The following is a 72,089-nucleotide window of genomic DNA, read 5'->3' as shown; positions in this document are numbered from 1 at the left end:
GATACTAGTAGTAATGTTTTGTTGCGGTTTAGCTTGCTAAACTTTTTTCCACAAGAAATTCGGATTTTTTCGATTCTGGAGTAGTTCCGCTCTTTTTTATCTTTGTAACTCAAACATTTTAGCATTGCAATAATTTTTAAATATTTTTTTAAATATATTTCTTCGATCCTTATACTCATTTTGACAGATGGTAAATTTGAAGCTCGAAATTTTCGTAAATATGTGTTTTTTTGTTTCTTAAGATTATCACATTGTTCATCCCACCAAAGTGGCTGTACTGATCGTTTGTAGTTAGGTAATAAAAGCATATTTTTGCCTGCCTCATAGTATACAGCGTTAATTTTTTCAATCGCCGCTTCAATATTTGTAGTAATGAGATTCATTATTATATTACAATTTTCATTTAAGAGCGTATTTATATTAACGCGAATAACATCAGCAAATCTTTCTTGCCATTTGTATTTATTTTCGCGCGATACTTCTTTATTATTACCAAAATCATTGCGGTTGTTATTTATGTGTTCCAAGTTTATTCGACAGTTAATTGGAAAATGATCAGATTCTGAGCGGTCAAGTACTTTGAAGTCAATAATTCTTGAAAATAACTCTGATGAAGCAATCATGTAATCTACAACACTTGCCCCTTCGTTTGAAACACATGTGAAATGGCCTTCCTTATCGACCTTAATGCTGACGGTCGTAAGGCTTATCGCAATTGTCGGAACCCATGTTCGCTCATATGCCTTACTAGTACAAATACTTATTGGTAAGATATTCCATTTACCTTTTAATTTATTTTCTATAATTTATCTAGAACAGCATAATTACCGATTGCCTGCCTGTTACATAAATATTTTGTAATAATGCGACTGTGTCCAACAATTGTCATGTATAACGTAAGAAGTTATGTACAGTTGTACACTACTTATGATCACTTCCTTTTCACGTAACCTTTTGCTATGTCAAAATATAATGTTAGCAAGACGGACGATGCAGTTCGTATATTTTAGTAACTGAATTGTTATCGCCAAAAACAAAGTTAATAACATAAACATCCTTTACTTGTTTGCAATGACATGGGATAAATTAACAATGCGTTCTTCTGTTTGGAGGCCGTAATGGCCCCTTCATAACAATTGCTGCGAGTTTTGAGCCGAAAATGCAAGTTGGACAAGAGGTTTGGGGACATAACTTACTATTGTTGTCAAACAACAGGAAGACAGCGTCCAGCTCCGCCCTGGTCAGCTGGTCATCTTGGTTCGTGTCCACTTTGTGGAACAGCACCACCTCCCGCTGGCCCTCGTCGCACCTGAAGAGGATCCGCACGATAAACTGGTTATCGTCGATGACGTCCTTAGTTGCGTCATTTGCATAAAAAATATATTTCCACCAATACATTCATATGAAACGGGGATACGTGTAAGAAATTCTAACATATAAATGCATAATCAAAATATCTTATTAATACGTGTTGCGGCTTCAAATAAAATGAAACGCATGCAGGACTCGCGTGATAAAAGGGGATATTGAAATAGGTTACATATGTTCTATGAAACATTGTAATATAGTACTACAAAGAATTCCAAAATTATCAAGTATTGGCACTCGGTTGGTAGTATAAAGGGTTCCATACATGGCATTCTTTTGTGAAAGCTCCGCATAATAGAGGATTCCATACATGTGGACCTTAATTGCGCAGAAGCTCATTGATAAGGGATTCCATAATTGTAAACTATGCCGGATTCGCATTATGGTGTTTTAAAATTGATAAACGTGAACGATCCGCATAATAAAGTGTTCCACAAATGTTAAAGACGCAGTATTAAAAAAAAAGATTCTGATAAAAAGATGAAGGATCTGCCTAATACACAATGTCAAAATTATTCCAACTAATTAGACGTTATCTGCCTATTATAATGTATACCGACCTCATATTTGTAGGAGTATGCCAAAATGTAAATCATGTAGGTTCCGCAAAGTACACGATTTAAAATTAATCCAAATACCAATCGTGATACATCGACTATCTCCGGAACCTCCGCAATAACAACCACAGCGCAGAGATTTGACTGGAACCAGTATAGCTGTATCAAATCCCTGCCTTCATAATCAACCACGTGATTATAGCCTAGCCAAGTGGAAATACTTTTACCGCTGTTATTTTGACTTTTATTAAATGTAAATGATTTTTCATTTTTAATTATGAACCTAAACCTATAAACTTTTTTTTTAATTTAACAGAATATGATACTACTTTTCATAATATAATACTTAAACAAAAAATAATATCCTAACAAATCTGGTAGGATTTTCTTGTGATGGCAGGGATTGTTTGTGAGAGCAAGGAACGAAAACTCTGCGTGGAGATTGCCGCAATAAATCGTCTACTGATCCAGAGTGCCAAAATACGTAAAAGATACGCATTATAAAGGCTGCCAGAGATGTAAATCATCCATGATCCGCATAATACACGATATCAAAAACCGTATAACATTTGCAGAATCTATTTCATGGCTTTGAACTCTTCAAATTAGCAGACCCTGTTATCCTACAACAACTTTTGTTCCATACATCAATGTTGAATAACGTTTCAAGAAATTCTGAATAGCGGTTTGTTCATATTTAATGCAAACTCAAATATGATAATAAACACATAATTAGACAGCAAACACACTCGGCCTTTAATGAAAAGCGATATACTGATTACAATTTGTTTTACAGCTGATACAACAGGAACCGAGGAAACTTATTTTGAAGTAACCTTTGTAAGTCAATTACAAAAGATCAAATAACTGGTTAATGGTGTGCAATAACTGGTCCCTTTTAAAGGCGCGTTTAAATATGTGTGGGTCAATATTAATAGTACCGTTACTTCATGTATGCAGAATCGTTACCTGGAAACTGTGACGAACACGAACGCGCACACGATGTATCCCAACTAAAACATAAAAGTGTCTAACTCATAACGCCTACGCATGAATGGAACAATATCATGTGTAAATTGAATTATTATAATGATTTTGGCCGATAATCACTAAGATTGTACGTTTCCCATGGAAAAAACCGGAACTTATCGAAAACTTAAATAACCGTAAATAATCGAGAACTAAAATGACCGTAAATAATTGGGAACTAAAATGACCGTTAATAATTCAGAACTTAATGACCGTTTCTAATTTATACTTTTTGAGCGTGAATAATTGCGAACTAAATGACCGTATATATAAAACTAAGAACTAAAATAATCGTAGTTTTTGAGAACAAAAGAACAGTGTTTAAGTGAGAACTTAAATGGTTGTTCATTATTGAGAAGTTTAATTATTGTTTGATAATCAATGATTCTGAGTCAATTAAATAAAGAATATAATGACTGTTACCAATTTGAAAAAACGTATAAAAACAAACATAATGAATCTCAGCAAATTTTTCTTCAATGTACAAGACAATTTCTAAACGTAAAAGTTTGAATTATAAATTATATTAAAACAGACACGTGCGTATAGAGTTCTTTTCCTAATTAAGACAATCACTAATGTTTTGCGTAGCGTGCTTTGTTGTCATGGAATTTTGTAACTTGAGGTAAAATCACACACTTGTGTTTTAGTACCTTTATTCATTTGGGTTCTCTTAAATGAAAGTCAGAAAAGTCAATTTTGTATGTACGCGGAAAGAAAAACGTTACTTTATCGGGAACGGTAAAATTTGTAATTTTAAAAGTATTAAAATAAGCATAGCACTACACTTTATCTTATAATTACATTAACTAATTATTAATAATACTGAAACAAAGTAAATTCACGCAACCTTGTTAAACATGTAAATTAGTTATATGTTTGCACCTAATATACATAAAAAAGAAATCACAGCTCTTATATAAATTTAATGTTCACTTACCATATCATAAGTTCAGCACGTTTCAGTAGAATGCAACGTGATTCAACTATTTTCGCTAAAGCATAATTGGGTCATCGCATGAGTTCTTATCTTATGAAAGTCCTCATTGGGTCAACGAACGGTTATGCGCACTTGATAAGCCAGTCGAGCCCGGGTCAAACGATAAGCGTGCAGAAATTGTCGCCGATCGACATGTAGACGTCCTTCTTAGCACGCGGGAAATGTCGAGTTGGTGCATGCTTGGCGTGCAATGGACAACTTTATTATTTTTTGTTGCAGCATATTAACACACTATTCGCAGCAGTGACTTCTACCTGACAGTCGCTGTGACGTAATGGATATGGTGTCCGCCTAGCGACCGGGAGGTCACGGGTTTGATCCCCACTTTGGGAATGTTCTTTAGATCTCCACCAAAGACACCAAGTATTGGTTATATCCAGTAAACGGACTCGAAAGCGTTTCAATAAGCCCTAGGCTTTCGATTCAATTGAGCTAAAATAACTAGGAAGTGCTTTTAATATTTCGTAACAATGTATATTATAAACTTTTGAAAGCCAAAAAACTTCTAATCTTTTATTTGATAACATAATTAATGTTGTATTTATCCAATATTGACACATCAACTATAATTATATGGACAATGTCGAAATAAAAATAAATGCTATGCATAGAGCATGTATATCCGTATTATCGGCCCTCTTAATGAATACATACGAATTTTCGAAGTGAACAAATACAAAAACACGCATGTGTTATATGTCAATATATAGTCAAAAGTGTATTATTGGAGATAACAACGAACACTGCATTTTAATCGACAATGTTATGACAAAATACTTGCTAGTCTTAGCTCCCTGTAGTTATCTGTTTCATGTACAATTGTCTCAAGTATCGACCCTTCTGATTGGTTTCTAAGATGTGTTACAGTGCGCATGTGCTTGTTCTAAAAAAGTAATTAAATGGAAAAACGAAACTCATGCTCATATTGTTCTAAAATATTTTAACATTTTATTCAAAAATAAGCGGCATATAAAACATTTGATAAAGCTACTATTAATCCATAAACAAACTAACATAATTGTGTGTTACGTAATTAAAAATCATAGCATCATGCTGCAATAAACATGACCTACTTTCCACCGAACACCGGAACTCATCAGGATGATCTTCGTAATAGTCATAGATAACAACAAATCAATTTTAAGTTATAAAAATAAACAAATATAACTTTCCAGCACATTTTGAAGGTTTTTCGTTAAAGGCACGATACTTTGAGGAGGGTCGATAATATGAGAGCTAGGGATACATTATGTAGAGAAAGCAAACTTCAATACATATCTAACTATAAGTTGATTACTAAAGAGCGTTTCATTGCGTGTTGTACATACAATTTTTACTGCGCGCAGAGTCTTGAATGGAATCAGCATAGCTGGATCAAATTGTATTACTCTGGATCAGTTGACGATTAATTCCGTAGATAGTCGATGTATCACGATTGCAAAGAATATGTGAGAGCATGGAACGAAAAGTCTGCGTGGAGATTGGTAAATCCCCTCTGCGAAAACTACTTTTGTATCACGGAAGCTATGAACCAGTAAACAAAAACCTGGACAATAAATGCGTCTTTTTTCCGCGTGTTCATGTGTATTCCAGTACTGTTTCGTTAATTTAATAACAAAAGTTCGTCCTAGTATATTCATATTCGTAATAACTGCGTGTGCATGTACAGTCCTGCACAGCCAGAGTATTACATCGACTGTGCTGATCGAAATGTGACTTTTGGAATGGTTTCAAAATTAATTTGCTCTTAAAAAACTATTTTTGGATCTTTATTGCGTCTGTATAGCGGTTTGGGTCAATGAAAAGACTAGTATAGTTCGCCTCACACTGACCTCTCCATGCATTCATTTATTGATGTACCGTAACGAAGAATAAACATATATGCAAATATAAAAACAACCCATACAAGTAAAAGATGCTAATAGTGTTAACGAGTGCATGCTCGATAATGTCGAGCTTAATTCGACATAAATAAGGTTTGCGTTTATTTCGAGATGTTATATATTATTTATTGTGCGTCGCACTAAAAAAAAGCCCATGCCATTGAAACAAAAAGCGGTGTGTTGTATTTAATGACAAACAATAACGTTCATGCAGAAGGTAGTCAACAGCGTAATCAGTTGCACCCCAATCTCCATCAGATTCTATTCCATCCGTTTATCAGCGAAACCTCACACAATCACAATCATCCAGGTCTACGCACCAACACCTTACTACAAAGACAAGAAGAATGAATGAAGAATTAGAGCGTATCATAGTCAAGGTCCACAAGAAAGACATCCTACTTGTCCAAGGCGACTGGCACGCAAAGGTTGGACCAGAGGGACCAAGACTGGTCAGGGACAGTAGTTAGATTTGGCTTAGGAGAGACCAACGACATAGGTTTGAGATTTCTTGTGTTTGCCAGAAGCCACCAACTCACCCTGGCCAACACGCTACACCCATACAAACCGTCCAGAACAGCGACATGGCATGCTCCAAACGGACAAGTCACAACCAGATCGAGTTCATACTGGGCAACAGTTCAAGTCCAGAATCAACAAGGCGAACACAATACCGTTTCCTGGCGCAGACATCGACAGTGACCATGACTTAGTGCTCACCCCCATCAAGCTGAAGTTAGAGAGCAAGCGCATCACAAAGAATCCTCTAACTTGGAGAAATTGAAAGATCCAGTGATAGCAGATGTATTTCAAGCACAGGTAGGTGGCAAGTCTGCAACGCTGAACATCTTAGACAATGACGGCGCAACCATAACCAACAACATCAGTGATGTCCTACTGTCATCGACCGAAGAAGTGCTTGGGAGAGAGAAGGAAGAACAAGCCGTGGATGACGACCGAAATCATGGACTTATGCGACAACAGAAGAGACCTAAGGTATGAGAAGTACACCAGCCAAATTATCCAAAAGCGGACAGGGAGGTAAGGAAGAAGATGAAAGAGGCCAGGGAGGAATGGATTAAGGAACATTGTATCATCATAGACAAAAAGATGACCGTAGGCAGCAGTAAGAAGGCCTACTGAACCCTCAACGAAGACCAGTCAGCCCAAGGCAAGTCTTATATCAGACGCGAATGGGAATCTTCTTATCGAGAGTTCCGCAGTCCTAATCAGGAGGACTAAATACTACATTAACCTCTTCAACTATCCGCTTCAACCAGATTCCAGTCTCCTTCAGAACGATCCTAGACCAGAAGCGGACGACGAACGTCCGTCCATACTTAAGGCAGAGGTGTAGGAGGCAATGTATAATCTCAAGTCATGAAAATCTCCGGGAATGGACAATGACCCTTCCGAGCTGATAAAGCACGGAGGAGAGGCAACGACTGTAACAATGGCAGCATTATTCCAAAAGATCTGGGAGGAGAAGGTGTGGCCCAAGGAATGGACCCAGTCACTGGTCATACCCCTACCAAAAAGGCTGGATACAGCGCTGGGCGGAACACAGTGGAACAGATCCTAAACTGCATAATCGTCATTAAGAAACACTTGCAACAACATGAGCTTTTCAACAAATTCATTTACTTTAAGAAAGCTTTCGACCGCGTGTGGCATGATGGCCTATGGCATGTTATGAGAGGATTCAGCATTGACGAAGGGCTGGTGCAAGTCATTTAAGCACTCTTCGGAAACTTCAGCAGCGCAGTACATTTCAACGGACACAAGGGGACTTCTGCAGAGCATCAGTGGGCGTCCGTCAGGGATGTCTGCTCTCTCCCGGCCTGTTCAACCGTTGCCATAAAAAGATAATTCAGGAGACTCTCCATGACTACCACACCTCTATCTACATCGATGGAAGACCCATTTCAAATTTGAGATTCGCTGATGGACTTGACATCATTGCTGTCACCGGCAGTGAATTCCAAGATCTCACCAACAGATACCACAAAAAAGCATGAGCATACGGGATGGAGGTTAGCACGGAAAAGTCGAAGATCACGGTAAAAAGAAGGACCAACACAAGTGCAGACATCACCACGTACGGCAAGAAGCTCAATGAAGCGACCAAGTACCGGTACAGGAAGCAACCCTGTCCATGGAAAAGTACCAGTACCGCTGAGGTCCGAATACAAATTGCCACGGCAACCGCAGCGATGGCCAGACTGAGTAGGTTTTTTACAATCTGTTCCATCAGCTTCCTCACCAAGTACAGGCTCTACAAATCCCTCGTAGTCTCCGTCCTTCTCTACGGCTGAGAAACCTGGACGCTTCACGCGGACACAGAACGCAGGATACAGGCATTTGAACATAAATGTCCCCGAAGACTGCTCCGCATCTCCTACACGGAGTACAAGACCAACAAGTACGTCCGTAACATGACTTCAACACGTGTTGGTCCACAAGTGCCTCTACTGTCGACCGTCAAACGACGAGAGCTGGCTTAGTTTGGACACGTCACCAAGCAAGACACTATGTGCAAGACTGTTCTCCAGGGCACGCTTGAGGGAGCTCGACGTTGAGGCCGTCAGAAGAAATTTTGGATTGACAATTTAAAAGAGTGGACATTCCTTCTCATGGATGAATTACAGCAGCACACAACAGATATGCTTGGAGGAGGATTTCTGTATCGTTGTCCATCATTCCCCTTTCAACGGCAAAACTGGTCAATGGAATGATGATGATGATCATGAACGTTCATTTTTATAAAATGTTGATAAAATATAAGTTCCTTATATTGTAGCACATAGACTAATTCGAAACCAGACCTCTTATTTGTGCAATATTTATTATGTATACCAGTCAATCTAGTACTAGTGTTAGTATGCGTCCAAAATGTATTGTGTGGGTTTGTTTTTTTTCTGTTTCGATCGGTTTATATTATTCAGGATCTGTTCTGTTTTGCTGGGAAAATACCGCTAAATAACTTGTAAAGCGGTATATTCTTATCAATATAACGATTGTTATTGTATTTTTATTTGAATTATGATTGCTGGATTGAGCATTTAACATATCCTCCGATTACCGTATATCTAGCGGTTAAGGAAACAGAAAATTAATTTCCCGTTAGATCCAAGAATTAAAAAACACATATACGTTCGCCATTTGTTCAAATAAAATGTCGGAAGAAATGCTTCTATTAAAGATTTTATAAAATTAGCATCCTATCAGGACAGGATATACGCACTGAATACTGCATATCGTCGTGTCACCTATTTTCGTGATGTGCCGGCACAGATTGATCAATGCGACATTGCCAAAGCAAAGAGAAAAAATAAAAGAATAATCTTTAAAATAATTCAAAAACATGAAAGTGACGTGTTTACATTAGCGCAGTCGTCTGTCTCACTTTGCAATTTATGTGGAAGTTTAATGAAGAGGACCGAAAATATTTAATGGAATAGGGATGAATTTCGATTATTTCATATGAAGTACGATTTTTAAATGCATTTATACTTGTGTTTTTCCTCATTTTGGTTGTATCTGTAGTTATTTTCAAGCGAAGTAATGTAATAGAAACAAAATACTCGGAGCGCATGCGTGTGGCGTCATTACGATAGTCGCGTTCTTTACGTAAACAAAGTGATCGAAAACAGGAGACGATCGATATAAGGGAACTGCACGATATGTTTATTTAATTTAAAAGTTCGGCATTCAGACACATTGATTATGCTTACTTAATTCATTTCGCTCCATAACGTTAAATAAACCGTGACTCCTAACACATAAGTGAATATATTTTATTTTTAATTAAAAACGTTGCCAAATATGTATAACAACACAGGCTGCAACGAAAGATGTCATATAAATGGCATCATCTTGTTGTTTTTGCTGTTACTGCTGTTCTTCCTCTTGTTGTTGTTGTTGTGTTCTACTTGCCACCGGGACCAACCGGATTCAACATAAGCAGACTTTTCATCTAGAAGTATTGATTGAAAAAGTGTAATTGATTCTGCTCGTCTGTTCAGTCGTGGCATTTCAAATTTGAATACAAAGCAAACAGGCACATTAAATGTATAACTATTTAACTATTGTATTCTTTTTCATTAATTCAATTATGATCAAACGCACCACAATTTTTAATCAGAAGTCCAGAAATATGCATAGCTTTTTGTCTTCCATCTTGACCTAGTTAAATTTTATATTTTCCAATTCATTGTACGTTATAATAATCAAAGATTGAGGATAAAATGAAGAAAGTATATGTACCAATCTAGTTCAATGTGTTAGTTACCGATTACTTAAATGCCGACTAAACATGTGTACACGTTTATGGAATTTTCGATTATTTGGAAGCCATCGATCTTTCAATGGGCCATATCGAGAGATGGAATTGCGTGACCTACATTTTATTTACGCAGACAACGAAGCGCTAGTATTTTTTTTTCATTTTGAAATATCAGTCTTTGTATTTATCACTTAAGAAAATAGGTCATTTTACACACGATGTGTTTTTGTTTTGTATTGATCCATATATAATCTGACTCGAATAATGCAGCATGTCCACTATAAAATATAAGCTGCAGGATATGAAAATTCCTGAGATATATCGTTAATTGCGCGCCAATGAACTGTGTGCGATACAACCCATTGGATCACCAAAGTCATGTGATATTCCTTTTATATGTAAATGCTTGAGTAGATTACTAATACTCTTTTCATCTGTGTTATGTCGTAAACAATTTAGTACAAGAGATGGAGTTATATACTGAGTTTCTAAGTAATTTTCAAACCAGATTTATCAAGTTGTAATATGTACATTTACATTCTATAATCATGCTTACCACTATTATTTCTTGCAGAGACAGTTTGTCGTCAGCTGAAATAGAACACATTTTAACAAGTATGCAAGGTTATTAATAAACAATAATTATGAACATTTGTCATTGTTACAAAGAATATGATATGTCTTTGCACCACGAATCAAGTAAGTCATAAAGCTTTTTAAACACTAGTTTAATAGCAACCGTATCTATAAGAGTTGAATTGCAAATGAACTTAAATAGTGCATGTTCGTTCGACGGACGGTTAAACACATTGTGCCTCTACAGTTTCAAGTAGTCAATTTTAATCTGTCTTGGTTGTCAGCACTTTATTTCTCATTGTGTTACTTCTTCAATCTCCGTTAAACAGAGCATTATCATAAGCAATCTTCTTTCTGACGCTTTTATTGAGCCAGTCTCTGTAAAAACCGGGCTTAATTCATGAACGTCAAGTATCGTTTCAGATGAGCATATGCAGTAAGCACCGGCTAGTCAGGGGGGCAACACTTGTCGTTTTTTTGTGGCATTGTGGCGTTGAAACGAAGTCTCTTAATGATATCGGTCCAAATGTAACGTTTTTAGGCTCGGATAGGCATAGACCACGAGGTCGTAAGGCACTAAGTCCATGTGTCCCGCCGGGTTAATTTGTTAGCTTTCCTACGCTCGATTGGTCATTGTCAGCTCACGTACTACTTAAAAGTCACCCAGGGTACGCTTAAGTATACTACACAGTACCCGAGGTACGGATAATAAACTAAAAAGTACTTCGGAGTATGTCCGAGTTCCATAGCGTATATCCGTACCCGGGGTAAATTGAAGTAAACTTAAGAGTACCCGGGGTGCTATTAAGTAATGCCAGAGCCGATGACGATCTACTGCGCCATACGTACCATTTGCGTTGTACTGGCCAAACAGCTTATCCATGTCGGCGTCGGTGATGTAGTGGTCGCCGTTGGAGTCGATATACCGGAACAGACTGTCGGCGTCCGACTGCAGGGCAAAGTCGGCATGCGCCCAGCCAGCATCAAACTCACGGTTGTCGATACGATGGTTGCCTAGTAATTAAATAAAGAAACAAACACTACATTTAAAAATAATTATAAAACAAATTATAAAATGTCCCTTAATTTAAAGGGCAGTAGTCCTCGATTTTTCGCAGTGCAACTTATATGTTTAAACATTTTACAGTTCTACGCTCCTTTTATTAAAAAAATTAATATGCACATTACTTGCACAAACATATTTTATATACATTTTAGTACCTGTGGGTATTGTTCTGTTTTACGGATCTATAAATAATAAGTGTACGCTCTTTGAAGCCTGCGGTACTTTTCAATATGCGCATATCAGTTGCCGATATAAAATGAGATGGTGTTCGCCTATCGACCAGGAGTTCATAGGTTCGATCCCAATTGCGGGTGTGCTCTTTCGATCTCCATCACACGCACAAAGTACTGGTTCTACCCAGGAAACGGACTCGAAAGCGTTTCAATATTCCAAAAGCTTTCGATGCAATCGTTGCAATCGAGCACAAATAAATAGGTCTATACTAACTTGTGCCTGCTAAACATACCGTCCATATCAAAGGACTGGAAGAACGTTCTGAACTCGGCCTGTGTCAGGAACTCATCGTGGTTCTTGTCTGACCTCTCGAACAGCACGGCGAACGGCGTCTCGCGCACGATCTTACAATACGTTCGCAGTTTTGATTACCTATATTCTTTCTTGAAGCCACACGGTCCAATTTTTTAATCGTGACATACATAAAAATGACAAAGTATTTATTTGGTATATGTGGCTCAATATTGCTAGTAGCCTTATGCAAATTTAAAATGGTATTTGGGTAAAATCAACCATACGCTGTGCTTACTTAGAACGGACTTATTATGTTAATACGCGATCATGCGTTTCAACATAATGTGATTGTGTCAGGTTATGACACCCGATATAATCTACATGTGAAAGAAAAGACGACCATCAACTTGGTAAACTCCTATATAGAAAATGTTTTGGCGAAAAAACAAAATGACCTTGGTGTAAACACTAAGTTAACAATAATAAGTTTAAATTGAAATTCATGTTAAGACGGGAAAAACCCAGTTGTGAACACAAGTTTTGTTGTTTGTATCTATACGCTGCATTTATCTTACATCTTCCCATTTCTGCACAAACTCTCTGGATGACACCGCCCCGTCATCTAATAGACAGAAACAAACTTCAATCAAAGTTAAAAAAATTAAGAATTAGAAAAATATTTCGTCTGCCAACATTCAACTAAATACGGGCATTTTTACACTCATCTGACGATATGTCTTATCGATTTACGGTTAGTTAATTATATTGGCTATGGGCTAGCCAATAGACTAAAATATATACTAAATAGACTAATACAAATTTATAATAACATCGCATAATCGGTTTGTCTTAATCACGTAGTCACAAATCAAATGTGCCCTCATGACTAAGAACAACGAAAAAACTAGTCTCATATCTGCGATGAAGATGAACGCTTACTCAGCTGTTGTGTCGTTTAGTATGGCTCGATTGGTCATTGTCTGCTCAAGTACGATTTAAAAGTTCCCCGGGTACTCTTAAGTTTATTGGGTTACGGAAAATATACTTAAAAGTACTCCTGAGTTTGACCGTTTTTCCGTACCCGGGGTAAATTGTAGTATACTTATGAGTACCCGGGGTACTTTTGAGTTCTTCCTGAGCCGAAAACGACCATTTGAGCATTACTACGGCACACTGTATGTCGGAAAATACATAGCAATTAAGAGGTATTTGATTGGCTGATCGATTAAGTAGTCTGGTTGAAATATGTAGAGGGGTAATTTTTAAAGTTATTAGAAACATCGGTACAATCCAAGTTTAAAAACGGGATACATGTTATTCTTTTTGCCATTCGAAAATTATGAGATGATGAAGAAAAGCCCAGAATAACTGCGGCTCTTAAAGGGGCCTTTTCACAGATTTTGGCATTTTTTTAACTTATTCATTAAATGCTTTATATTGATAAATGTAAACATTGGATCGTAAAAGCTCCAGTAAAAAATCAAGAAAAAAATTTAAAAAAGGAAAAGAACATTGCCCGGAGCAGGTTTCGAACCAGTGACCCCTGGAGTCCTGCCAAAGTCCTGAAGTAAAAACGCTTTAGCCTACTGAGCTATTCCGCCGAGTATACATTCGTGACGTATTTTATACCTTATATAAGCAATCTTCGTAGTTTCACAAAATTTAACGACAAAAACAGAACTCTCCAAATTATTCAATCGTTTCGCGTTGCAACGCTTTATAATTTTTAGGTTTTAAAATCGTCAAAAGATGCATATAATGGCTATATTAGAGCATGGTTAATGTTCAGTATTACTGTTTCCTCACAAATATCATAACTAAAACGAAAACTTACGAATCTGAAACAACTTTTTTCAATTTTGTCAATTTACCAAAGCGTGAAAAGATCCCTTTATAAATTGCGTCACATTATGGAGACAGTGAACTTAAATATAAAGTGTCTACATACGGTTGAGGTCGAACACCGTGTAGACGATGGGATAGTCCTTCTGGTCAATGACCTTGTCGTCGTTGAGGTCAGCCAAGTGAAAGTTGGCGTTGGCTAAGGCCTGAGTCTGGCTGGTCAGGGCCATCCATAGCTCCTCAAACTCGCCATTGGTCACTGTGCCGTCGCCTGCACGAGTAGTGTTGAATGTTTTACCACGGTTTAGTATAACTATTTGGGGGATTGTATTCCCATAGTGCATATGAAGTTTATTTCATTTAAATATACTGTGATATTGATTAAGTTAAATAGGATATAATATGAAGCTCATGCTAACGTTAACCCTGTATTAGCCACTGTCGACCAGTTAGCTTGCTATTATCAACTGTGGTCCCAACCGATTGCGTTTTCCTATATCGCAAGGTCGCCGCAACCGACACAAATGACAGACCGGTAATCGCAAGGGCTTAGGTTGAGGCGTTGGTCGTGCGTTTAAAACCCTTCGTGCGGGCTACTGTGTCCACTGAATTGTTTTCCCGGAATAGAGATACGCAGTATTTTACGACATACGACGCTTGGCGTCAGCATGGCAATGTCGTGCAAAGATAGTATGTAGTATTAGCGTGTTAGCATGATAACGTTGGCGGGTAAGATTAACACAATTAGCATGATTCTCTAAATAGGGAAGGAGGAACCTTTCTTGGGTCTTTTTTCTGGGTATAAGTATAAGTTAAAAATAAGCCGTTTTAAAAAGCCGCAATTAACATGGCGTAATCATGGGTCAAAAACAGTTTCTGCAATAGTTAGACACTTTTTGCAACGTTTACTGATTTTTTTAATGAATTTGCATCAAGCGTCTTATGTATAAGACTTTTACTGATTATAATTTTGTATGAAACTAATATATAAATAATCAGAAAAAAACCTCAAGCACATTTTCATGAAAAAATTCGTTTCGAATCCGCTAGTCTTTTGCGTGTAGGAGAAATGACAAAGCGCTATTAACCCATTTATGCCTAGCGTCTAGAGAAAAGGCCTTGGAAAACAGCGTAGACCCAGATGAGACGCCGCATGATGCGGCGTCTCATCTGAGTCTGCGCTGTTTGCTAAAAGGAATTTCTGTAAGAAATTTTCTCAATATAGAAATAAATATACAAGACATCTCTAATTTTAGAAATAAATTCATCCAATTTAGAAGGATGGGAGAGTGCACTAGGCATAAATGGGTTAACTGTCTTACTATTCTTGTCGAATGCCTGGAAGACGTCAGAGAGCTCCGCGCGCGTGATTTGCCCATCAAGGTTTGCGTCTGCCTTCAGGTACAGCATATTAATGAGCCCGTAAATGTCGGGCCGGTCCGTGCTGCTGACAGAAAGGGAAAAGAGTGATAGACTCAAAAACTAAAGATAAGATAGAAGTCAAGATGTTATAGTATGCTGCAGGAGAACTAAAATTGAGTCGCGTTCTGAGAAAACTGGGCATAATGCATGTTCGTAAAGTGTCGTCCCAGATTAGCCTGTGCAATCCGCACAGGCTAATCAGGGACGACACTTTCCGCTTTTATGACATGTTTTGTTTAAATTAAGTCTCTTCTTAGCAAAAATCCAATATAGGCGGAAAGTGTCGTCCCTGATTAGCCTGTGCGGACTGCACAGGCTAATCTGGGACGACACTTTACGCACATGCATTATGCCCGGTTTTCTCAAAACGCGTCTCAATTAGTTAACGACACTCGAGAACCGGTTATAGATAGCAAGCTTGAGCAGCAAACAAGCAGATGTTGTTGATTAAGCATACGATTTCGATAAGTTTAAGAACTTGTGATTGAATTATAAAGAAATCCTATATTTAAGTCAGCCCCACCGTTGTACCGTTTTAGTAAGATACTTACGCAATTCGTAGACTTACGCACATATTTTAAATTCAGTATAGTTCCTTTAAATTCTTGCTACATTTACATAATTATGGTATGTTTTAATGAAATTCATAATATAATGTTACATTGCAAGATTAATTTGCATCAATCTGAAATAAAAGAGATTCAATTATTTTCAAATATGTGCGTAATATGCGTAAGTTGCTTAGTAAAACGGTACCCGGGGTGAGTAGGTTAGGACTGGATGCTTTCTGACCGTTTTTTTTCTTATGATATAAGATCGATGATTATTAAAAACAACAACCGTTGAAACCTAAGTGGTCGGAAGAAAGATGCCGAAAGAAAAACTAAGACATGAGGACGAGGCTGAACTTACAATAAGATTTAAAAAATGATGTGAAACTATTAAAACAACGTGGTCTATGAAAATATGGGAACCATGTTGAATTTTATGTTGATTCTTAAAATAGTTATGATATCTGATAATTTCAAATACGCAATTAAATATTTAAACGTATATTGCAGAATGTTAAAATCAATTACAATAAATAAAAATGGTTTACAATTTTACCCTTACAAACATATAAACATTCAGTATTCTTAAAACAACGGCATCGACAGTTGAAAATAAACGACCTGCGCTCTGGGAAAATGTGGATTAATGCATTTACGTACAGTGTCGTCCCAGATTAGCCTGTGTACTCCGCGCCGGCTAATCAGGGACTTCATATTCCGCTTTCATGAAATCTTTTCGTTTGAAGGAGTCCCTTCTTTTCAAAAATCAAACTCATGCGGAAATAGACGTCCCTGATAAGCCTTTGCGAAGAACACTTTACGTACATGCGTTAAGCCCCGTTTTCCCAGAGCGCGGCTCACATGATAGATACAATAGGCAGTGCTAATACATGCTTGGCTTACTTTGGTCCTTGAGAATAAATTGTCCCAAGCAGAAGGATGAATATCAGGAGCAGATTCTGAAATTATAAAAAAAAATACGTCCATCTTTGTATGTACAGTTGTATGTTTTAGAATGAGTATACATGACGTCAGACGTTGATGGTTTTAATGACGAAAAGATGATTAAATTTAAGGTGCTGCCACCATGTTTGATGTCGATGATTTTCTTGTTATGTTGGTGGTGGGGATTATGGACGGCAGCATGTGAGTTTAGTTGGTGGTCACCATATCGGACAGGTGGGGTTTCCTCCGGGTACTCCGGCTTCCCCTCACAAACAAGACCACACCAAAATTGAAAATCTTTCAGTAACAACGAAATAGCAGTTGTGTCAATACCTTTACTAATAAGACACACGAACAAATAACAAAATACGAAAATACATACCATATTTGTTTATAGGAGTGATTCTCGCTTTGCTGAAATAATGTACTGAAATAGTTCGCTGAAGCGTTATCTGATCCCAAATAAGAACACAGTGTATATCTGCGTGACGGTTTAAAGGTCGGTTTCGCGGTTTCAATGAATAAAACATATTTTTTAAACTCTACAGACGAACTTACCATCAGACTGTATTATTCCACTGCGTCGTGGTTTTTCGTTCTAGTTGTTTCCTCAATTCACAACATGGATAAAATGTATCAGGTTGTGATACGCATTGTATGTATTTTTTACCATGAACTGTGTCACTTTATTATGGGGATTCATACCCGGTAACTACCGAGTGATTCTCGGATTTAGATAACTGGTCCATTACTCAACTGTTTTCCTTGCTTAATTATTTTCATATCTTCAGAGAAGCCTATAATTCATATCGGTGTAATGATGTTATACAACCTTTAAATGGCATATTCTTATCAGATTCGTTCTTGTTATAGTATTGTTCCTTTATAGAAAATGAAAACTTTAAGAAACGATATCAGTCAACGGTCTACATTTCGTCTCATGTCGCCTCTTGACGTCCTTACACAAATTGGGGGAAATTAAAATTGACTTTCTGTAGATCTGTCCCTTTCTCTATATGTACTCGCTCTTTTTTACTGATGGGTGGATGTCGCTGGATACAAGAGAAGACCATTATTGTGAAGGAGCAAAATCGCTCTTTTGTTTGTTTCCATAGAAACGCAATTTAACTGCATCCCTGATTTCTATCAAACTTTCAAAGCTGAAGAACCTTCACATGAAGCTGATGGACAAGAAAGGACTGTTTGCACGTTTATTTTGTTATCACAAAACAACATATATGAACATTAAGTTTAGATGCAAAATAAACGTTGGCAACACAGCCTTATACTGTTTAGACCGATACCTATTTTGTTTCCATTTCAACTTTAGACTCCTCTTCGGGGGTTCTTCCTGCTCATTTTCCATTAGTCAGTTCACAAAATGTGTCTATTACTGAAACTGAAATAATGGACATAATAACAGCTGTTGGTGAAGACTAAATTAACCATCTATTTCTGAAGCGTACATGCGAGTCTATTTCAAAACGGTTATGTTTATTGTTTAATAAATCATTACACGAATGCACTTTTCCTTCATTATCGAAAATGCAATTGTGCTGCCCTAATTAAAAAAGGGTGACCCGAAAATACCTTCAGACTATCGCCCAATCTTTCTTTCAAGCTGATTAGGAAAACTTATGGAACGTGTAGTATCTATACACTTATTTATTCATTGTATAGCAAATAACTTAATTCATTGCAAACAATCCGGATTTTTAAGAAGGCATTCAACAGTATATCAACATATTGATATGTTTGATCAAAAAGCTCGTTCCTTTACGACAAGAAACTTAATGTATCAAATGCATTCGACCGAGTTTGGCATCAAGGTCTTTTATTCAAACTAAAACTAAATGGCGTTCGTGGAAATATACTACAATGGATTGAAAGTTACGTATCTTGCCGAATCCAAAAAGTATTTGTCGGTTCAGCAAAGTCTTAGTCATTAGAAGTAAATGCCGATTTCCCTCGGGGCTCAGTATTAGGACAGTTTTTTTTCTTGATTTATTTTAATGATATTGTTGAAAATCTTTTTATTATTACACGTCAGTATGCTGACGATACTTCAATATCACGTACTACCTCTACATTAGTTGATCTCGATGGTATTTTTAATCATCACCCCTGCCTGATTAACATGTTATTGTGTGCTTGTCGATTTTAATCCCGAGAAAACTGAAGCAATTTTATTTACAACACAAAAGAATTTTCCCTTTCCTCAATTAATGTTTTGTAATTTACCCGTAACTTTTTTGATACTCACAAACATCTTGGCTTGACTTAAAGCAGCGATGGCAATTGGAACAAACACATTAATAATATTCTGCCATCCGCGTCGAAAATCCTCGGAGTTGCGTAAAGTTAACTACAAACTCTCAAGAAAATGTCTCTAGCAATATATACTACACACACGTGCGACTGTTATTAGAATACGCGCGAATTGTATGTGATGGTTGTACTTTGTACGACAAGGAATTATTAGAGAAAATCCTAAATGAGCCGCGCGTATTGTCTCAGGCCTAAGTACCGTAGATCCGTCTCGCTAAGAAATGATTACTCTGAAGTTAAAAGGCCAAGTCTTGACAAACATGAAGTTATCTCAAACTCATTAATATCTACAAAATGCATAACGGCCAATGCCCAAATTACCTTTCTTACCTTCTTCCATAAAAAGTTCGTAAACAGTCAACTCGAAATCTTAGAAATGCGAAACCTTATATTATTTAATCAAGAAGAGGACGTCACTTTATTCATCTGCTTTTAATGTATGGAATTCCTAACACGTTGATATTAGGAACATATACACCATTTCAAAATTAAAATCTTCACGTAAAGAATTATTTATTTTATGCGAATCCCCAGTACTTTTATATCAGAGATAGAAACTCATGAATTGTACATGAATGTTTAAGAAATAATTGCAGCAACTTAAACTCAGACCTATTTAATAATAATTTAGCAAACACTCCCTTATGTACATGCAGAAATGAGGTTGAAAAATGATGAGCATTACTTTTTCGTAGTCCTACTTATCGTGTGCAGCGAATAGCTCATTTTACTGCGCTACGATAATTTCATCCCCGTAATTGTGATCTGCTCATTTTTAATGAACCCTAACTTAATAATGAAAATAACACATTGATTTTGAACAAAGTTCAAAGATATACTAAAACGACAAAAACGATTCATAACTTAGCTAACACTAATCTTATGTTGGACAGGACTTATTACTTTCATTATTTTTATCATTATAACTGTTATTCTTAATATTCTAAAAAAAAATTCTTCTTTTTATTATTATTTGTGTTGATGTTGTTGTTGTTTTTATTAGTAGTATTATATAATTATTATTATTAGTATTAGTAGTATTTATATTACTATTTATATTATTAGTAGTAGTAGTAGTAGTTGTTGTTGTAGTAGTAGTAGTAGTAGTAATAGTAGTAGTAGTAGTAGTAGTAGTAGTAGAAGTGATAGTAGTAGTAGTCTATGTCGTGTGTTATCGTTTTTATTATAAATCATACTATATTTTTCCTTTACTAAAATGTATTACAGTACCAGCTTTCCGAACTTTTATTTTCATTAAATTGACTACGCAATTGATGTCGTATATCAGGTGACGTAATTTCTGTGACAAAACACACCAGTTTTAGCTAGACTCGGGATTTTCGGGACAACCATTCGGGCGTGAAGGGTTTGTATTTACGTAACAATTAAATATTTTTTAAACATCGAACGAATTCAAAACATATTTCGGATTGTATGTTTGTCATGCATTATTTGAAGCTTCGATAGGATTGATAATTATTTTAATCGCTCCGACAATTCATTCGATTTCGTAAATCGTGTGATCGGTGACAGTGGTTACATGGGTTAGCATTCGATAAAGCGTTTTAAAAATGTAATTAAAATCAATATAGATACACAGATGTAATAACAGAAAACGGAATAGCACATCGTTGTTATTTTATTTATTTCAAGCATCGGATTAAAGTTATCATCGAGGTAAGTGTGTCTTTTACTATAAATTTGCTGTTTGATGAATCCTGTTTAAGCTCAAAGTTCAAACTGAGTTCAAAAAGAAGAACTGTGATCATGCCAGGAAACTTGATTTCAACGTTTTACCAATTAATTAACGGTGTTGCTGAATTAAATGGAGCAAGAACTGCATCTAAGATCCCTACGCTACCGACGAACAAATTTCCAGCACAATAGCTCCACCCAAATTTACGGTATTGAGCTAAACGTTTGGTCTATTTAAGTAACTATCACTATTGCCCCAAATGGCCCCAAATGCAAACCCACCCTAGGTCAGCGCGAAAGCTTACTACAACAAAAATTGAAGTACAACACCTCCATCAAACCTCAACCTATTGAGTAAAAACTCTTGTTCAATTCTTAGTTACAGTGACCTTGATCCCAATGGCCAAAATGCAAACCATGGCTACATTAGCCTGTAACCAACCAACCAACCCACACATCAGCTTAATATTTCTATCCTAACTAAAATTATTGGCAGCAAATTTTGTTTTATTATTGTAGATATATTTATCTATTTTTAGCAACAATGACAATGATCTTGACCCGACTGGTCCCAAATGCAACCCAATGCTAGGTATGCATTTCAGGGAGTTGTTGAACACACGTGTAAACCTGAAATTCTTATTATAAAAAGAACCATTAGAGGCATTATTCTTCTAATTGCAGGCACAAGTTATGGGCCTTGGTCTGTGATATCTCATGATGACCACAAAGACATAATATGTAAAGTGTCTTTTTTATATATGCAGTTACAGATATTTACTAGTTGCATGCAAACTTTCAACTTAAAAGCAAACGTTTACCATACCTTTCTTAGTTAGTGTGTTTACCTTAATCATATTTCAAGTACAACTTAATCATATTTCAAGTACAATAGAACGACCCTAAACCCATGTGCTTCGTTTCAATTGAAAGCCTGTAATAAAAGGATGATATGGAGAAGTTGGATTTTTAACCAAATTTAAAAACAAAAAGGGCATAATTCTGCTAAATTGAAAGTCAGAGTTATGAATCTTGGTCAGTGACTTTACACAATAACCCCTGTGAGAAGTAGTAGAAAAACGAATTTGGAGATGTCCCACGTTTACCATGACCAGAGCATTACGCAAACGCCGACAATCGAGTGAGTAGCATAGCTTGACTCTTTGGTGAATAGTCAAGGTAAAATCCTTCATTGAGCAAGGTGATAGTAGATATTTCCCTCAACTTTATATGGCACCGAAGTATCAACATTTGATGCAAGTACATGGCTACAAACGGTAATATTCATAGTTGAATAAAACATAAAAGATCTGCAATAAAATATACGGTTTAAAAGATGAACAGTGAATGAGAATTCCATAACAATAAACAATATACAAGACAACAATAACAAGAGATTGCCAAGCAATATGGTCCCCTACCGGTGAAACTCCACCATTTTCAGAATTTTGTATTTATTTAGTTTTAAATATACTTGTTGCCATAGCAACCAGAATTCTTGACGTAAGAACAAAATGAAATGACGTGCATAATGTCCATATTGCCATCTGTCCATGTTTCAAGTTTCATGAAAAAATATGAAGAATAAAGTTATCGCAGGATCCAGAAAAATGTGACAAACTGACTGAAAGACAGAGCGCAAACCATAAGTCCCCACCGGTTTCACCGGTAGGGGACAATAAGAGCTAAACCACCGACACAACAGCTGTCCCTGACCGGGTTGATGTTGTGGGAGTAAGAACATGATCTCTTTAAGTATCATTAACCTTATACTTTCTAGTTATGGCAGGATGCAGATTTAAGTTTACAATTATTATTTTAACCATATAAACCAAAATTTTGGTCTGACAAACAAACTACAAAAAAGCATTCACCATATGAGACTCCACACACATACAAAGATTCGTCAACTTAGATTAAGCTTTTTTAAGTTGTTTCAGGGCCCTGATTTTAGTTTCCACTTATTTCTGTAAGCACAGCAACCACATTTTTGACTCACAAGAACCTGAAATAATGAGCATTATCCAATATGACCCTTTCACAAACTTAGTATTATCAATCTAGCTTCAGTGCTTGTTGTTTATCTTAGGATTCAGATTTTCCAGATGGACCATGGACAAAACTGACATAATCTGCATAAGGCCCATATGCCCCTCGATCACCACATCAAATATTATCAACCTAATATACTTTTTTGAGTTATTGCAGGATCCAGATTTTAGTGTTTCGCTTGCTAATATTTTGGAACCATATCATGTGTAACCATAGCAACAACACTGTTCGTCTGACAAAAAAAACTGTTATAACATTTCCCATATGACCCTTTATACATATACCACACCAAAGACGTTTTGCAGTAACCGCAGGATCCAGATTTTGACGAACACACAGATAGACTGGGGTTAAACCCATAGTCCTTGCAGTTTACACCGATAGGGACTTTCTAAGCAAGAACATATTTACCAAAGTCTATTGGGCAGCAAAACAGATTCAAATTTACATGATATAAATTCTTAACTATTTTGCAATTTAAAAAAGCTTTTTAACCAAGGTAAATATTATTATTATTAATTATAGTAATAACAACAATAAAAGTATTAATATTTGGGATCAGTCAAATATTTCCCCTTATTATTATAGAGCAATTTTGTATCTGTTGCACAAATGTCAATGAAATATATGAACATGTATATATAATAGATCTACATAATACATAGCAGGTAGCAAATATTTAAGAAATTCATAACTGAAACCTTACTTATTACCGGGAAACTATTAATATTTGAATTACGATATGGGCAACTAAAATAAACAAGTAAGAAACAAAACAAAAAGAAAACACATTGCACAAAAAAATCAAAGTAACAAACAATAAACTAGTTCATAAAATAAATTCCTTAATCAACATTTCATAACTTTGAATACAAATAGTAAACAGTAGTAATGTCCAGCTGGCAAGTACAAACCATCTAAAGCCCCTTTTTATGCGGAAACTTAAACCAACATTTACATGAATTACTTCAGCACAAAAAAAAATAATAATCTCATTTTAAAAACAACACTGTTACACCAAATCTGGCAGGTATTCACGATTACTTGATGTCCACTGGAGATATCTGGCAGGTATTCAAGGTTTATTAATGCTCACTGTGGATGTCTGGCAGGAATTAAAGGTTTGTTGATTCCAACTGCAGATATCTGGCAGGTATTCAAGGTTTCTTGATGTCCACTGCGGAAATCTGGCAGGTTTTCAAGTTTTTTTATGTCCACTGCGGATATCTGGCAGGCATTCAAGGTTTCTTGAAGTTCACTAGAGATATCTGGCAGGTATTCAAGGTTTCTTGATGTCCACTGGATAAATCTGGCAGGTATTCAATGTTTATTGATGCCAACTGCGGATATCTGGCAGGTTTTCAAGGTTTTTTATGTCCACTTCGGATATCTGGCAGGTATTCACGATTACTTGATGTCCACTGGAGATATCTGGCAGGTATTTAAGGTTTCTTGATGCCCCACTGTGGATATCTTGCAGGTATTCAAGGTTTCTTGATGCCAGCTGCGGATATCTGGCAGGTATTCAAGGTTTTTTGATGTCCACTGCGGATATCTGGCAGGTATTCAAGGTTTCTTTATGCCCATTGTGGATATCTGGCAGTTATTCAAGGTTTCTTGACGTACACTGGGGATTAGCAGGTATTCAAGGTTCCTTGATGCCAACTGTGGATATCTGGCAGGGTTTATTGTTGTTCACTGCGGATATATTGCCAATATTCAAGGTTTCTTGATGTCATCTGGTAAAAATTGTCGTTCCCCCCTCTGCAATGAATATATGTAGTACTTTCTTTAGCAGATACACTCCCATCCTCCTCCTCCTCTGTTCACTGTAATGGACTGACTTGCCATAGTAGTTACCTCGCTTTTTATTGGTCAGGTGCTTCAGACCTGCAATTGGCCCATTCAAATGTCAGATTACCATACAACTGACAGGAATTTTTGACTACCATACCTATTACCTCCAAATGGTTTGGTAGGGATTTCTTCAGGTTTTAAGCACTCCGAGTTAAATTTCCCACAGCTTTGAAGATTGAAATGTAAACATAAAAATAAGTGTCAACATTCAAATTATTAGGGGTAAAATGCCTGCGCAGTAAGATGTTATCACATTTATTATACATGATTTGCAAATATTAGTTTTTATTTAATCTTACAGAAGATTAATGACAAACATTATAAATACACGTATACGTGTATTGTGCAATAAATCACCATAAACATGATATAGGCGTTACTATTATCAAGTGCTTTTGAAGTTGGCAAATCAAAATAGGTTATTAATCAAAATGATTCAAAGCAAATGTTTTGCTGGAGTTCAACAGTAGTTTGTAATTACCTATGGCGTCAACCATGCATGCTTCCCTGGTGTACGCCTCTACGGGGATAACACTCTGGAAGCAGTGTAAGGACACGACCCCCTCTCCCCCTGACCAGATATCTAGGATACGCTGTACCTTCCCACTTGCCTGAACATAAAACACAGAAGACATAAGTATAAAAGTCATTTTCAGTAAAACGTGATAAAAACATTTTTTTAAAGTAAAATTCATTTTAATTACTAAAAACTTACCTGCTATATATAGTTACTACCTCCGAAGGTGGGTTATATTATCCGGAAAATTCTGGAGCCGCCACCAAATGACCGTGATTTAGACTAGGTCGGAACATAGTGTGAAGTAACCTAGCTAAACCGGAAACGGTGCCACCATAATCATTCTTCCAATATATTCAAAAATATTAGTCGAAGAGCGGTGTGGGAGGTGGGACTCACCAAAAGCAGGTAAGTATTTAGTAATTTAAAATTGTTACTTAAGAAAATTGTTTAAATGTCATAAATCCGTTACCTGCTATCAAATAGCTTAATTTGCAGTTGCGGCGGGAAGCTTCTCGTATTGCTCCCCAATCGAAATCACAGCAGAACCATATCCAGGGTTATCGGCTAATGATAGCAGAACTTTTCGGATACGAGTTAGTATGTCTATGTCGTAAAAGACACTACCGTTTGTGAAACCACAAGGGGGCCAAACAAGTACAAGTTGTCTTGTTGGCACTCCAGAGAACGAAGATAAAAGGAGGAGAAGGTGGTCGGATTCCTCCAGAAAGCATCCTGGAGCACGTCAGAGAGTGGGGTGTGATTATATACGCCCACAAAGCTGACAGAGCTCGTTATTCATGTGGTCTGCTCTCAAAAAGGGATGAATCCCTAGATGAGAGAAAAAGAGTAAGCCTTTCTTGGTCGAGGCTACCCAACAAGAAATATAAGCCGAAGACACATTGCCCCCCCCCCTCTTTAAGGTAAAGAAGAGTCTCTTGCGATAACCTCGAATGGACTTAACTCAGCCGAAGTAGAACTTCAAAGACTGTTCAAGGGAGTCTTCCATCTTCCTGTCCACAAGTTCTAGAAAGACTTGGGACCTTGAAGGGTGTCGCGGTTTTGGCGCGTTAACGTAACGCCGCCGTTACGCCGCGCAACTTTATGTAACGTTGTTTTAACGTCATATCCTATTAGTTTGTTATTGTCAGTTGAATTTAAGGAAGGAACCTGAACACAACGTCTTATTACTAACAAAGTCTTTACAAAGGGTTAAGAAGCCATAGAGAGGAGTTGATATTTAGGAATCCTGGATGACACAACAAAGTGACGGAGCCATCGGATCAAAACGAAGATGGCCGTCTTCGACAGAAAGAGCATGAATTTTCTCTTCTCCGTTTGGCTGAAGCCATAGTAAGAAGAAACGGTCTTCCAGATTAGGAACTGTAAAGAAGCGTGATGAAGGGTTTCGTGGGGAGCCTCAGTAAGCGACCAAAGAACGCAAGCCAGATACCATATAGGGGTAAGGGAACTAGAAACAGGGCGTTAACGTTCCAGGGCTCGGAACAGTTCCGAAATGGCTGGGTCAGCACAGACATGTGCTGACTAACGAAAAGCCAAGGTATGCGAAAGCATAGATCTGTATCCTTTGATGGAGCTAAGAGAAAGTTTCTTATCATCAAAGAGATAGATGAGAAAATCCGCTATGCGTCTAGCAGTGGGATTGAGGGGATCCATTGCCCTCGAATACACCAGTCAGAGAAGAGCTTCCAGAGAGTATCGTAGACTGTTCTGGTGGACTTTCTCCTTGCAGAGGCACCGAGGGTTGAAGCCCTTATACAAAAAAGTTTCTTCTAAAGGCCAGACGTGTCGTGAAACATGTCTGGATCCGCATGAAGTCTGCCTCTCTGAGATCTGACCTGTGGGGAAATTTCCTGGGACAGTCGCACAGGAGACTGAGAAGGTCGTTGAACCAGAATCTGGCAAAAGCTCACCCTGATTTCTCCAAGATTTGGGGAATTAGAATGGGTGAGAGATAGGCATAAGCATCCAGTTGGCCTCAAGCGAACGAAAGAGCGTTTACCGTCCACGCTGCTGGATCGTAAACTGGACTCACGTACAGAGGAAGTCTGTGGTTGTCTCTGGTCGCAAACAGGTTGACCAGTGGATAACCGAACGTAAGAAAAATCTGGTTGTCCACTTCCTGATGAAGTGTCCAATCCGACGGAAGCAACTGGTGTTTGCGAGACAAACTGTCCGCCAGGGCGTTGAGACGACCTGGTATGTGTTTTGACGAGAAATATGATGTTGAGGCTCTTGCAAAGAACGAGTAAGTTCCTGGTTTCTAAATACAGTGAGTGAGAGTGTGATAACCCCTGTGCCTGGATGTAAGCCATGACTGATGTGTTGTCTGTTGAAACCATCACACAGGAGTCTCGAAGATGTGATTGTCATGAGATACAGCTAGAAAAACTGCTCGCATTTTGAGATTGTTGATGTGCAGGTGACACTCCTGAGGAGGCCACATTCCTGAGATAATAAGGCTGAGTGGTTCCAGGTGACCGCCCAACCATCCTTGCTCCTATCCGTATGAGAGGTAGGGAAAGTTGCGGTGGAAAAAGTGGTACTTCTGCAAAGAGAGTCTCTTAGTCTAGCCACCACTGAAGGTGGGGGACTAATGACGGGAGGATGGGAATCTGTGAAGCAGATTGTCCGAAGACCATTTCCAACAAGCTGAGAGATAGTGCTAAAGAGGACGTAAGAAGAGACATCCCAGCAGAATTACTGGTGATCGGACCACTCCGACCAGACTCTTAAGTCGGTTGACTAGAAAAGTTTTGAACACTTTTAAGTCTATGACCGGTCTCCAGAAGTCGATTTTCTTTAACTAGGAAAGGCGACTGTAAAATCCTAGAGAACAAGGGTCTTGAACCATTTCTACAGCCTGTTGTTCCAAGAGTCCGAGAATGGAATATGAATTTTGTGGATGCGGTGATACCAGATCTATGGGAGCGCGGGAAAGTGGAGGCCTTTTTTCCGAATTGAAAAGTGAGCTTATTAGTAACAAGGGAATGAACCCGCGCGTCCGAAGTTATTGGAGCCATCGATAAGTGAAGTGAAGAAGTATGGCCGCGACTGGTACATCCGGCATCGGAGGTGGTGGCGGCAGAAAAGGTAATCCCTAGGGCTGACCTTGGGGAGGTCCGCCTTTGCCGGTTGAAGGCTTGAAAGTCTTCTGATCCGGCTTGGGTAAGCCCTTTTTCCAAGAATCCTTACCAGGCTAATTCCGATAGGAAGACGACCTGTTTTAGAAAGATGGCCTGTTTGGGGCCGGATGTGGAATGGAAGGTCTTTTAGAGAAAAAGATGTTCTTCTTTGTATTCTTGGCTGTCGGGGCTGCCGTGGTCTTAGAAGTTGGACGCTTAAAAGCTGGCAAGAGTTGTTCCTCGCTAAAGAAGCAAAGATCTGGTCTACCCGGTCAGTCGTGATTGCCGCCTGTGTCCTGCCTCCAAAAAGGGAATCTGCTGTGAAAGTAGCAATTCTGAGCGATTTCACGCCTGTTTCCAACAAGAAATTTGAGGCAGAGAAGAGAAGATGGGGTCCCTCCGGATCCTTAGCACTTCGGACATTAAAGACGCAGCATTATTTGATAAATACTGCGTCGCGAAAAATGAAATAACAAGCAAATTCGTTTAATTGATATCCCCAACCAATATACTCCTGGACACAAATATTTCTGGACGGATGGACAATGCATCATTCTCTTATCCATTTATATACTCCTACCAAGTTTCAATGAAATCCGTCAAAGCACTTCAAAGATGTGGCTCCGGACACACAAAAAATCATTTTTTCAAGATACAAAGGGCCAAAACTCCGTTATTATCCAATGGTGTACAATACCATTTAGCGTGCATCATCCTCTTATCTATATATACACTCATACCAAGTTTCAATGAAATCCGCCAATGCACTTCCAAGATATGGCTCCGGACACAAAAAAGCATTTGTTCAAGATACAAAGGGCCATATCTCCGTTATTAGCAGATGGAGTACACTGCCATTTGGCGCACATCATCCTCTTATCCATATATATACTCATACCAAGTTTCAATGAAATCCGCCAAAGCACTTCCAAGATATGGCTCCAGACACAAAAGTGCCGAACGGACGGACGGACGGAAGGACGGATGGAAAGAAGGACGGACAACGCCAAAACAATATCCCTCCGCCTATGGCGGGGGCTAATAAGGCACGGAATTCATCAGCAACTGAATCCGATATCTCCCAAGCCATCTACAAGGCTGGGGCCGCCATGAGGTCAAGCTGGTTAGCCAGATATATGGATCGGCCCTCTCTCAGTTCCCAATTCTCCAATAGGAGTAAGGAACTGAGATAGGGGTTAAAGCAACTTGCATAGTAAGCGAAAGCTTGCCAATGTCAGGATCCAGACCCGGCAGTTTGGAAAGGTCCAAACCGGTAGTCGGGTCGGTTATTGGGGACTTGAAGCTTTTACCGCCATCAATCGGTTTAGACTCAGTCAGGTCCTTAGGGGCTTTCCATGGCGATGGAGAAGGCTTATTGTGGGTTCCAGTGACTGCAAAACATACATTGTAGTCGAGAAAATTGGAAGGCGGAGGTCGACTTGAGACGTCGCCTTGCTAATCCTGCCGGGCTCACGTTTGCGGGCCAAATGTTCCGTGACAGTGATTGCAGAGCCTGTAGCCGACAGGTAAGGGCGGGGTCAAAAGTCATCACCTAGGGTCTCGAACATAATTTCATAGACCTGATTAAAAGAGTCCAAATAGTTATGTTTGGCCTCAACGATAGACTCCGAGCCCTTTCAGACGAACCATCTGCAAGACCAGTGGTCTGCATGTAGCCGGCTTAGACAGAAGTAGGAATACCAGATGGATATAAGCTTCAAGCATTCAGTGGTTCATTTTCCGGCACCATAATGGAAATAGTTGAGGAGGAAGGCCGACCAGAGACCACGTCAGCGGAGTGACTTTGGAAACCGGCGGTCGTCGGTAGAGCATCAGTATTGAAGGCAAAAGGTAACCTGGAGACTAATCTATCCATAAAGTATTTGGATTCAATGGAGTAGCGGCCGGGGGTATACGACTAGGTAGCGTAGAAGATACCCGTGCGGCTGAAAAGGCAGCCGTGGTCGCCAGGTGAACCCCTGACCCTTGAGCGTAAGAGAAGACAAATTAGGCCCAATGGCTGTAGAAGCGGCTAAGGTGAAACTGTTTGGTGACGCTGGGAATGAGGTCTCCTGGAGTAGCGTCTCCCCGAGCGTTGGTGTGATCGCTTCCGAGAGGATTGACGCCAAGAACTGCTCGGATAAGGAGAGCTTGCCCGATTTCTTCTCCGGTATTGATGAGGGCTTGTCGAAGCAGATGATAAATCATGCGGAGACCAGTCAGAGGAGGAGGAATGGCCGGAAACATCTGACGATAAACATCTATGTCTGGTCTGTGGTAAGGGGTAGGAACGCGAATGCGTGTACGGTTGTGAAGTGCCGACAACGTCGTGTCAATGTCTAGCCGGATGTTGTAATCCGGTGAAACAGAGCGTGACACCCGTGCAGCGCCTCCCTAACTCAAGGGGTTGCATGACCAGTGATATGGTCAGGCTACCGGAATATAGGTGACCGGACCGGTCATAAGCTGACCGGTGACCGGACCGGTGATAGACTGACCGGTGACCAGAACGGTCATAAGCTGACCGGTAACCGGACCGGTCATAGAATGACAGGTGACTGGACAGGTCTTCAAATGATTGGTCACCATGCCGGTAAATGACAGACACTCCAAGCCCGATGACCGGTGAACGGACCGGTCATAATATGACCGGTGACGTCACACGGCAAAGTCTCCTCTTTCCGTTCTTTCTTCTTATAGTTCGATCTCGTATTCTCTCTTCTCTTCTATCTTTCTCTTTCTCCTCTCTCCTCCTCGGCAATACCCGATGACCGGTGCCAGGTGCTCGGTGAACAGACTGGTCATAATATGATCGGTGACGTCACCGGGCAATACCCGGTGCCCGGACCGGATTAGAATGACCGGTACCCGAACCGGTCAATGATCGATGCCCGGACCGGTCACCGGGTAAAGACCGAACGATGGCCGGAGCAACGTGGCCGATGTCAGACCGACGTATGGCCAGCGCCACGTGGTCGACGTCACCGGGCAAAGACCGACGTATGGCGGGGGCCACATGGTTTGTCGTCGACCGACCTTTAGCCGGAGCCACGTGGTCGACGTCTTACCCGGTTTCGGGCAAAGAACGACGTATGGCGGGAGCCACATGGTCTGACGTCGACTGACACATGGCCGGAGCCTCGTGGTCGACGTCTTGCCAGGTACTCGGTGATAGTAGGTCGAACCGGTCATTATTGACCGGTGACGTCACCGGGCAAAGATCCACAGGAATAGGATCTTCTCCACAATTGAGGTTCTGGAACGTCCTACTGTTCGTAGTCTTACGCCAAGTACCGTCTGACCATTCTACTTGCAGAATGGGCATCTGCGATACTGCGTGCAGCGGGTTCATGAAAGACAAGAGTGATACATATGAAACAATTAACTGGTCATCTACCAGATGTCATACGGCACAGTTAATTCATTATTTGCACATAATGCAAGTGATTAACATTCTCTCTGTTTATTTATTCTTAAATAGAACGTTACGTACACGCTTGAATACACTCTGCCCTGACATGACCACAAGAAACGTGTTTGGGCATATATTAAACAAAAGTTTAATACAATACACGGAAATAGCACGGATTATAAGTTGTTAGACAAATAATAAAACTTATCTAAACCAAAACCCAGCGTGAACACGGTGAACAAATCGAAATTAATTCAATTTTCAAAGACAACAAAATGGCGTTGTTAATGTTCAAGTATCCGGAAGAAGAATGATTATGGTGGCACCGTTTCCGGTTTAGCTAGGTTACGTTACACTATGTTCCTACCTAGTCTAAAGGATGGTTATTGGGTGGCGGCTCCAGAAATTTCCGGATAATATAACCAACCTTCGAAGGTAGTAGCTATTAGATAGCAGGTAAAGTATTTATGACAATAAAATGAGCTAAAAAGACGCAGATTCTCATGGCACCAAATGTACCTTATTGACAGCACTGTTTGATGTGCATGTTTCTGTGTGCACACTGGGGGATATGTTTGTGCACCTGCTCTATCACATCTTTCTTTATACATCATTTACCGGTTTCAATATTTGGATTTTATTTTTTCAACTTTTTAAAATTATGTTGGTTTTTTTTGGTGTTTTTGAATATTTATTAGAGAAATGTTAAGAAAGGAACTGCATGTTCCATTTTTCATCCAATTACATTTTTACAGAAAAAAAAACACCGTACAAACCTTTTATGTACTGATATATGTTTGCCGTTTCATGTATAATAGATTTAGTTGATTATAACGTTGCTAGGGCTTTCCTTACCATTAGTTTGTTCAGTACAATAAGTTACAGTATGCTGTAAAACATATGGTATTTGAGTCGGTCAAATGGATAAAACACTGTATTAATATGTATTATTATATACTGTCATATATAAATTGTGAAATTCATGTAACACAGTTCACCAACTATTCTGAAGAATATTTCAATAAAAGTTGATTCTCATGCCACTAAGTGCACCTTCTTGGTCGGGCTTTTCTTATGTTTGATGGCCTCATACAGATGGAAGTACGGTCGGTCTCTCATACCCTTCCCGATGTAGAATATAGCTGATATGAACGTTCTGAACACATCCAGCTTATCTGTAAAAGATACAAGGTGGTAGTATTTCAGTTCATACCTAGATTGTATAAATTAACAAAATCTTAAACAGTTTAAACGCATAGCGCTTCAGATGGCATCACACTGAATCTATCATTATCATTAAAATTTATCATTATGATGAACTTTTTAAATCCTTGTCTTATTCTAGTATAGAATGTATAACGCATCATCGCCTGTTCAGGTTTTCCTCACAATTGATCATACATTTTGAGTTTTCAATAATCTGGTAATAAACATCTTGCTTTAAAAGCCAAAAATAATGCACATTTAACCAGAATAATAAGGGCCCCATCCCAAACCACTGAGGTGATAAAATCCACAAAACAATTAGGAATTTCAGTGTCTATACAGTATAGACACTGAAATTCCTAATTGTTTTGTGGATTTTATCACCGTCTACAAGGCAAACCCAAAAGAATTACGTCCCATAGGTCAAAGGGAGACAATAATAGTACTGCTTCATGCGAGGTAGGGGACTTTTATTGCAAGAAATTAGTTAATTGCCATTAACTTATAAACAAACTTTTTTGTAATTTACGTGAACTGACTCTGTTTAAAATCTAAATAATAGGTAAATTAAAAAGCCTAAATTTAAATTAGCTACCCGCAGACAAGCGAATATCAGCTGGGTGAACCTCATAAAATTAAAAATGAATAATCTGGTGAAAGGAAGAAACTTAATTTGCCATGACCAAAGTATTAGTGAAAAGTACGACCGGTAAAAATTATATGACGGTAATATACAGTAACGCGCTTACCACCACAACAACAACCATAACAAATGCAGATGATCTATATTTTGTTGGATATATTTAACTCAGTGACGTTAATCCCAGTTAATCCCATCAAAAATTCCGACACCCTTTAATTATTTAATGTGCCATCATCACCGGTGACGTGCGGCAACAGGCCGTTTTTCCATGCCGTCTCAAATGGTATATTATTACGCCTATAATGTAATCAATAAGCACATGCAGCATCCACATTGTTCACTTTGCCACAAGGACAGTTATACCGGTTGTATGGTTATTTTTAGCAACTCTGATGCCAAGCGTGTAATGTGACGTTGTAGACAGTACATATGCCAGCATAACTTTCACGCGTCTTTGAACGGAGCAAACATGAAGTAAAACAGGGTAAGGTGTATACAGCTTTGGAAATACATTCTGAAATATTGTGGATGTATTTTTCAATATATGCTTTAGAGTGTATTGTGGGTATGGATGTTATTATTATATATTGGATATTATTAAAACTGACGCGGGTGAGTCCATTCTGTTTTTGTGGGTTTAATACATGTCTTTTCCGCAAACAGCTGCTAACAAACGCTATGATAAAAAATGGAAAGTTGATACACGCGTCATCAAACCAGCAGTGTTTTGATTGGTCATTACTAGATTTCTCAATGGGCCAAACTCCGCATACTGGGCGGACTTGTGCTTCAATGATTGGAAACGGGCGATAACGGTTAGCGTCTACCAAAAGAGATACTCCGCCCAAAGCTAATTATCGCTAAGTCTTAACAGCTTTTGATCTCGTTGACGCAAGTCGGTACCGGGGTATATTCCCTCGGGTCAAATGTGACGCATGACGTAATTTTCTCACGAGTCAAACAAGGGTCTTTTGTAAATTTCAAGCGTCAAAATCCGGGAGCTCGGGTCAAAGGAAAGCCCTGATACTATTATTTTTCTTGACAAATAAAGGTCACGGTGGACAAAATAATACATCCTCGGTTTATTTTCTTTGTTTTTTGTAATTGTACTCGTGTATTAATGATTGCATATTTTTTACATTTATGTTCAATTTAACATGAAGCAATTACTGTTAACAGTTTCATTTAGATCATTGTTTAAAGCATGAATCCAATCAAACAATCAAATAACTTCATAAATTGCAGACATATCAGAGATAAATGTCCATTATGTAGAAAATATGATCAATAATGAAAACAGACAAAAGTATGGGGACATTTGTGTTTCAAGTGAGTTTTCAGGAGAGGTAACCCATAGAAATAGAAACCATTCTTACTCATATTGCACTCTCTGTTGGGCAGATTCTTTGTGATACGGGGGTCCAGGAGGAGGTAGTTAAATGAAGATTTGAGAGTTCCATCCCTCCAGTCGTGCTTTGGATTCTGGAAGGCTTTAAACGTATTCCGCTCCAGATAAGGCATCTTTGAGAGGTCCAGGTTACCACTGAGTGCCTGCCGCATCTCCGGCGGGTACTCTGACATAAAGAGCATCCGTATTCAATGTTTGGTGATTAATATTATAGGAAGAGACATTAAGAGCATCAGTATTCAATATTTGGTGATTAATATTATAGGCAGAGACATAAAAAGCATCAGTATTCAATACTTAGACAATAACACACGGCAGAGCTGGGCCGGTCGTCTATAATCGGCCCGAGGGCCATTATGTGGCAAGGGCTGATTTTAGACGTCCGGCCCAGCTCTGCCGTGTGTTTTCGTTTATATCACATATCATTCTTTTTGGTCCTTCAGTAAAATTTATACAGAACCAGCTTTCCGTACTTCTAGTTACATTCAATTGATTTCGCAATTTATGACGTATCTCATGTGACGTAATTTCAATGACGAAACTAGCAAGACTCTCTGGATTTTCGGACAACAAATCGGACGTGGAGAGTTTTTATTTTACAGTAAAATATTTTTTAAGCATCGAACGATTCCAAAACGTATTTCGGATTTTGTGTTTGTCAGGCATAATTGGGAGCTTCGATAGAAATACAATTATTGTAATCGCTTCGACTTTCGATTTCGTAATTCGTTTTTTGGGCGACAGTGTTTAGCATTTGATACAATCGTTTAAATAAAAAGTGTGATTTAAAATCAATATGGTTAAACGGATGGAATGATAGACAAGGGACAAAATTGTCACAAAACCAGGTTTTCATTGTGAAAAAAAAATCTGATAAAGGGAGAAAACTCAAACTGAACTTTTAAAATGAACAAACAAAATAAACCACCTAAGTAAGTTTGTTTTTAAAAAAAATCTATTTTTAGTCGTGGCGACCTTGACATTGGAGATATTACCGTGATTCTTTCGTGCGACACACCGTCCCATGATGGTAAACAAATGTGCCAAATGATTTTAAAATCTCACAATGAATGACATAGTTATGGCCAGGACAAGCTCATTTATGGCCATTTTTGACCTTTGAACTCAAAGTGTGACCTTATCCTTGGAGATATCGACGTAATTATTTCGCGCGACACACCGTCCAATGATGGTGAACAAATGTACCAAATGATTTTAAAATCTGACAATGAACGACATAGTTATGGCCCGGACAAGCTTGTTCCGCCCGTCCGCCAGCCCGCCAGCCAGCCCGCCAGCCAGCCAGCCAGCCCGCCCGCATTCGCCAATCTAATAACCAGTTTTTTCCTTCGGAAAACCTGGTTAAAAATGGAATTACAAATCTGTGTTATTTTATTATTATTAAAACCGGATTTAAGTTGTCATCGAGGTAAGTGAGTCTTTTACTATAAATTTTGCTGTTTGACGAATCTTGTTAAAGCACAAATAGAGGCATCAATTCAATGTTCAGATGAGTTTCAGTTTCAATCGATATTTGTATTATCCAAATTGTGTGCTACGTGTCATTATTATTGTGTTCTATTCTTTCGTTGAGTTGTGGCTTAATTGTATTGATCACCGTTGGCTTAGACTGAATTTAGACGCCATTTTTTTCAGTATAAGCCGCGCGATCCCATTCTTTTCTGATATGGAAAATCGGCCCGAATCAGCGGGCCGATATAATTTATATTGGCCCGCTTGATACAAATAACGGCCTGCTCGCAACGTCATTTTGTTACTATACATAGTAACGATATGTGATATTTGGTGATTACTATTATAGGTAGAGACATAAAGAGCATCAGTATTCAATACTTGGTGATTACTATTATAGGTAGAGATATAAGCAGCATCAGTATTCAATACTTGGTGATTAATATCAAAGGTAGAGACATAAAGAGCCTCAGTATTCAATACTTGGTGGTTAGTATCAAAGGTAGAGACATAAAGAGCATCAGTATTCAAAACTTGGTGATTAATATTATCGGTAGAGACATAAAGAGCATCAGTATTCAATATTTGGTGAGTAATATTATAGGTAGAGACATAAAGAGCATCAGTATTCAATACTTGGTGATTAATATTATAGGTAGATACATAAAGAGCATCAGTATTCAATATGTGGTGAGTAATATTGTAGGTAGAGACATAAAGAGCATCAGTATTCACTATTTGGTAATTAATAGCACAGGTAGAGACATACTTAGCATCAGTATTCAACTTATGCATGTCAAACTTACTAGCCCACTAGCATTTCTTTCTTTAAAGGCTCGTAAAAGGTGACAAATCCAATTATTATGCATATAAACTGGTCTTATTTTTACCGGATTTTAGGTACTCTTGCAAAAAAAATTAATAATAACACAGCTTAGGTGCAAGCATTATGGAAGATATACCCGTTTCATAATTTGAAGAAATGTGTACAACTGTGCCATGTCCGTACATTTTCGCTATCTCCGATGTTCATCGGCTTCTTTCGTAAAGTACGCATATATTGATGATCTAGTACAAACAACACAATATCCTCGTAAACAAAGAAAGAGGACATGAGTTCGGTAAGATATTTTTGTGTTGTACAAATTTTTTACCATGGAATTGCATCATGCATACTTGTTTTAATAATATGTTTCATTTTCTTGATTTCACTTTTGCCTTGATTGTAATTGCCACTTTGCACGTGCTACACAATGTGTTGAGCCGACCAATCAAAATTTGTTATCGGAAAACCGGCTCGGAATCGCTCGGCATGATTGAGTAAACAGCGATATATATATATATATAACCTTTATAAATAAAATATGCAAAAACAAAAAAAACCTGAAATAATTACAGATCGTCACCTTTTAATGCAAGTTTTACTAGTTGCCTGATGATATAACTAAACCAGAAACAAGGTTTGAAAAGCTTTGCAATGTTGTTCACGTTTTCCTTTTATAAAGAAAAGTTCTGTTTTGATTTGAATGAATTATTTCTGGCCATTTTATTTTACAAGCGAGTATATCCTCATGAAATTTTTTTTGTTACCAAATTTTTATTTTTTAATACAATGGTGAACAGGCAATTGCAAATTTAGTCTAGATGACTTGATCTCGAGTTTGGCCCCTTTGACATGACTGACATAGACCGTAGGAACAAATTTAATTGTTAAAGCTATCCTTAAGGATGGGTAGAGCCTTTTTGACCTGAAAACTAATGAACTAAGTAAGCATAATTTGTGTTACATGACCGAGGTACAAATCAGGACAGATAATGGTTCAGAGTCAATGGCAGAAATTAAATGCATCAATAAGCAATTGAGACTGTGATGTTAATTTATATAAATATTGGGGATGGCAACGAATACCGATTTTGGTATTCGAATATTCGGTCATACTTCAGGACGAATATTGAAATATTCGGTCAACATATGTTGGAAAAAAATCAACTAAATCAACTTTGTTTACCGTACCATTACTCCATGAATTTTACGTTCGTTTCTACCGGAAGTTCACCGGATGTGACTAAATATTGACACAGCGTTGCCGTCGCTAATTCGAAGTTGATTTTGTTGATAATTTTTTATTGGATGTTGATCAAATATTTGTGAATATTTGTTTAAAAGCTTGATCAAACAAAGGAATCGGACTTTTTCTTCATTGAAAGGGAGATGGGTAGGGCAATCGGCGAATTGAAAGGTAGGCGGGTTCATTCTTGCGGGAATAGAACGGTAACAGCCACGTCTAGCTTTCAGTGTTAATAACGTCATCAATTTCAAATGGTTTATATACATTTGATAATTGTGGGTGACTTTTGTTTATTTTGATAATGAGACTCTTTATAGCTAGATGTAATTGTTAAAATTTAATGACAAAAACTGTTTTTAAACTTTAAATATTGTACATCAACAATAGAACGAGAAACATAATATTTACATGCCGACAAAACAATAACATGACAAAACAGTTAGATCTAGACATAATTTAAGCCGAACTTAAACGTATTATTTACTTAGCGAACACATTCAAACAAAAACAAATTTATTATATACGGACAAAACACAAACGATAGATACTAAAACGATATGCCACAACACACTTTGAACCTGTTTAACAGTCAGTCTTTTACGATTGCCACATTTAAAAGTCACTCTGATCGGCGTCACTTAGTTGCAATAATCCAACTCTCAGCTATTGACCCTCCGGGTCGCTGGGAGTTGCAACTGCTTACGGCATTTTCCATGTCAAGTCCCCCGCCCAGAATCCGGGCGGCAGTTTAATCCGAAATTTTAGCCACATAAACTATTTTCTGGCATAAAAAAAAACACAAATAGATCACAAATATATCCATAATGCGCAAATAAAAACAACTTACATGATATGTTATGCTCGCATAATATTGATATTAATCCAAAGTTTCAAACACGTACACGGTTCTTTTAAATATATATGTTTTTGCAATGGAGTAATTCCGAAATATCGACAATTACAGGTATTGTGTTTGTAACGATGTATTAGGTTGATAAAACTCGATTTCATAGACATACGTGAGACATACATTTTTGACATTAAAAATGGGTTACAAAGAACTCTGAGCTGTACATATGTACTTATAAAAGCTCAGAGCATGCAAGAAGAACTAGGGCGTCACTTGTCTCCTTAACGCGCGAAATCAGAGAAACTGTCGGTGTCCTCAACCACTAAGCACGTGTTAATTATTCCACACACCATTGGATAGATCACATAACATGATACATTACTTTCACTGTACATGTACGCGGTCGCGTCGGTCAACACACTTGGACAGTCCGAAAGTTCAGAAACAATTTCCCACTCGTAATCCTTCAAAAGCAACCCAGCGTCACTTTTCTTCATGAATTTCCCATCAAGCATAATGTCCGTCACTACACGCCGTCTTCGTCACTACACTTCTCCTAATTGCCAACTGTTTATATTTCAAGTTTCAAGTAAATCGCTTCAGTAGATTTAGAGTAATGCTCCGGACAAAAATTTACTTTGAAATTAAATAAAGGGAGATAATAAAAAACTAAGGTAGGTAGAGTTATGGTTCTTAGTCACTGCACTTCTCCTACTTGCCATCAGTTTATATTTCAAGTTTCAAGTAAATCCATTCACACAAATTAGGGTATTCAGGTGCATATATTGTTTTTCATTGTGTTGTTGTATGTAACCAGGTGTCACAAGTACATCAGTGAAAAAAATATGCAAATCGGCCAAGAAATGTACAAGTTATGCTATTTTGAGCGTACCTTCGCGTGGAATTATTTGGTGACAAATAGAACAAAGGTTAATATAGAAGTAATCAATTTATAATAACTCCAACTGTTCTGTTATATTTCTTCTTATTGGCAGACTCCTGAAACAGTTCCCTGGATCCTTTTGATTTTAAAACCTGCTAATGGAACTTAATCTGTGTCACTAGTGCCTCACGAAACTTCACTCCCAGTTTCTCCTCCTTATCCTCTATCTCATCCGCTGTCCAAGGCCCTCCATATTTGGTGATTTCTCTACTGAGTGTAAAACTCACATTTTGACATTCTTCGCCTCTTTTGCCTCCTTTTTCTTTTTCTTCTCCATTAACTTCTCCTCAATTTTCTTTTCTAGCTTTTCCTTTCTTCTTTTGAACTATTCTTTTACACCTTTGCTCTGTTTTCTGGCACTTTCAAGGATTTCAGCCATGCTTTCGTCTGACAAGGATTTCAACCAAGCAAAGGGCTTGTTCTTTCAACACATGACCAAAACTTCAAGAGTGAGGGATGAAGCAGCTGGTTTTGTTATCAGAAGGTTGTCAAGAACGGTCATGTCTCTTTTTCGAAATTGTGTTAGTTTTTGGCACATTCTTCGCAGACCGTTTCAACTCTTCAGATGGATTTGCATACTCCCCTGCTGGCAACTGAGTCTTTGCCTGCCGCTCCAGGAGAATCAACAACATCGAGGACAACAGCTCTAGTGCCATGATTGTCAATGCGTCTTCTGTTGGGCTGCCTGATTCACCGAACAGTGACTCATACAGGCCAAATAAGTTTTTTGGGGGAAATATTACACATTATATGAAAAAACTGACTATATCAATGAAAAAAATGTACAAAGAACATGTGTTTTTGTGCTAATGACATGTTTCAATTTGTATCTGAAAAACAGTTTAGATACAATTATCATCCTAACTACATTTATACACACCTATGGGACTAAGGAATATAAATATATTATATTTCATGTGAATATGATAATATAAATGTGATTTTGAAGACAATAAAAGTGGGTGGGGTAAATGACAAATATAAAGAAAAAATGCCTAATGCGCATATTGATATATTTTGAGATATACGAGGCTTGTTAACTTGAATGTTTATTATTTGGATCTTTTTGATACTTTTAAGTGCATGCACATTGTTTTTAAACATAAAATTCATTTGTTTTTATTATAATAGTTAAAATAAAGATAAAAATAATTATCAGCAAAGGGTATACAATCTCTAACATTGAGCTCTAGTAGTATCAGGGGCTCACGCTGAATGATTCTAAGATTTTAATTGATAATGCTGATGATAATCTACATGTTTTGGGGTTAACCATTATTTTTGTACCCACGAAACTTATTGATCACATGATTTCTAAAGCCAAGATGTCTTCCAAGATGGCTGCCCATAAACCTATAAAATACTGTGTTTGCACAAATTGCATCAACAACATCTAGTAATTTCGACCGTTTTGGTTAGCTTGTTAATTTAAGGGATGTATACAATTATTATTAAAAAACCTGCAACAATTAAATTTTTAAATTAAATATATTACATGAGTATATTATATGAAAACATGATTAAATACACGTTAAATTGGTACACAATATGGTTGTTTTTGCATAGGACATTTTTCAAGTATTACCTGAAAAGCTTTTTTGAATGAAATTAACATGTCAACTGCATATATAAACCATAAAGAGACTTAGGAATACAATGATATATGATTTTATGTGAATATCATAAATTATTATTATATGCATGAAAATTAACGTGGATGGGACAAATGACAATCTGAAGAAAAAATGCCTAATGTTCATGTTGAGATATTTTAAGATAATTGATCATTTTTAAACTTGTTATGTTCACGGATATGGGGCCGTCCATAAAGTATGTCACGTTTTTTTATACCATTTTAACCCCCCCCCCCTCCCTTGTCACAAACTGTCACAAAATCATAGACTACCCCCCTCTAATGTACGTCACAAACTGACACTTTCGAACATATATTTTTTTATTAATAATACCTATTTCAAATTTAAGCTTAATCACAATTCACTATTAAAACGTATTGAATTTTCACTTAAAAGGATTTCACATTATTAAAATGACTTAAATACTAGACTAGTTAATTGTCAATTGTCACAGTTTTTCATTGAATAACATGTTTAATTCAAAAATGTTCAATGTGGACATCATCCATCCATGGTGAAGTAAAATGTTCATCCATAGTTATTACCGGCATCTATGATGTTTATCCATGTGTTAACCTCTAATAAAAACGAAATTATAATTTAGATTTTCTTTCAACCCTTTCCTGACTAAAAAATGGAACAGTCCAAAAATTATTTTGTCATTTACAAATGTTATCTGCGTGGAGGTTGTGCCTATTGAATAAGTCGGTCCGGCCAAGGTGCCTATTAAATACGCGAACATCACATTAAGGAGATACGCAATTTGTCTTATTTTGGCATAAAACTAATTCAAATGTTTCACAAATTTTTTGAAAATAATGTTTAAATTCTACTAAAAAAATATAAATAAATTAGAAATATTTTTTAAATAAATGTGTGACATCACACATGACCTGACCCCCCCCTCTCCCATGTCACAAACTGTCACACTGTGTTACACCCCCTCCCCCACCTGGAGCGTGACATACTTTATGGACGGCCCCAATATGGATTTATTTTCGTACTGATTAGTGCATATATATTGCATATAATTAGAATCTTATTCTACTAACTCATAACAGTATTATTAATAAAAATAGGAAAACAAGATCACAGAATTGTATGCACATAGCTTACGCATTAAAATCCCTCAAATGAAAATCACTGTTGTAAGATGTCAATTAAATTATCCAATAAAACAAATATTGTTATTTTTACACAAATAAAATCTGCTTTAGATGTGTTTTATGTATGCATGTATTTTTTATTTTTTCTTGGAGGGGATGAGGGTATAAAGTGTCAATGCTGTTTAATAAAACTGAAACACTGCATAATACACAATTGCGCGACAAACTCTTAGTCTACTAAATTATGAAGTTTCTATATTGTTCTTGTAACGTATAGGTACTTACTTTCCTTACTATGTGATTATAGGAAACATGTTGTATTCAATCAAGTTAGTAGATTAAATCTAATTAAGTTGAGCAACCAAACCAGTTGTGCGTGTGTGTTTGAAGTTTATGAAGTCCTTCCGCGCCTGAGGCTGAATACTGTGTGGACCCGGAGTTGGTTCCATAACTTTTACTAAATTAACTCACTAGACTGTTCTTTAAAAATCAAATAGGAAACTACTAATAAATTGTAAACAGCCATAAAGAGCTAGATGTAGTTAATGTGTACCTCGTATTTAGAAAGATTTAGAAGAAACACAAGTTTTACATCAAATCCGAACGGACATTATGATAATGCTCAGCAAGCGGTTAACACTGAATCTTTTAATGAAGAACAACACTTAGGGAGAATATATTTAAAATTTAATTACAGTTGTGAGACATAAAAATTGATGTTTGTTTTCACTAATCTGTCAGACCTTATATTTGTATGCGTCGTGAGTAAAAAGCGGTTATCGTGCCAGAGTCGTCAAAACATGCTGGTTGCGTCATACATGCACGGTTCATCGAGCGCATGTTAACGTTCCATTGTAACACAGATGCTCATCTACCACAGGGTCGATTATAGGTCTAAATGGTCGGCCAAAGGCATCAATCATATTTCGAAAAAAAAAAATGGATATTTTTAAATATTTCGTTAATTTCTGTCTGCAAGACCCATGTTGCAGGGATAGAAGTTGTTGAAAATGCTGCAATCTCTTGAAAGTGATAATGTTTCATAAGTTGTTTTTATTTTTATCAGATCGTTCTACAAATTTTAATTAGGCAATGGAATGCGATTCTACGAATATTTCTTTATACATTAATGTACAAAACCATACAATCACATTCAATATGGAAATGTGAAGCGTTTTTTTTTTGTTAAGTTATGACCTGGTTTAGTTCGTAGAATCAACATAGACATTGGTTTATTACCGACCTTCAAGATATCTTTGCATTTTCGAAAAGAGCGGGAGCCAATGCCAAGGTAGTGACGATAAGAACAGAAAACACAAATAAGTTATTCCATAATTATGCCGAACATACATACTTTCCATTAGAGTTTGAATAAACAATGCCCCCTCTCAGTCAATCCAAGTCAGCATCCTGAATAAAAAGACTGTTCAATATACAATCAATAACTGAATCCCGAATATTTTGAAAATATGTTATGCATCTGTTCTTAAATAAGACTGTTTATGACTAAATCATGCTACTTCTCTCTGCCACGAATAGTTTTATTTTTATCATAGAGTCAAACGTCATTCTTTCAATGAAGACCAATATTTAAGGCACATTTACCATATATTTCGTGTTTTTTTAAGTGGGGGAGGGGGTTAGGAGCTGATTTGCCCTATAATTACGTTTAAATTCATGTATAAACCTTGTGATATATATAGTCTATTGTTGAAAAGTTTTTGATAATAATGAAAGGTAACACAAAACTAACAATTTACTCAGCCAATGAAGTACGCGTTTTCTGGATCATCTTGTACACCGGCACAGATGTGACATGAGCATGTTTTTTTGTATTATTTACGGTATAAAAATGCCTCAATATATCGTTCTTACGGCTTTTTAAGTTGTGAGATCAAGATTTCTTGTTCAAGAAAATGAGTTAGTTAGTCGCGAGAACGACAGAGCTAACTCTTGGACACGCATTACAAGTTGTGAAAAAGATATAAATTGTTCCATCGAGGTATTAATGTGAGACAGCTAGACAGAACACCAGTAATTTGTTTAACATATGTATAAAAGGACTTATACAAGGAAAACTGTCATGACTCTGTACAGTGCTCCAGCTAGGCCTGAATGGAAGGGCGCCCCACCCTGCCCTTTTATTATTTATTTTTTTGGATATATGATAATTAATAAATCTCTTATTTCATTGTAATTAATGTATTCCTCATTGTATACATTTTATTTGAATGGTTTAATAATAATTGGAATAATATATTTTAACAATTATTTATAACATAAATTAATATGCTACAAGGCAATGATTTGCTAAATAGTGTTAGTTATCTCGAAGAAATAATCTTTACAAAATTTGCATTCTCAATTAACTACTCGAGAGTATTAATCTTTGTTATATAAAATACGCTTAATTAATTCCGTATTAAAACAAAGCGACATGGTTTTATCGACTGTATTTGAAAATGATTGTCTTGTTTATGCATACAATTTAATTAACTGCCGTTCGAACGAAGACGCCAGACATTGTGTAATGTTGTCTTTTCTTAACTATAATAAAGAATAAAGGTATTATCATTCTAGGCAGTGTTGGCAAAACACTTTGTTCGGAATACCTGTATGCCAAAAACATAATTGGCTTAAACATAATAAGTAGAACAAGTAGGATGATCTCAAACATGCAAATTTACCACAGTTAAAATTGACACGGGTGCCACCTCCGGTTATAAGCGCCACATCCGTAACACGGGCTAGTCTTTAGGAATAAATGCAAACATATCTAGTGGATCGACCAAAAACCACATTTTTTGTTGACGCTTCAAATTGTTTATTCTGATATAATAGGTGGGTTGCAATTTGAGATTGCTGTGCACTTAAAAAATAAATGAATCTTCGCTGAATCGCAAAACATTGACGGATATTACAAATAAGGTGCCATGTGATGAAAAATAAACAAGAACACTCTATTCATCTCATTGATTTCTGAATTATACAAAACAAATTCCCAAACTTAGCGAAACCTTGGAAGTATAATCGGCTTGTGTATTAAAACATCGGAAAAGAGAGGCGGCGCCGGTGATCAACGGCTTTCATTGTAATCCGAATGAGTTAATGCACACCATTGTTGTGTGTGATCAGCTGGACAGGATACGGTTGTTCAAAACTTTAAGATAAACGTCTGTTTAAATAAACTTCAGTCCCAACACATCATAAATTTAAAAGCAATGCTATTTTCAAATATTTTCAAATAATTACAGAAAACAAATTTGCTACCAATTAAAATGTATATTGAAGGGTTAACAAGTTAGTCACATTATATTACATTTCATCAAAAACCTTATTCGTTTAAAAAAAAATATGTTATAATGCTTAAATTAAAAAGCTTACCAAAACCGTGAAAATTATATTATGTTTGTGCCATTTGTGCCACAGTATTTCGTCTAGAGCTTAATGTGAGATTTATTATGCCCTTTGTTGAAGTTTTTTTTCTTTATTTTTACTATTTTAATTAAGAGAAATGCATTTTATGTTTAAAGACATTGTTCATGCCCTAAAAAGTATCAAAAATATCCAAATACATAAAAATAACAAGCCTCGTATATCTCAGAATATATCAATATGCACATAAGGCATTTTTTCTTTATATTTGTAATTTACCCCACCCACTTTTCTTGTCTTACAAATCACATTTATATTACCATATTTGCATGAAATATTTTATATTTATATTCCTTAGTCCCATAGGTGTGTATAAATGTAGGTAGGATGATAATTGTATCTAAACTGTTTTTCAGACACAAATTGAAACATGTCATAAGCACAAAAACACATGTTTTTGTACCTTTTTTCATTGATATAGTCAGTTTTTTCATACAATGTGTAATATTTCACCAAAAAACTTATTTGTTTAATAAGAATAATATGTTCTCAATTGCTTAAATTAAAAAGCTTACCAAAATCATGAAAAATATATGCTGTTTCTGTCATTTTCTAAAAAGCGGTATTTCCTATGTTTTCGGTCGGCCATATTGGCGGCAATCTTTGATTTAGACCCCGTGGGCATGAAATTGTTCTTGGGAACAAACATTTTCTTTTACCCAAGACAATGTAGAACATCATCAGCATATTTAAAAAAAGGTTCCAATCATGCTCCGCGGACCTCCGTTCCTACTAGACTATTATAGCCAGTGCAATGGTGCATTAATTGAAATCTTACCTTGGACTTTGATTTGTCACGATCCTTGTCTTTGGTCTTTGACTTCGAAATTGAGGTCGATTGAGCTGAAACAAGCAGATAGATAACTATATTCACCTAAAAGGCATACGAGGACAAATAATTTTAAAAACAAATATTTATACAAAATATATAAAATGTAAAAGAGAAAATAAACCCTAGAAATGCTGGTCGGTCATAAAATATGGGCCTATGCAATGCAATATTTGTTTAACTTAAATGCCATTTAAGGGGTAATACACATTATATTAAACATTTGGTGAAGATTCCAAAAAAGTGAATTAATCAGGGCAATAACTCTTAAGTGACTGGTGCAATTTCGCTGGCTATCAAATTGCGCCTCAATTTAATGTCAACAAACATTGGCAGAAAGATCAGTAAAGATTCCATAAAAACTGGATGAGTAAAAACGCAGAAACTGTTTAATAATCATTTTTGTTTAAACAAAGGGGAATTACTTTGAATGGCATTGTGCAAGGCTGGTTATCAAATTTGGCCTCCATTTATGTCAATAAATATTTCCATAAAGTTTGGTCGAGATAAGAGATAAAATGCAGAAGCTTTTCTTTATTACTAAATGGGACTCTGACGTTCCAGGCACACATTTCCTGTTTAATCAACTTTGTGTCTTCAAACATTTCCAGGAAGTTTGATGAAGACTTGATGAAAACTGTCTGAGTACGAGAGCGGAATGAGCGTATTTAGCAATTATTGTATAAATTAAGTGCAATAAATCTGATGAGCCAGGTGGGTATCGGGAATTGTATCACTTGGCTTTCATTGTATGTTAACAACAAATATTTCCAGAAAGTTTGGTGAAAATTCCATGAAAACACTACAACTTGGTGAGCTGAAAGCTTCATGCCAAAAAGTCAATAAGGTCACCCAACAAGAATGTTCCCATAAAACATCCAGTCAAGAAACAGGCTCATGTAATTGTTGATTTGTGATTACCAGTACATTTTAAGGACTTAACTACTTTATCGTTGTCAACTTTATCGTTGTTTAACACTGAGAAATATGGAATACCAATAGAGTAGAATAATTTTTTATTATGAAGATGCCAGTTTGAGGGTTGGGAATACTTTGGTGAAGATCGGATGAAAACTTATTGAATTAGAAAGTGGACACCATGCTAAATGTTTAAAATGCACTGATTGACCCCGTGACCTAGTTTTTGACCCGGCATACCCATGTTCATGTTGGTGAAGGTCGGATGAAAATTACTTGCATTTGAGAGCGGACACCATGCTGAATGTTAAAAATGCACTAAGTGACCCTGTGACCTAGTTTTTGACCCGGTGTAGCGGTCCATTTTTTTCCCCGGCCAGTTTATCCCAGGGCAAAAATTGGCCAAGGCCATTTTTTCCTCACGGAAAATTGGCCAAGGCCATTTTTTCCCCGGGGAAAGATTGGCCTAGGCCGTTTTTTACCCAGGGGAAAAATGGCCCAGGCTAATCATTCCCCCCCTTGGCTAACGCCCCCCCCCCTTCTTAAAGAATTAATTGCAACATGACTGTCGGCCATTTTTTCTCCCCTCGGCCAATCTTCCCCCCTCCCTTCTTAAGAATTTATGGCAAAATGACTCTTGGCCATTTTTTCTCTCCTTGGCAAAGTTTTCCCCCCTACTTAAAGAATTAATTGAAACAGGACTCTTAATCCATGTTCATTACTTGGCCTAGACATCATCTAGATACAACTTCTGACCAAGTTTGGTGAAGATAGAATGAAAACTACTTGAATTAGAGAGCGGACACCATGCTGAATGTTTAAAATGCACTAAGTGACCCCGTGACCTAGTTTTTGGCACGTCACGGCCAATTTTCGACCTTGGCCTAGAGATCATCTAGATACAACTTCTAAGCAAGTTTCATGAAGATCGGATGAAAACTACTTGAATAAGCGAGCGGACACCATGTTCAATATTTAAAACGCTCTAAGTGACCCCGTTACCTAGTTTTTGACCCGGCATGGCCCATCTTCGAACTTGGCCTAGACATCATCTAGATACAACTTCTGACCAAGTTTGTTGAAGATCGTATAAAAACAACTTGAATTCGATCTTGGCAGATCATCTAGATAAAATCAAGTTTGGTAAAGACCCGTCTGTAGATCTGCCATAGTGATTAGCACTTTTCTATGGAATTCTATAGAAAATGATATGGAATTCTATGGAAATCTATGGAATTTGATGGAATTCCATCCATTGGCCAATTTTCCATCTGAAGCTGTTATGGAATTCCATGGAATCTCACCTAATATTCCATGCTTTTCTACGGAATACATGGAAAACACTATGGAAAGTTGGACTTAGCCATTTATTTCAATGGAAATCAGATGGAAAATAACATAGACGTGTTCTTGAATGGAAATCGATGGAAAATAACTTTGAAATATTTTACTGGTTGTCTGAAATGTATTTGTAGTTTAATACATGTATGAATTTATTTGCATCATGTATTTTGTATTTAAAAGAAAATGCAATAAATATTATTATAAATTTGTTCTAGGAATTGGAACAGTTCTGGAACTGTTCCATATTTGTGTTCTAAAACGTATGTTCTGGAATTGTTCCAAAACAGTTTTTTAGAATAAATCCAGAACATTTGTGGAAAATGGCTTAGGACTGAAACTGTTCCAATAATATTCAAGAACCTTTATAGAACATTTCAAGGACAAAATAAGGTCAAGAAATTTCTAAAAATGATTTAAAATGTAGTTATAGAACACATCTAGAACTCTTTAAGAACCACTAAGTTCTACAAAAGTTCTAATGGGGAATAAGAACACATATAGAACACCTTACAATTACAACTAGCCAAATAGACTTCATAGTAGCGACAGCAGCAGCAGCAGTAGTAGTAGTAGTTGTAGAAGTAATAGCTGTATTAGTAGTAGTTGTTGTTGTTGTAGTAGGTGTTGTTGTTGTAGTAATTGATGCAGTAGCAGTAGCAGTTGTGTTTTTTTATATCAGTAGAGGTGGTGGTGGTAGTAGTAGTAGTAGAAGTAGATGTAGTAGCATTAACAGTTGCTGTAGCAATAGTAGTAGCAATAGTAGTAGCAGAAGTAGCAGTAGTAGCAGTTGTTGCAATAGTAGCAGTTGTTGCTGCCGCTGTTGCTGCTGTTGTTGTTGTTGTTGCTGCTGTTGTTGTTGCTGCTGTTATTGTTGCTGTTGGTGTTGTTGTTGCTGTAGTCATGATAAAGTAGTAGTTCTGCAGAAGTAGTAGTAGTAGTAGTAGTAGTAGTTACTTTCAAAGCAATTTCTACAAGTCAAAATTCCTTAACCCTGTCCAAGTGGTATACACACTGTTTTTTCTCAATATCAAACTCAGCCAGTCCAGGTTGTCAAATTACAATCTATCTGATAAGCCCAGTGTGTGCTGTTTATCAGATGTTGGGTATGTTTGCTGCAAATCTATTGGTTTATAACATATAACAGCCTTTTCTAATTGGCTGAATTCAATTACATAAAGTTTACCTGTTAGATTGAAACAATGGAATTAAGACATGGTTGACAATGTACTGGTTTAACTTGTTAGAATAAAGTTAAACAAATTTAACAAACAGTAGAGTTAATTAGTTTTTCCATTAACAACACTTTTCTTAAAATACATACGTCTTTATATCATTTGGAAAGTGACATGAAATGTTGTGAAAGAGTGATACATACAGTGTTTGAGCAGTCTGTCTAGGAATAGAACAACATCTGAAGGTTTGTGATTTTTATTATTTCTAAATATTTCTTTAAATTTAATCTTCTTATGCCATTATTGTAGACCTTTTTATGTGATATTTGAGGTTTTAGTATGGCAAATATTAGTTTAAAAGCAGCTGTCATCCAAATTTTCACTAAGTGGAGTTTGCAGCTTGAAAAAGGAAGTAATAAGACCTATGTGGAGAAATTAATAACGTTGAATGTAGTATCGGAAGTTTATCATGCATGGTTATGGAACTGAGGCTAAGGAAGTTTTGTACTGTGCATGTTAAGCACTCAATGCTCATTAATGGTGTCAATGTTTATTATTATCCCCCGCCATAGGTGGAAGAATATTGTTTTGGAGTTGTCCGTCCATCCTTACATCCGTCCGTCCTTCCATTCGTCCGTAGCCATATCTTGGAAGTGCTTTGGCGGATTTCATTGAAACTTGGTATGAGTATGTAAATGGATAAGAGGATGATGCATGCCAAAATGGCATTGTACACCATTAGTTAATAACAGAGTTATGGCCCTTTGTAGTCTTGAAAAAAATGCTTTTTTGTGTGTCCGAGGCCATATCCTGGAAGTGCTTTGGCGGATTTCATTGAACAAGTATATATATGGATAAGAGGATGATGCACGCCAAATGGCATTGTACACCATCTGTTAAAAACGGAGTTCTGGCCTTTTGTATCTTTAAAAAATGCTTTTTTGAGTGTCAAATATAATACTTTTGTGTCCAGAAGCATATTGGGGGGATATCAATTCAACGAATTTGCTTGTAAATAAAAAAATTAAACCAATGGAATTGTTTTTTAGGTTTCAGTGTGCATTTTCATACCAATAGAATTACACATCATTCTAATTATAGCAATAATAAATGTGTACTAATCATACCAACAAATTAAGTTATGCTTAGTGCTTTGCGATGTATTCATTACGTTTTTAGTTATCTTTCTAAAGACCATTTTACAGCTTAATATTTAAAACAATACTTTAATAACGTTCCCTATACATTTTCATTATGTGCTTTAATTACAATTGACCAGTTGATGGAAGATACTGCAGAGTTTGGCAGGGAAATAATCCAAGACAGCAAAGCGGCTCTTTAGGCGCATTTACCTAGAGGACTTACAGGGCCACAAATTCATGGTAAATATTGTCATGCCCTGGGCTAGATAAGTTATTTAATGTTAACCACCTGAAAGTATTTTGTCGTTTTGGAATCCAATATATTGGTCTAAGTCAGTTACACTTTTCTGGATCCTGGGATAACTTTAAAAGTTCTAAATATTCTTTCATGAAACTTGAAACATGAACAGATGGCAATAAGAACATTATGAACGTCATTTCATTTTGTTCATAATGCAAGAATTGTGGTTGCTATGGCAACTAATATATTTAAAAAACTTAAAATAGTGGAGTTTCACAGCTAGGGGACCATATTGCTTGGCAATCTCTTGTTATAGTTTGAATGTAAATAACTCTTTACTTTAGACATTTTAATGATTTTTATTCTGTAGAGCAGTATACAATGTACAAAAAGGACCCGGAGGCAATGACTAGTGTTCAATAATCTCAAAAGAAAAGGAAAATGGCAGTGGAAGACTTGGAAAAACATTTTTAAAACTAGCCTATGTGTTAAGCCTGGCAGTCTGTGGCTGGTGACATGTTTTATTTTTGGTTACTTCTTGTATAAAAAAGACCAGTTATTTATTTTGTGAATTGTATTTTGTGTTCGTTTTTTGTCTTAATTGAATTGTTTTTTTAAATTTAGGAATTTGAAACTTGGATAATTGAATAAAGTCCGTGTTCAACAGTACTGAGCAGAGTATAATAAATAACAAATTTACAACAGTTGTTAATTTGTTATGTATTATTATTAACTATGCTCAGTATTTGGATACTGGCTCTCTGCATGGGCATTTGTTTTCTAGAAAGTTGGTTTCAGACTTTAATATTTGAAGTTAATCTCGGAACTTTTCTAGAATTGTTCTGGAACACATCGACTAAAACTGAACTTCTGTTATCATACAGAAAGTGTTCTAGAATTATTAAGGAACAGTTGTAGAAGGTTAGAATTATATGGCGTTCTATGGAATTCCACGGCGTTCTATGGAATTCCACGGCATTCTATGGAATTCCACGGCGTCCTATGGAATTCCACGGCGTCCTATGGAATTCCACGGCGTTCTATGGAATTCCACGACATTATATGGAATTCTATACCAGATCAAGTTCCTCTTCTGTTTTGTTTTCACTTTTCCATTGATTGCATGGAATCGTATGGAAAGTTAGTGCCAATACTCCACGGAATTCCATGGAACAATTTCTATAGAATTCCATATGATTCTACGGCAGATCTACAGACGGGCATCGTATGAAAACTACTTGAATTAGAGAGCAGATACCATGATGAATGTTTAAAACGCACTTAGTAACAACATGACCTAGTTTTTGACCAGGCATGACCCATGTTCGAACTTGGCATAGACATCATCTAGGTACAACTTTTGTTCAAGTTTGGTGAAGATCGGATGAAAACTACTTCAATTAGAAAGCGGGCACCATGCTGAATGCAGGCTGTCAAGTGACCTTTTTTCAAAAAGTAGGAAAACATAGGAACTACTTTTGCAAAAAAAAGTAGGAAAAAAGTAGGAACTGTTCCCTCAAAAGTAGAAATACATAATACAAAATCTGTAGACACAGGTCCAGGAAACATAGCTTGAAACAGAGCAGGAGTGCCATCACATATTCTGTATGGATTACCACTTGAAGCTACCTTAAGGGCCTAGAGGATTTCAGCCTTTTGTCCCTGTTCCTTGTGTGATGGATGTACTTGCATACAGATAGATTTATACCCACCACCCTGAGAGCTGCTTGGCTTTGGAGCACTTCCAAACAAATGCTTTTGTGAATTATCATGCATGTATTTCATGTTTTCCTTGTGTATTTGTCCATCTGCATGCCTTATCAGTTGATTAGCACCAGAATTACTACACGAGATGGATTTCATGCAGACAGTACAATATCCTGCAAACTCATTGCCGGTATCTCTCTTGCACCACGATCCAAGTGTTTTTCCACTGTTGTCCAACTTCTCCATCCATGAAGGGTTAAACTTTGTTTTCCCACTAGGCATTTTAGCGCTTATGGTGTATCTATGATAATTAAGCTTCAAGAAAAGCCACCCTGTTAAAGAAGTATAATTAGATGTTGTTCATTTTGGTGTATCATCAAATAAGTGATTAGAGGTCTTCTGTGTATGGATATAAAAAGAGCACCGCATAACGGGTGCCACGCTCGGCTGCGGGTGCAGTTTTGAATAAATGAAAGCTTGACAGATATTTTTTTAGAAGTAACAGTGACCTTGAGCTTGACCTAGTGACCCAAAAAATGGGTGTGGCATGTAGAACTCATCAAGGTGCAGCTACATATGAAGATTCAAAGTTGTTGGTTGAAGCACTTTGATTTTAGAGCCAATGTTCAAAACCTTGACAAAATGTTAAGGTTTTAGCACGACGCGGAGCAGATTATGCAACTGGAGATAGGACCTTATCACCTAACATCTTTTATGACATCATTGATTGGTCAATGAAACAGTTGCACTACATTGTTTATTCCAGTTTCAAATAATGGTTTTTACATCATTGATGACGTCGCGGGAGTGTAATAATGCCGTTTAATACTTTTTACACTACGCTGCAACACCTTGAAGTTACCTCACTAGCTATGGCATCATCAGAAAATGTATCAGAGCATTTAGGCTCTGTGCATTTATCTTTAATTACTAAACATGATGTACCTATGATATCAATAGGACATAATATCCGTTGTCATGTTATACAGAATTAATTACATTATATTTGTAAATAATAAAAACTTGGCAAAGCATCAGTTTTATCTTTTTCAAATACAGTAACTTGTGCAATAAATTCCATATTACATAACCACTTATACAATACATGTATCTCTATATCTCTACATTCCAAACAGCAATATCATGTAAAAATGCATAAGGTTTGTTCAAATTGTTGTCAATGGAAACAAAATAAAACTGGAGTAAACAATGGGTTCCCTCGGCTCTTGCATCACTGGGAACTGTGTAAGCTAGTGAAGTCTGCAGTGTACAAAGCTAAGGAAGTAAACAAGGCACTATTGTTACTTAAAAAAACAACTTTTGTCAATAATTTAAAAAGTTACATAAGAAATAAATATCTATCCTTCCTGAAGAGGTGCTAGCAGACAGTCAGCATGGGTTGTCAGGTCTCATCTAGATGAACGCACCATAACAGGGATACAGTCATGCCATATATTCATTCATCCAGAAAGTTTACTAAACAAACTCTTTAAAAACTCTCCATTGAAAATTAAAAAATAGGAATAGTAGGAAGATTTGGTAAAAAATAGGAAAAAGTTAGATCATGATGAAAAAGTAGGAAAAAGTATGACCGCTTGACAGCCTGTGAATGTTTAAAACGCTTTACGTGACCCCGTGACCTAGTTTTTGACCCGGCATTATCCATCTTCGAACTTGGCCTAGACATCATCTAAATACAACTTTTGATCAAGTTAGGTGAAGCTCGGATGAAAAATACTTCAATTAGCGCGCGGACACCATGCTAAATCCTTGAACTGCACTAAATGACCCCGTGACCTAGCATTTACCCGGCATGATCCATATTCGAACTTGACCTAGATATTGTCTAGATACAACTTCTGACCAAGTTTGGTGAAGATCGGATGAAAACTATTTGAATTAGAGAGCGGACACAGCTGTGGACGCCGCCGTCCGCCCCAATCCGCCGCCGCCCGCACGCCGCCGCCGCGGCCAAGGGTGATCTTATAATACGTCCCATTTTGAAAACGGGCCTATAAAAATCAGATAAATTGCTGAAAATCCACAGGTTTTAACTAAAACAAGAGCTGTCAGAAGACAGCGCTCTCGACTATTCGAGTGCTTGACAGTAATACGTAAGCCATCATGGGGAAATTGTTCATATTCAATAAGGTCAAGGTAATATAGTCATATTCTATGTGGAAGAGGACCTTAATTGAAACATATTGATCACTTATGTTTTAAAGAAGTTGTACTATTTAGTATTTAGACAATTCTGAGATCAGGTATATTTTCCACAATCTATTGAACATGTGTAAAGACATGGTCGGTTGGAGGGTACTTCAAAAATAAAATAAATATTTGTGGTTTTTTTTTAACATGTTAAAAAAAATCTTTTTGGGTGGGGAGGTGAGGGGGGTTGGGGGGATGGAGAGGGGGGTATAATGTGCGTATGTGGTCATTTATTAGATGATATTTTAAAAATAAGAAACAAAAGAAAAAAAAACAAGGGCTTTTGTAAAACATGCATGCCCCCCATATGGGCTGTCAGTTGTAGTGGCAGCCATTGTGTGAATACGTTTTTTGTCACTGTGACCTTGACCTTTGACCTAGTGACCTGAAAATCAATAGGGGTCATCTGCCAGTCATGATCAATGTACCTATGAAGTTTCATGATCCTATGCCTAATTATTCTTCAGTAATCATCAGGAAACCATTTTACTGTTTCGAGTCACTGTGACCTTGACCTTTGACCTAGTGACCTGAAAATCGATAGAGGTCATCTGCCAGTCATGATCAATGTTCCTATGAAGTTTCATGATCCTAGGCGTAAGCATTCTTAAGTTATCATCCGGAAACCATATTACTGTTTCGAGTCACTGTGACCTTGACATTTGACCTAGTGACCTGAAAATCAATAGGGGTCATCTGCCAGTCATGATCAATGTACCTATGAAGTTTCATGATCCTAGGCGTTAGCATTCTTAAGTTATCATCCGGAAACCATTTTACTATTTCGAGTCACTGTGACCTTGACCTTTGACCTAGCGACCTGAAAATCAAGCCCTGTTTTCCCAGAACGAGGTCCCATGCCATGATGCCATGTGCCAGGCCCCTGTACTGATTGCCCCCTGATACTGAGTGATGAATGTGGCGATACTACTGCTGATTCTAACCATCATCCTCTTCATCCTCACCACCCTCCTCCTCCTCCTCTCCCTCCTGAAACAGGGTTTTCATCATGGTTTTTATTTTAGAAATTCTCAAGTTAACAGCATCAATATAATAATGTTTACTTATATATTTGCTGAACCAGCACAAGGGATATGAGCCTAATATCAGGAACATACTTAAGTCAATGTTCAGACTCAACTCAGAGTTAGTTTTTTTTTAAACATTTTATAAAAGGGTTTGATCATCATGCTTTATTTGGAGTTCACAGAAGTTTTTTATATTTAGTTTTGAGCCTGAATCAACCCTGAATTTGTGGAGGAATGTGTACATATTCTTATAGCCGAGATCTGAGATTGTTTTTGGGCTGACAATCATTTTGAATAATCAGTACATCCAGCTGAGCAGAAACTCATATCTCATGTTCTGAGTTGAGCTCAAAAATTGGTAATTTTCATGATACTGTGCCTTAAATTGATTACTGGTAAAATACGTACATAACAAAATGGTATGGGGTTCTCAGAAACTTGTTCTCATCTCTACAATCAGTGAGAGAGTTCAATAATTTCATCACATGCATACCAATTAGTTCTTGTCTAAACGGGATAAACCACTTCATCTCAACTTGTCAAAGTCTTCATAAAATTGTCAAATGCTTCAAAATGACTCGGTGCATAGAGAAAAGAAGATAACGACACAATCAGACATGTAAACACAATTTGTTGAAGTAGTTTTTGACTTCACTACCTGTTTTATATGATTGCAGTTTATGGTGTTTTCTTAACCCTTCAAAATTCAAATACACACTTTGAAGTGTTTGTATTTCCTTTGGCAATCAAATTAAATTGAAGACATTTTTTAATACTAGACTTAAGTTTTAAAGCCTTCATTTTCAACCTGAAGATACTGGTGAGCAGCACACAGCATGAAACCTGAACAGCCGGCAAGTAACATGGAGGTTTGGTTTTATGCTGGTTGCTTATAACCCTATTCACTTTGCAAGGGTTATATTCTGACAGAACAAAAATTGCATGGTGTTCTCAGAAACTTGTTTTCATCTCTACTGTCAGTGAGAGAGTTCAATAATTTCATCACATGCACACCAATTAGTTCTGTCTTGTGATCCTTTTTCAAACACTATATGTCTTTATCAGATAACAACTCCATCTTAACTTGCTCAAATCTTACCAAAATTTTCAAAACGCTTCAAAATGACTTTGTGCATGGATACTCATTAATGTGGAGTTTCAACCACAGTGCTCCAGCTAGGTCTAAATGGAAGGGCGCAGCACACTACCGACCCAATGACCCAATGACTCAATGTCCCACACTGCCCTTTTTTATCTGATCAAGTTTTGTTCAGCAAATTTTATTTGTAATTCCAATCAATTCTATGAATTGACATAAAACTAGAGGGCCATGGTGGCCCTGTATCGCTCCACTGTTTTTATGCGAAAAAGCGTGCAATGCGCATGGGTTGAAATGTACTTAAGCATGTGACTTTCTCTTTCTATCCATCGTCCCACTGGGCGCTTAAAGTTGGAAGGGTGAGCATTTTTATATATGGAAAACGTTACTACGGTGTTAACTAAACAGACTAAAAAGCCCGGGAATTGTCGCACAGGTCCTTTGCTTATAACGTAGGAACATTTATCTCTCCAAAATATATTGTCGTTCTTTCTATTTCACATATTTTTAGATGCTGAAGATCAAATCTACGCAAGTTCTACAAGATTAATGAAAGTTCCATCATTCAATCATGAATCTTTTTCCAAAATTCCAAAAAGTGTTTGTAGGTTTCAAAGTTTCTGTTACTTATATAGTTCATGACATATGCAAAATGCCTAATGACGTAGATCACCTGAACTTTACTTCATTCTTGAGGCATAAGTGAGTGTAGCAGGATTGTTAACGTGGTGAAGAAATTGTTTATTGTACAAAGAAGATATTTTCCCGAGGAAACATAAAGTTACGAGTTTTTCAGGTTCATGAGGTGCCGAAAGGCAGTAGGAATTATAACTTTGTAGAGGTTGTTTGTTAAACAAAGTAAATGTTTACGAGACAAAAAATTGAATTATAATTCATCAAGATGTTGCGATCATGGCAACACTACTTGCATATGGCTTGAGGTTTAAAGAGATATCATGAGACAAAGAGACAAACAATTAGCTTGACCTAACTTTCCTTTACTTTTTCCATCTGACGTTGGTTACCTGTCATGTTTGTTTTTGAAAATACATGGATTGCCATATATTGAAATAAGGTATCTGACCTATTCTCTGATAGGTTGCTAGTAATAGACTTAGCGGCAGTCATGTTATAAACAAGGGAATTGTTCACGGCATCGGTAGAATATACTTTTAATAGATACATCTTTTTTATGTTGGATTCTCCTTACTTTTTTGCTTCTGAATATTTAAATCACTTAATTTCAATGTAACAATTTGTTGTTAAGTTTATCTTGAACAAATATTTTTTGCAATCTGTTAATAAATCATAAAATGTCATTAAAAATTTTTTTGATAAATATTATAAAACAAGAATTTTGAGAATGTTAACATAAATGAATAATACTAACCATTTGGTGAAAACAAACAATACAATTTTTTTATAAAATGTTATATACGAACAAGGTTAATGTACTAAACATAAACAAACACACTTGAGTGTTCTTTTTGTGTTAATGATGTATTAAACTGAGTTAAATTAATATATTTAATTTGTTTACCTTTCAATATCTTGCATTTCACATCTTTAGTTCAATGCTATTTCAATTAACTGAACAGCGTGACAAACATAATAAAGCAGAATATGCATATGAAACTGATTATACACAGATCCACTATCATATAAATCAAATCATGTTTGTCTATTTCCATGTTTGAAAAATCCTCTTCTAAATTGTTTTACTTCGCGAGTAGACTCAACTCCAATTTGCAAACAGAAACACTGGTTTCCGTGACACAAATTCACTGTGCACATTTCTAAACAAAATATGTGTTTCTTGTATCTAAAACGTAGTCTTTTTCGTTGACAAACACATTTCATTATTCCTATCAAACTATATGATGTCAGTCGTTAATTCGATTGATATTTGTCATTTCAGTAATCTTAATTTTCACTTCACAACGGCGCCATTTTCATACGAAATACCAAATACATTTTAAGAAACCGATTTTAATTGGAAGATTGGGAAACGATCAGCCAATTATATCGTTCGTTTTAAAAATGCTTAGGAAGAATCTACCAGTGTAAAATGCGGAGAGATTTCGCGGGTCGCGGATATATTTAGCGTATTTTCATTTTTGTGACCCCCGGCACCGGACAAAAATATTTTGGGCCTTACATTGTCCACAACAAATTGCGAATTCAATGAAATACTGCCCTTCAGTATTATAATCTTTATTACCCGGTAATATAGTGAAGGTTTTGCCAGGTGTAGATTATCTGAGCCTTGTTCTGGGTAAACTGAATTTAATGCATGTGCATAGTGTTGTCATAGATTAGCCTGTGCAGTCTGCACATCTAAACGGTGACAACACTTTCTACCCAAACTAAAATTTTGTTTAGAAGAGACATCCTTTAAATGAAAACTTCTATAAACGCAGAAGGTATGGTCCATGGGTATTGCACAGGCTTATATGGGATGCCAATTTACTAACATGTAATATTAATCACAGTTTCCCAGAAAAAGGCAAAATTTAAGTGAAAGGCAAAGCAATACCCCAGGTTTTATCATTTTTTCGTTGTTACCAGATAGTTCTGTAGAGGGTTGGGCACTTCCCAGATAGTACTGTAGAGGGTTGGGCACTTCCCATATAGTACTGTAGAGGGTTGGGCCCTTACCAGATAGTACAGTAGAGGGTTGGGCCCTTACCAGATAGTTCTGTAGAGGGCTGGGTTCTTACCAGATAGTTCTGTAGAGGGTTGGGCCCTTACCAGATAGTACTGTAGAGTGTTGGGCCTTTACCAGATAGTACAGTAGAGGGTTGGGTTCTTACCAGATAGTTCTTTAGAGGGTTAGGTCCTTACCAGATAGTACTGTAGAGGGTTGGGCCGTTACCAGATAGTTCTGTAGAGGGTTGGGTCCTTACCAGATAGTTCTGTAGAGGGTTGGGCCCTTACCAGATAGTTCTGTAGAGGGTTGGGCCCTTACCAGATAGTTCTGTAGAGGGTTGGGCCCTTACCAGATAGTACTGTAGTTGGTTTGGCCCTTACCAGATAGTACTGTAGAGTGTTGGGAACTTACCAGATAGTACTGTAGTGGGTTGGGCTTTTTCCAGATAGTTCTGTAGAGGGTTGGGTCCTTACCAGATAGTTCTGTATAAGGTTGAGTTCTTACCAGATAGTTCTGTAGAGGGTTGGGCCCTTACCAGATAGTTCTGTAGAGGGTTGGGAACTTACCAGATAGTACACTGGATTGAATTTAAAGAACACTACCTTTGAACAACAGGAGGTGTGTTTGTCAGAAACAAAATGCCCCATACTGCGCTGCTTTGAAGCCATATATTTGACCTTTGACCTTGAAGGATGACCTTAAAAATGTGCAGCAACTTGAGATACACATGCATGCCAAATATCAGGTTGCTATCTTCAATGTTCCAAAAGTTATGGGCAATGTTAAAGTTTTCGAACGGACAGACAGACTAAAATTGGTTAAACATAGATGTAGCAGGTTGTCTCCCATTTAGCAGAATATTATTCTGATTCATGAATGTTACCAAACCATTTTATAAGCAGATTTATTTTGTAATGAATTATGTAGCAACTAACAAACAAGAGGGCCAAGATGGCCCTAGTTCGCTCACCTGAGAGGAGTCGGTTCATTCAATCTTTACCAAATGTCAAACTTGACGTAGATATTGTCCAGACAAACATCCTGGTCAAGTTTCATCATTATTTCATCTGCAAGTCATGATCAATGTACCTATGAAGTTTCATGATCCTAGGCGTAAGCATTCTTGAGTTATCATCCGGAAACCATTTTTCTAAGTTGAGTCACCGCAGGCTTTCTACTGCCTCTCCACAAAAAACTAGGGCAAAAGTAGGGGAAGATTTTAGCAAAAAGTAGGGCAAAGTAGGAGTTTTTACTGTTAAAAAGTAGGGCTAAAAAAGAAAATAATTACCATTTTTCAGCTGGAATTACCGTTAAATTGATACATATCCTAGTCCATCTGATGCTGTGAGAATGCCTTGTACTGCCCATCCTTGAAATACAGGCACCTGAAATTTGTATTTCTCATTTAGCATCCATTTACACAATGGAATAAAATAATGAACATAACATTCAAAACATACACTGTTAGTCTTATAAAGCAAAGTACAAAAGCCCTTAGTATTAACCCTTTCCTCCATGAATATGCACCAAACTTCACCCACTATGAATATATAAGTATTCTTGCACTAGTACTAAAACAAAGAATTTTCTAACCACAGGCAATATTGAAGAATTATTTTTTTTATTATAATTGTATAAGCAAAATATACTGTACTGCTTAAGTGCAACATAATTATAAGAAGGTATGATTGTCAAAATTTACAACCACAAAAAAATGCAGCAAGTCCATAAGTACATGGGTGAAAGTTGAACATTCCCAAAATACTGAAAACAAGGGACAAAATTGTCACAAAACCAGGTTTTCATTGTGAAAAAAAAATCTGATAAAGGGAGAAAACTCAAACTGAACTTTTGAAATGACCAAAAAAAATTAACCCCCTTTGTAAGTTTTTTTTTTTTTTTAAATCTATTTTTAGTCGTGGCGACCTTGACATTGGAGATATTGACGTGATTCTTTCGTGGGACACACCGTCCCATGATGGTGAACAAATGTGCCAAATGATTTTAAAATCTCACAATGAATGACATAGTTATGGCCAGGACAAGCTCATTTATGGCCATTTTTGACCTTTGAACTCAAAGTGTGACCTTGACCTTGGAGATATCGACGTAATTATTTCGCGCGACACACCGTCCAATGATGGTGAACAAATGTGCCAAATGATTTTAAAATCTGACGATGAACGACATAGTTATGGCTCGGACAAGCTCATTTATGGCCATTTTTGACCTTTGAACTCAAAGTGTGACCTTGACCTTGGAGATATCGACGTTATTATTTCGCGCGACACACCGTCCAATGATGGTGAACAAATGTGCCAAATGATTTTAAAATCTGACAATGAACGACATAGTTATGGCCCGGACAAGCTTATTCCTGCCAGCCCGCCAGCCAGCCCGCCAGCCAGCCAGCCCGCCAGCCAGCCCGCCCGCATTCGCCAATCTAATAACCAGTTTTTTCCTTCGGAAAACCTGGTTAATAAAATCTGATGGCCTGGGGGCCGATAAGGCCCCCAGTTGGTCCAGGGCAAGTGCCCTGGCCAGGGGTACAGAGGCCCCCGGAAGCTCCTGCATTTTAGCTTATTTGAAACAAACTACAAATGCCATGGTGTTAATCAAATTCTAATCAATTTATTAATTTTAAAGTAGATGTGTGTCCATAAGACACAGATGCCCCCACAATTTGGCTCTGTCACAAAGATTTCTATCGTTTGCTAAATTAGGGGCCATAACTCCGTATTTAGATATCTAATACACTTGCATCAAAATACTCAGGTATACAAGTTCTCATGCTGACAACTATTCACAGAAAGATGGCTCTTGCAGTTATGCTTTTGAGTTATGTGCGACACAAACTTTGGGCTATGGACAGCCAGATGAACGGACAGACAATGGCAAATCACCCCCTCCCTTTTTTGTGGGGTCATACAAAATTATTTGCGATTAATATGATAGTTAAGAAAAGCAAGCGTTACATATAAACTTAAATGTATTGTGTAAGAAAGGAAAGCAGAATCTGTAATTACGAATTTAACCCATAAGGTTTAAAACACAGCGTGGCAATTGTGGGTTCCCTCAGCTAGTAGCGTCATTGGGAAAAAAAGAAACTTGACAGAGTAAAGTCTAGATGAAGCGTACATCTGTCACCTCTATTTCAAGAAGCACATACTAGTATGTCATGATTAAATATAACATACGTTTATTTTCACAGTGTAAAAAGATACTATCTTACCTAAAGACCAGTATGTCTGTACTGACTAGCCAAGGAACCATGGTGCTTTCAAGGATGGACATCACCAGGTGATCCCCCAAAACATCTGAACTGTACTCATTACAAAAGATTCATAATGAATGGAAATCCTGCAAAATATCTAAAAAAGAATCATGTAAGCCTTCATTTTACTTTTTTTTATTATACTTGCAAAATGAAAAAGTAGGGATAATAGGGCTATTTTTGAAAAAAGTAGGGAAAAGTAGGGTTAAGAAAAAAAAGTAGGGAAAAGTAGGAAAAAGTAGGAAAAGTAGGGGCCAGTAGAAAGCCTGTCACCGTGACCTTGACAGCCATTGTGTGAATACGTTTTTTGGCACTGTGACCTTGACCTTTGACCTAATGACCTGATAATCAATAGGGGTCATCTGCGAGTCATGATCAATATACCTATGAAGTTGCATGAACCTAGGCATAAGCGTTGTTGAGTTATCATCCAGAAACCATTTTACTATTTCAGGTCACCGTGACCTTGAGCTTTGACCTAGTGACCTGAAAATCAATAGGGGTCATTTTCGAGTCATGATCAATGTACCTATGAAGTTTCATGATCCTAGACATAAGCGTTTTTGAGTTATCATCCGGAAACCATTTTACTATTTCGGGTCACCATGACCTTGACCTTTGACCTAGTGACCTGAAAATCAACAGGGGTCATCTACGAGTCATGATCAATGTACCTATGAAGTTTCATGATCATAGGCCTAAGCGTTCTTGAGATATCATCCCGAAACCATTTTACTATTTCGGGTCACCGTGACCTTGACCTTTGACCTAGTGACCTCAAAATTAATAGGGGTCATCTGCGAGTCATGATCAATCTACCCATGAAGTTTCATGATCCTAGGCGTATGCGTTCTTGAGTTATCATTCAAAAACCATTTTACTATTTCGGGTCACCGTGACCTTGACCTTTGACCTAGTGACCTCAAAATCAATAGGGGTCATCTGCGAGTCATGATCAATGTACCTATGAAGTTTCATGATCCTAGGCCAGGGGTTCTGAAATATGCTGTCCGAGTTGGCCGAGTCGTCAATTTACCCTTCCGGGCAAGCAGTTTTTGAAAGCTGGCTTGTCCGCGGACAAGTAAAATTTCCGTGGTAAAATTTGTTTCAAGAACGAAACTTCAATACTTTTCGGGAAAAAAAACGAAGTTTATATAAATAGCTTATGATTAATCTGCGGACTAGCACACTTTTTTAACTGGAGGTATGTTATTTTCCGATAATAATTATTTAATGTGGTAAACCAGTCCACGAGTATATATAGCAACAGCCAATCACGCATAAGAAAACAATTTTAATCAGGGATCTATGTCCCTGTTTTAATAGAGAAACCAGCACACATGTGTATAGCAACAGCCAATCACGCATAAGAATTTTAAGATAACACTTTTCGTACATTACAAATGGCCGCATACATGTTCTAACGACCTGCATTCGATTTTTATATAATAAAACCACTTCAACGTCTAGCCATGACGCTAATCAGACCAATGATAAAATCAGTTCGGCGTCGGAAAAGAAGAGAAAAGCCAAGTATGAATATGATGAACACACGACGCCAAGCGGAAACGAGAATTTTTTTAGTATTGGCTAATTGATTTTCCTTGGCTTGTAACGTTGCCGATGTGTGTAAATGTAAACTTCGTAAGGAGTTTCCTTTATTAGCGGATAATTATATACTTATAATTAACGGAGATTATTTTATTTCAAGTGAATTGTCTAGTCATGTTGAGATTATTAAATATCCGAGATGGTATCATGTTAGTCGAACTTGTTGACGCTCACAAATATTAAGCTACTTTTTATATTGGTAATATTTGGAGTTCCAAAGAATTTAGCCCACATAAAAAGTATCTCTAAATTCTTTGCGCGTCTTATAAATAAGACTAGTATCATGTGTGACTTAAACGTGATCTTATTATATGCACATCTTGCTTGTATTTTTTGTTCAATTTTCTAGTTAACTATGTTTATAATTTAAAATAGAAGTTAACAAAAGTGTATGCTTGTATTATTTGCTTAATTAGTATGACCTTTTCCTTTATCTATCTTAAAAGTACGGACAAGTACTTCTTTGGTACGGACAAGTGAATTTGTGGGTCCAACTTGTCCGTGGACAATTAGACTCTTAAAATATTTCAGAACCCCTGTAGGCCCAAGCGTTCTTGAGTTATCGTCTGACAACCACCTGGTGGACGGACCGACCGACAGACCGACAGACATGAGCAAAGCAATATACCCCCTCTTCTTCGAAGGGGGGCATAAAAAGGCTATGTGCAAACAGCGTAAAACCAGAACAGCCTGCGAGTAACTCATCAGTATCTAAGGGTGTGAAATGAGACCTTTAGAATTTGAATCTAGTAAGAAAAGTCTGTAATTAAATGTATCTTTCTAAGGGACTGTGTCAAAGTGCGTTTCTAAGTGGTAAAGGGTTAAATGTAACAGTTTAAATCTCATTTAAAGAAGCATTTTAATGTGAATAGAAGAAAATGATTAATAACTCAGGGTTGTTGTTTTTGAGTCATCTGAGAAATGGACTCTTCATAGTCTTGATAGCCATATATCAATATTAATACTGGCTCTTTATGTTTCTTGTAGTAAGTTTTGAAAACAATGAAATTTTTAGAAACTGTAAAACTGAACAGATTTATTCATGTTTATGTAGTATACTAAATTGATACATTGAATGGAAAAGTTGTTTTTTGTTAAAATGCAATATTATGATATGTACAAGGAAGAGGAAGGAATGCAAAAATGTTAAAGATAATTCATCCATACATGAAAAGTAAACGCCTGGAAAAAAAATACAGATAAACATAAACAACTAGAAACTGCGTGGATCGAGTTTTATTACCGCAATTCATTTATATTTGCTTGCATAAAATTGTGTAGTTTGCAAAAGTGACTTTTTGGTGGACATGAAAATTTGTAGATGTCTGATTTTGGAGAAAAAACGACAGGAATTTGAATTATCGAATGTGTTTGTGTTAAACTTGTGGATCAGTCAACCCATGTACATTTAATACATGAACACTAATTTCCAAAGAATAATAATGATCTTTCAGTGCTACTTACTTCCTTTCCGACGTAGCTCTTAGCTGGAAAGTTGGAGAAGACAACCTTCTCCGCTGGAACCAACGTAGGCTTGAATTTGAGGAAGTATGCAACGTACGCCATAATGCTGATATGGTCAACTTCAGGGTCGCACAGCTCTTTGGCTCCGAGAATCTGCTCAATGTGGAGTACGCGAGCCACGTCCAGCGCTGAAGAAAAATGGTTGTAACGTATGAACCTATGAAAATATGGGGCTTCTAATCCATGTGCGGGAAATGTTATCTCAGATAAGCCTGTGCAGGGACAACATTTTCTGCCTACACTGGATTGAATTTAAAGAACACTACCTTTGAACAACAAGAGGTGTGTTTGTCAGAAACACAATGCCCTATACTGTGCCGCTTTGAAAACATATATTTGACCTTTGACCTTAAAGAATGACCTGAAAAATGTGCAGCAACTTGAGATACACATGCATGCCAAATATCAGCACCCGATTGTATAAACAGTTAAACCGGCGGTTAAACACATACCAGCGGTTAAAAGTCAGTAACTTGTTGGTTACTGGTCGGTAAGCGTTTGTATAAAATTTGGTTAGTTAAACCGATCGGTTAAAACCCAGTTAAAACATAACCTGCTTCCCTAGGTGGGTAAGTACAAGTAACCGAGAGGTAACCTACACAAAATGGCTGCTGCGCGCGACATTATAAAAGCTAACCATCGACGACCTTCACAATTTGGACGAGTAAACAACAAATTGCAGCGACTGACACTTTATTTGACTTAATTTACAGGGTAATACGATTTCCGACTTCGGACGACAAATTTAAGGACGCACAGAACGTGTTTTTATATTCTGTTATGGGTATGCCGTATGTGATCCGATGCATCAACGGCGCCCATGTTAAAATCATTTCTCCGAGAACAGGGAACGACAAAAGTACAAACAAAAAACAAAACTCGTTTGAACTAGTATCTTACCTTTAATAATCCTTTAAAATCCATAAATAATCCATTTAATTCAATAATTGACGATTTTGCATCTAGGGTCTTTAATAATTATTTTAGCATAGTTAAATAAAGACCCTTATGCCATCCTATCACTAGTCTATATTCAAATGAGTTTAATAACTCAATAAACTTTCTTCTTCGTCGCATGTACTCTATGTACATTACTGCTGTTAAAATTAGCCGGAGCAGTTTATCAAATGAGCCTTGTTCTGAGAAAATTGGGCTTAATGCATGTGCATAAAGTGTCATCCCAGATTAGCCTGTGCAGTACGCACAGGCTAATCAGGGACGACACTTTCCGCCTAAACTTGATTTTCGATAAGGAGGGACTTCCTGCAAACTAAAAATACCAGAAAAGCGGAAAGTGTCGTCCCTGAATAGCCTTAGTGGACTGCACAGTCTAATTTGGGACGACATTTTACGCACATGCATTAAGCCAAGATTTCTCAGAACGGGGTTCAAATAATAGCCGTTGGTGAACTCAGTTGCATTTGCAGATTTCTGCATACAAAGATATATTTAAACTTGAACAATGTGTTTAATTTGTCTATGGTAAATTCTCTTATTGTACAAGAGAATAATTTAATATGTTAATAAACAAAGAATGGAAAACATCCCATTACACAACAGATAAATGAATGCATTATACCCGTGTACAAAATGGGACATTCCGAATTCCAGTGCGGTGCTATTTTTAACATCTTATACTTTACACATCTCTATGCCTAACGTGAATTAAATCGGAAAGCAAATAGTGCAGATTTTTTATGAATTGTGCGATATTTGTATGGCTTGTTGCACATTCTAAAATGTACAAGTATATGCACGGATTATAAACAATGCACATTGAACAAAATAAGGAAAATGTGATAAATTGACAATTCAAATGTCATTATGCAGTACATTTACATGTGAAATAAGTCGCGTTTATAATAAATCGTCAAAAAGACTCCCACTTTTCTCAACTGCAATATGCAATATTGGACTACAGACAGAGTGATTTTCTGATGTAATTTTAAGTTAATGATATACTCAGCTTGTGCTTTGAATGTGTAAAAACCGTTATTTTGCGAAAGATATTATTTCCCGTATTATTTTATAACGCAGTCATGAAAACGGGATATAAGACAAATTAAAAGAATAGGCTAGCATGTTACGACGACCATGTATATGCATACTTTTTATGTTACATCTAGAACAACTAGAAGAATAGACGTCTTTGTAAGCACTCTCTTGCAGTTTGGAAGCACCAGGGATTCCGCTAATGATGCAAATCCCGACATCATTATCAATTTGTCCCTGGTCATTTTGATGAACTCATAGTTAAAATGTACACTTTATTTTATTGTGAATTCATTTGTAAATGAATTTGATAAAAAATAATACATGTCGCTGTTAAATAGCGTGACACTTTGCGCGAAAATTACGTCATTAGAAATGCATTGTGGGAATGTTTGGTAAAAGTTACCGGTGGTTAAATTCCACTATGCGCGGTTAGGTTACTTTGCGGTATATCGTATTTATACAATCGAGTTACCTTGAAGGTTACTAAACCTGAATAACCGCAAACTTACCGAGGTTTGAATGTTACCGAGCGGTAACTTTAACCAGCGTTTATACACTCGGGTGCAGGTTGCTATCTTCAATGTTCCAAAAGTTATGGGCAATGTTAAAGTTTTCGAACGGACAGACAGACTAAAATTGGTTAAACATAGATGTAGCAGGTTGTCTCCCATTTAGCAGAATATTATTCTGATTCATGAATGTTACCAAACCATTTTAAAAGCAGATTTGTTTTGTAATGAATTATGTAGTAACTAACAAAAAAATAAACAAGAGAGAAGGAATAACAAATCAGCATACATGAAATAGAGTGAAGCGTGTATTTGCCATATGCGGCCAGCGTTGCTCCAGAGCAGCCTGCGCAGTCATGCAAGGTCTCGTGGTCTCATTGGCGTACAGTGTAGCTCCTGGCAAGACCAAACGAATGCGTTAATTGGTTTCGAGCTACATATGTCGAATAAGACCCATTTTCGCATGACGCGGATCAAATAATACTCAGTACGTTTGTGTACTCGAATAAAGCCAATGCCATAGTTAAGTATAGCACATCACTTTTGTGTTATCGCAACTTCGAAAGTCAACTATTATAAATATAAATAAGTTGCATTTATATATCATCATGATAGTTCTCCTGTTCCTTTTCCTAATTATCCTCAATTTCAGCAGTGTCATGATTATCAATATCACCATCATTAGCAGCAGTACCAACATCAGCAGCAGTACCAGCATCAGTGGCATGTCACTGCATTTCAGTATTATTTTAACCACAATTGCATCATACTCCTGTGATCAATATCATACTATTGCGTAATTTAATCAAAGTACTGACAGTACTGGTGTGACGATGCTTTTGAAGAGGATTGATATAAAAGCATCTATTTAAGTTTATCTACATCACCACAATTGTGTATGTGGGTACGAACATTTTGGGTAGGAAAAAAAATGGGTAGGAAAAATTTTTTGGGTAAGAGCAAAAATTTGGGTACGAAAATAAATTGGGAACGAAAAATGTAGGGTAGGAAAAAAAATTGGGGGTACGAGGAAGTAGTATCCGTGGGGAACTTGATCCATTCAGTGAAACTGGGAGGCGGGTTACAGTCTCGATCAAATATAACAAGACACATCTTTAAAAAGATATTCGACGTGTATTTTCTGTACCACTAATCTTAAAAAAAACGTTCTGTTACAGTTATACGTTTGTGGGTTATAACATTACGTTTCAGCATATAAATTCAAAACTTGACATGCTCTTTAATTACACCATGCTCTTTAATTTCACATGTATATCATACCAAACTTTATATTTCGTTGTTTCCTTTCCTAAGTTAATGATGCTATGTGTACGGACGTGATTTCGAATGCCCATATGCATGAACATATATTTTTTTCTCTTTTGATTATTGTTTTTTTTCTTTCTCTAATTCAATAAGCTTAGGCATGTTTGTTCGTTAAGTACGCCAATAATTTCATGATGATTCCCGAAAGTAGGTATGAGCACATAGTCGTAAGAGCACGTGAATACGTGAGTTCGCCCATGAACAAATGGTAAGGTTAACTAAATGTCCGCGATATGACCTTATATGTGTTTAAAACAGCAAACATATCCAACAAACGAATGAATTATCAAACATAGTATGTGCACTGATGTGGCTCTGTAATTTCTGTTTTAAAAGTTTATTAAATATGCAAAATGAGAAAGCAACAAGAGCGAGTTTCACAGATGTTATTTGGCTATTATGCTGTTTATATACCATAGTCGCTACAACGTTTACAAATGGCAGGTTCGAAATAATTCGTTTTATTTATTCTTATGATCGCGTTGAAAGTTAATTATACACGTTTTAATTCGCAATTTATTAACTGAATCGCGACAAATGTCAAATACAATACAGACAATGCATAGTTGTTTCATTGATCTATAAACATATAATGGATTTAATATAACTGATTTTAAATTAACGTTTTCAAACTATTATTAAATCTTTTTCCCAGAATATGCTGTCCTATTTATAGCTGAGCTTCCTATACCTTTATCAATGATAATCAGCGAGGTACGCCGATTAGAAAATTCGAGCTATCT

General features: G+C 37.0%; 3 protein-coding genes across 7 annotated transcripts in view; all 3 read right to left on the bottom strand.

The window, feature by feature from the left end:
• Window positions 1–4,018, bottom strand: part of LOC127837469 (uncharacterized) — an 8,148-nt gene extending 4,130 nt beyond the window's left edge. Inside the window, exons 1-3 of one of the 2 annotated variants that reach the window (XM_052364599.1) lie at window positions 3,895–4,018; window positions 2,895–2,938; window positions 1,197–1,309 (exon numbers count right to left, since the gene is read on the bottom strand). In XM_052364599.1, coding sequence (XP_052220559.1) covers window positions 1,197–1,309; window positions 2,895–2,938; window positions 3,895–3,897 — 160 coding nt within the window. In that variant the 5' untranslated portion in view covers window positions 3,898–4,018. Of the gene's footprint in view, window positions 1–1,196; window positions 1,310–2,894; window positions 2,939–3,804; window positions 3,832–3,894 lie in introns of those variants that run through there. The other variant, XM_052364598.1, reaches the window with a different exon arrangement.
• Window positions 4,019–9,620: 5,602 nt separating this feature from the next.
• On the bottom strand, window positions 9,621–17,484 carry LOC127837468 (insoluble matrix shell protein 5-like). Of its 2 annotated transcripts, none has more exons than XM_052364596.1 (9): window positions 17,375–17,484; window positions 16,951–17,006; window positions 15,397–15,518; window positions 14,181–14,345; window positions 12,808–12,854; window positions 12,231–12,342; window positions 11,548–11,712; window positions 10,679–10,713; window positions 9,621–9,813 (listed from the first exon to the last, which is right to left on the bottom strand). In XM_052364596.1, the coding sequence occupies exons 1-9, from the start codon at window positions 17,375–17,377 to the stop codon at window positions 9,766–9,768; spliced, it is 753 nt and encodes a 250-aa protein (XP_052220556.1). In that variant the 5' UTR covers window positions 17,378–17,484; the 3' UTR covers window positions 9,621–9,765. The 2 variants fall into 2 exon arrangements, with proteins under 2 accessions (XP_052220556.1, XP_052220555.1); XM_052364595.1 differs by having other exon boundaries at window positions 15,397–15,521; window positions 17,375–17,482.
• Window positions 17,485–22,223: 4,739 nt separating this feature from the next.
• Window positions 22,224–69,845, bottom strand: LOC127839033 (ankyrin repeat and LEM domain-containing protein 1-like). Of its 3 annotated transcripts, XM_052367169.1 has the most exons (9): window positions 69,625–69,845; window positions 67,457–67,644; window positions 57,275–57,320; window positions 47,545–47,609; window positions 44,686–44,741; window positions 35,225–35,422; window positions 33,053–33,174; window positions 25,406–25,535; window positions 22,224–24,957 (listed from the first exon to the last, which is right to left on the bottom strand). In XM_052367169.1, the coding sequence occupies exons 5-9, from the start codon at window positions 44,690–44,692 to the stop codon at window positions 24,803–24,805; spliced, it is 612 nt and encodes a 203-aa protein (XP_052223129.1). In that variant the 5' UTR covers window positions 44,693–44,741; window positions 47,545–47,609; window positions 57,275–57,320; window positions 67,457–67,644; window positions 69,625–69,845; the 3' UTR covers window positions 22,224–24,802. The 3 variants fall into 3 exon arrangements, with proteins under 3 accessions (XP_052223129.1, XP_052223130.1, XP_052223131.1); XM_052367170.1 differs by lacking the exon at window positions 57,275–57,320; XM_052367171.1 differs by lacking the exons at window positions 44,686–44,741; window positions 57,275–57,320.
• Window positions 69,846–72,089: the final 2,244 nt, after the last annotated feature.

The sequence above is a fragment of the Dreissena polymorpha genome, chromosome 7 (genome assembly GCF_020536995.1).
Source record: "Dreissena polymorpha isolate Duluth1 chromosome 7, UMN_Dpol_1.0, whole genome shotgun sequence".
In the NCBI taxonomy this organism is placed as follows: Eukaryota; Metazoa; Mollusca; class Bivalvia; order Myida; family Dreissenidae; genus Dreissena; species Dreissena polymorpha.
This window is presented reverse-complemented; position numbering and strand designations above follow the sequence as displayed.

Coding starts and splice junctions, on each gene's coding strand:
- LOC127837468 (XM_052364595.1), bottom strand. Junction 10,714..11,547: donor TGGCCAGTACAACGCAAATG/GTACGTATGGCG, acceptor GTTCTATTTCAG/CTGACGACAAACTGTCTCTG. Junction 9,814..10,678: donor CTCTGCAAGAAATAATAGTG/GTAAGCATGATT, acceptor CAATACTTCTAG/ATGAAAAGTCTGCTTATGTT.
- LOC127839033 (XM_052367169.1), bottom strand. Junction 33,175..35,224: donor CAACAGAGAGTGCAATATGA/GTAAGAATGGTT, acceptor TATCTTTTACAG/ATAAGCTGGATGTGTTCAGA. Junction 24,958..25,405: donor ATGCATGGTTGACGCCATAG/GTAATTACAAAC, acceptor GGCCAATTGCAG/GTCTGAAGCACCTGACCAAT.